At 39.3% G+C, this 72,089-nt stretch overlaps 2 protein-coding genes across 2 annotated transcripts; one reads left to right on the top strand and one right to left on the bottom strand.

Moving 5' to 3' along the window:
* Positions 1 to 18,186: 18,186 nt before the first annotated feature.
* Positions 18,187 to 20,725, top strand: LOC149947220 (galactose mutarotase-like). The gene is made up of 8 exons (XM_090171608.1): positions 18,187 to 18,269; positions 18,535 to 18,748; positions 18,809 to 18,966; positions 19,024 to 19,236; positions 19,296 to 19,377; positions 19,432 to 19,576; positions 20,280 to 20,460; positions 20,531 to 20,725. Exons 1-8 carry the CDS (start codon positions 18,267 to 18,269, stop codon positions 20,606 to 20,608), a joined length of 1,074 nt encoding a protein of 357 aa, XP_090027734.1. The 5' UTR covers positions 18,187 to 18,266; the 3' UTR covers positions 20,609 to 20,725.
* Positions 20,726 to 41,644: 20,919 nt separating this feature from the next.
* LOC149947219 (uncharacterized) lies at positions 41,645 to 66,712 on the bottom strand. Its single transcript, XM_090172894.1, has 6 exons — positions 66,442 to 66,712; positions 64,866 to 65,499; positions 62,424 to 62,810; positions 44,545 to 44,663; positions 44,000 to 44,054; positions 41,645 to 43,584 (listed from the first exon to the last, which is right to left on the bottom strand). The coding sequence occupies exons 2-6, from the start codon at positions 65,428 to 65,430 to the stop codon at positions 43,541 to 43,543; spliced, it is 1,170 nt and encodes a 389-aa protein (XP_090029020.1). The 5' UTR covers positions 65,431 to 65,499; positions 66,442 to 66,712; the 3' UTR covers positions 41,645 to 43,540.
* Positions 66,713 to 72,089: the final 5,377 nt, after the last annotated feature.

The raw sequence follows: 72,089 nt of genomic DNA, 5'->3' as shown, positions 1-72,089 counted from the left end.
CCCTCTCAACGCGTTGATTCTCTAGCCTTTCGCTATACGTCTTTTTGCTCTGCACTATCAGTACGGTCTGTATACCGTTGACCCTCAAGTTTCATTTTACTTTTGTAGAAGGCCCCGTGTTTTTTTTTTCGGGGTAATTTCCCCGTTCAAGATGATGCCTCTAACTGTTACCCTCCCGCTGAAAGTCCAAGGGACGTTTTGGTCACTCTAGAATGACATTGTGCTCTTATATTTTTTGAAGAAATAAATCATTTTAGGTACCGATTTGGCCCCGCGATCGCCATGTTGGCTGGAAAATCTTTATCTATAGGTTTTAGCATAGGTGACGTTGGCCTACGCATGGGCAAACTACCCCATGGCCTACGTTACACTGTTAGCTCCCTATTATGGAGAAAATATTTTGACAGTGTTTCTCAGAGTGGTACACAGTTAATTTTTAACATACCAGTGATTATAGGGAGCTAACAGTGCGACATGTTGTGACGTCATCCATGCTTTTCCATATTGAAAAAAAAATTCCAACCTAGATGGCCGCCATGGCTAATGCTAGGACTGCCCACCGGGACTGTTATATCCCTATTTCTAAGCCAGAATAAAATTAATTTATTAAATTGTGCCATTTCGATCCCGCAGATCGTTGTCAGCACTGCGCGATACTGTGAAGTAACTTTGCCGCGATCAGAGCCGTCAGCATTACGATAATTATCGTCGTATCATAGATGATAAAATATGTGGATATACAAAATCTTTAATATATCAATGATGAAATCTAAACAAAAAAACCGCTTATTTATTTAACCCTACAAACCGTTGTCAGGAAACTATTTAATCCATATCTCACTCATTAATTATTTTAAGGTTCAGTATCTAATCACGTTTATTATGGGGCCGGGGGTGCAACAGTCAGTCTTGCCATCCGTAGGATAGTTATCGTCGTAGAGATACAAAATCTTTACTCTTTAATATATCAGTAAATGATTTTACGAATTATACAGTATACGATCAATTCAACTAGCTCGAAATACTAGACATTCTCCCTAGGTATAAATAAATACATTCTTGATATAAATATTCGGAAAAATCTAAGTATAAAAACAAGTATTGAAAACTGAACCATCCTCTTGCTTACGCCACTGAAGCCCGTGAGAAAAGAGGTTTCGTGATACCTTCGGAACCACGAGACCGCCATTGAAATTATACAGGTGAATGTAAGAAAACGGACGTTCCGTCCTAATGCAGAGAGGCCAGCTAAAAATGTGAATTTACGTCCCCCCCCCTCAATTATGCTCTAAATCCTATTGAGGACTAACACGATTTTCACTCGTATTTATAACCACCAAGCTAACCTGGCAGTTTAAAACATGAAATTACTTTATATTTCCAGATATTTCAGTAATAATTTGATTAAATCGGTAAATCGGTAACTTAAGCTAATATTAAATTTAATGAATTAGGTATTTTTTTTTCGATTTCGAATAAATTTTTATTTCCCTTTCTACAGTGTGTCAGAATTTACAGCCCGGTGTACCTAGTAACAGAGACCATACTACCGGAGGCCTATCATCACAGTGTCCTACGCCAGCGTCCCCCTAGCCCGGACAGGTGACAAATCCAGCAAAAAGTAATACGGCAATTTCAATAATTTGAAAAAAATGGCTTGAATAAATGAAAAAAACATTCAGAGCGAGATAAACTTTACAGCCACTTTATTTCGGGAAAAAAACGAGGGCGGGGGGCGCTTTTTAGCAACCAGTGCTTCAAGGGGTATAATCTAACCAGCGGGGGCGGTCGGGCCGTGCCCACCCTGAACCGTATGGTTGTATGTACAATTTTTTATTTTTTTTTATTTGTTTCCATTGCGTGCCCCCCAGATATCAAATCCTGGTTACGGTTGCCGCCTACAAGACACGACTCTTGTTGGCACAGAGGTTTTCACATCTAAATGGCGTCGCCAATGGCGGCTTAAAAATAATGGCCTACTACTTTATGCACACTCATATCTGTTCGGACCCCTTCCAAAACTTTCCATTCCTCCCCGTAAAGCGTTTGAATCGGAATGTTCTGAATCGGTGCAGGGGGCTAGCACACGAGATAAATCGGAGAATACACCTGCCCAGTCGACAGCTTTAATTGACGGTGAAACCACTCCAAAAAGACCTAAGCGGAATATTTCGAAAGTTAAAAAATAAATATATATATATATATTTATTTATTTATTTAGTTGTCCGATAAACTCCGTCATATATGTATTTAAACTTTTATTTACCCATTTATATCCTATTTACGTAATTATTTATTTAATACGGCATTTATTCGACTTCTTCGTGATTATCTACTGTATGTATACACCAGCGTTTCAAAGCTCTCAAATATTCAAATTTCTTCATAATGTTAAGCATGGCCGTATCTAGACAGGTACGAGTGGGGTATCCGCTCCGGGCGTCACTGGCCTGAGTAACCATTAGGAGCACCAAAATATCGGTTTCAATACTTTTTTTGCTTTTTTTAGGGGGCGCCAAATTTTAACCCCCGGGGGCAATTTTTGCTGGCTACGACCCTGAGCAAAGCGTCATCCGCTACTCCACGGCCCCTTTTTTCTTATGGGGCTGGCTATCAACCTTTCTATAAAATACCGTGGTCTTCTCGAGGGCCTTCTTAATTGAAACATTTGAAAGTATCTCTTACGTTACTTTTAACTTGGAGGAGGGAAGTATTCTGGAGTGGAAAATCCCATAGCGGTAATAAGAACGTCCTTTCCCGCCTATTGCTGTTAGAATTACCCAGACTACCTCGGTTAAACCGGTTTTTGGTTGGACGTCAGCTTTATCTGCCATCATTCTGGCTTGATGACGTCCGACCAAAAAGAGCATGATGGGAATTTTACAAAGCCGCAGGTGGCGCCCGACTTTTCCACTCCAGAATACTTCTCTCCTCCAAGCTTTTAACCTCTCTTACTTTTTACGACAGGGACCGCAAGATGTTACAATGTTAAATATTAAGTAACAAAAAAATTCCAAACGTAACAACACGCTCCCAGACAATAGTTCTCACTAAGAACTATTGTCTGGGAGCCTGTGAACTTCTTAGAAATATTTATTAATACTAGAATTAACATTCCAAATTATATCGTCGAATTAAACAATTTATTCAACTTCTATAGGGTTAAATATCGAAATATTCGATTAAAAGTTTAAGAGTCTTAGGCCGCGTTCACACTAGAGACTTTGGAAACGCTTTGAAACGGTTTCAAAAAGTCCAATTGTAAAATTTCGGTATCAGCTGGATTAACAAGCAAACAATAAATTCTCTTGACATAAAGTTTTTAAAAATTTAGCTTTTGAAACCTTTCCAAAACTTTTCCAAAGTATCTAGTGTGAACGCGGCTACAGTATACTCTAATACTTTCAAAAATGGGAAACCGGGTGAAATAAGGACGCTTTGAGAGAGTAGCGCGAACGCTTTAGAGCTCCCTGAAAACGACTGAAACTGGTAGAGAGCCCCAATCAGTGATGTTCCTGTTAGATTTAAGAAAGTATTTTCTACCCTAAACAAAACGTACTTTCTGAGGAGCAAACGTACTTTACGTATTTTAGTCGACGCTGCGAGCGCCATCTAGAGTTTTCACACGGAAAAGGCGCCAATTTTTTTAAAATTCAAACGAAATGGCAAGAAATATCTATAAAATAGGCGCGAATTTTAATTTAATTAAAAAGAATAACTCCAATAGCAATTTAGAAATGTTTAATACGATAATGAAATAATTAATAATTGAATACAAATTTTTGGCATAATTTCAGGTATCATGTAATTGTTTAGACATAAAGTTCGAATTAAAGATCAGGGGGAATTGCTTTCTTAATCAAACAACGACTCGGCGGCTCCCAGTTAAAACAAGATCTATCTGTTGTGGTTTTTCCAATAAGCTCTTTAGTTAAAATGAGGGAATTACAAGTTTTTGTTGATAACAAATTTCTCTGATCGCTTTTAATTAGTTTGTAGTGTGAAAACACTCTCTCAACGTTAGCACTTGAGTGCGGCAAAGAAATGAGCGCTTTTGAAAAACGAGCGAGTGTAGGGAACATTTGATTTCCTAATGAATTTTTAAATTGGCCAACTTTATTCCAAAATCCCTCTAGTGATTCATCACTATTTCCTAGATTTTGTAAACAATCAAAATTTGGCAGCATTCTCCACTCTTCGTTTAGAGTTTCTAATTCTTTAGCGGAAACTTAGTTGGGAAATTGCGTAGCTAAAGGGACAAGACTCGCTACCTCCCCAGATACGGCGATATATGGTTACAAACACGATATTTTCGTTAAAAAAAGATCATCGAATGAAAATCGGGATTTAATTTGGGAGCACAGCTCCTCGTAGAACTCGGTTACTCTTTCATAAAACATCGTTAAATCATTTGGGCAAATTTTGACTTCAGAAATCATTATTTCTGCTTTGGTACCGATATAGACGTTTCTGGGAGATAGCCGTTTCGATTTATTTTTTGGACAAATGTTACTGACGGAAGTTTCATCAACATATTTTTTTGCAAAAAATTTCTCAGCATCGTTTAATCTCTGTGTGCAGTTTTGTGATCCTTGGAGATTCGCTTTGAAAAATAAGGTTCATTTTGTTAATGTGACCTAAAATTTAATTTAAAAAACTGTAGTATAATTTGTTCGTTGGGTTTCTCAATGCATTAAGAATTGTTGCAGCCGAAGCTACTTTGTCCTCTAGGGCAGCCGATTGAAAAAAAAAGTATTAGAGCCGGCCATTGTTCAAGCATTCTAGAAACCACAGCTCCTAAAGAGAGGCAACGCGTTTGGCAAGGTGTTAATAGCTTATGAGGTTCAACTTTCACAAAGTCTTGGAATTCTTGGTATTCCATGATCCGTTTAGCGCTATGGCTAAAGTAGGAATTAGAATCAGACGATTCTGCATCACCTAGTATTTCTTCTTGGAAAACATCGGCAATTATCTGTCTCTTTGGTTTAGTGTATCCGGATACTCCTGGTTCGTCGCAATCGTCACCGTCTGTTTTATTCAATAAGAGCACTTTGGTTGTTTTTGTTTTAGTTTAAATTAAAAATCGATCCATAATTGAACTTTCAAGTAGCTAAACTTTCGTAATAACATTGAACTGCGAATTTAAAGAGAAACTAGCAACAAAATTGAAAACATATGAGCTCAAAAGCTTTGATGCTTTTAGTTTTGGCGTTTGAATTAAAGTGTGGTGGACTGGACTACTAGATTAAGCATATCAGAGTCAAAATGTCAGAGTAGTATTGACTGATGTCACTTGTTAATTACGTATAAGTACATCCTCGAAAGGACCAAAGTTTACCCCACCCCCCCTCACAAAGACCAGAATACCCGGAAATTAGAAAAGAGATAGTAAACTTGACCAACAAATTTTCAGCTGTTCGTGGTAGACAGTATAATAACAAATGGGGGAACCCCTCTCGTTTGGAAAGGTATTGACTTAGTTTCTACTGCATTCCTCTTCCACTCCCCTCATGACATAGCTATTAGCTACTTATATAGGGGAGGATTAGAAGAACTTAACAATCAACAGAAAAAGACGGGAGAGTGAGGGAAAGTTGGGACACTTCAATAAGAGATAACACATTCTTTTGTAAGATCTTTTATTCCCCGAATCCCCGGCTAGGGCCGAGTTTCCCCATTCTACTACCGGATATTAACTGACCCCCGTTTGATAAGCTTTGAACAACCACCTGGCCACTGCCAAGTGCCACTGGCAGTCTGCCTGTATTTCAGGTGTAATTTTTGTAAACCACCTACTGTGCAACGAACTTTGAATGAGTGAAAAACGGGGAATATTTGGGGTATTTCAATGGTTGACCACTCTTTGCGCGAGAATCGTTTTTATTTATATACGAAAATTTTCATAACGTAATAAAAACCATTCATTTATTCCAAAATTGTATTTTGGCATTGAAAATAATAAAAACGTACTAAATACGTTGAAAAAAATCCAAAACGTATTTTTGTACTTCAAATTTCAAAACGTACTAAAAAAGTACAATTGTACCGTCCGGAACATCACTGGCCCCAATATGAAATAACGCAAATGAAGAAAGGCTAAGCGGAGGGGAGAGTAGATTTGATGGACAAGCGTAGCTAATCGCGGTCCGCCAAAGAAGGGGTCATAGTTTTCAGGGGGAGGAAAGAAGTGTGTCCGTTTTTCTACTCTACTACCTTTACTACCAAAAACATCCGTGAGGCTTCTATAGTATTACCATTCACAATTTAGAAAAAAAATCCCTCTTCGAAAACCTTCATGCTGCCATCTACACATTTTTTTTTCTTTATTTCTCGTTAGTTTGGAAAACAACCTCTAGGTAGCCCCCGCGTGCAGATCCGAGTATAGGAAAACTTATCAAATTCTAATATTTTTAGATAATGTGTTTAGTTACCAAAATATAATAGTTTTTTTTTGAATTTTTTTTCTATTCAATAAAGTAAGGTTAAATTTACGAAGCGTATGAAGCTAAAAGATTTTCGTCGTACTGAAGTATATTAAAAATGATGACGAAATATGTTAAATATTGCTTAATTTTGTCATCATATAAAAAATTTACCAAGTCTTCGATTAAAATTCGCCTCGAACAAATTTAAAATCGAAACTTCCAGATGAACTTAAAACCTTTCCCAAAGCTCTAGTCTGAACGGTTTTCTAGAATACCAGGCGCGAAGTTGATAGGTATCAGCATTATTGTTCAAGTTTAATGCTCATTATTTAAATATCTATTTAAGATAATTGAATAATTATTTTTACACATGAAAGAATACATGTTTCGTAAAATGTACTATAAATTTGAGAGTAATATCGACTTTCAAAGTATTTAAACAATTCAGCCAAATATATTTAATTTTAGGTACTTTTTCAAGTTAAATTAATAATTAACTAAACGATGGAATCCAATTGCCTTCGAACAATTTATAGTTTGAACTTTGCTGATCACGATACAAAAGATCTCGTGAAGTTATATTTGGCCATTTACGAGATAAACGGTGTTTTGTGAGAGCTTGTAAGCGCATTTCATCCACATTTAAGTACAATTATTTAAATAACCATTAGCGATATCCAAATTCGGTTCGAAGGTTTTTTAGAACCAGACCTCGTGATTACAAAACCGAAGAGTTCTTAGTAATCCGAGCTATAGAACTCTAGATTAACAAGCGCAAACACGTCACGTTTTTTAAACTTTCACAATGCTTCCCCTTAAGAGGCCCCCATAAAAAACTCCTTTGTAATTTTTGTTGTTCTTTAACTAGCCAAATTGTATATAATTATTTAAAAAATTTATTATTATTAAATCAATAAAATTTTTATTATTATTAAATTAATAAAAATTTTATTATTATTAAATTAATAAAAGTTTTATTATTATTAAATTAATAAATTTTTATTATTAAGGATATTATTTGCAAATAAATATTACCAACTTTACTTTTAATCGAAGAATTCCACCCTACGATTACCTCTTTACCCAAATTCATCAACTACTTATTTAGGCTTGTCTCCCCCATTGTTAAGGGGGAAGACTACAGTGGCCATTGTCTAGTTTCGCGCTATTTCAAGCTGAACTGTTTTATTGTTGTGTTTTAACTTATTAAATTAATATTGTTGTGTAAAACAGCCTCTTGTTTAGTGCTTAAAATATTTTTGACAATTTTAAATTTCAAAGTAATCTAATTATTACGTTTTAATTCGGACCCCCGGAGCTAAACACGTTGGGCAAGCGCCCAGCGCCGGCCTTAGGGCGGTGCGAACGGTGCGGCCGCACCGTGCGCCGTCATAGGTGGGGGCGCCGAAACCGGATTGGCATGACCAGACCAATAACTTTTGACCGCAAGACCGAAACGCCTGACCTCGCAATGAGATCTCGCACCACCAGAAAAACTTGCTCGGGCCGCTACTGCAAGCGCCCAAACTACCCTATAGTAGTTGACCTCTTGAACAATAATTTTCCTCACTAAACTTGCTTTTAAATCATGACATTTTTTTAAAATATCTAATATTGCAATAAAGTTTCCCCTATTCCCAATATTGTCGGCGGATGTGTAAGTGTTCCCCTGAAGTGCTAAATCTTGTTGGGCACATAAAATAATAACTTCCACGTGTGTAGATAGGACCTCTCTGTTTCTAATAACGTCTAGTCTATGGTGGTCGTTAACCTGGCAAACTATTGATCCACGGGATTTGGATTCCATGTAGTCTATGTACATTTTGTAGGCTAGTTGGTGAGAAGATTTGTTGGAAGTGAAGTGTTCTTCGAATTGTGTCCCCATGTTTTTCCAATCCGAAAATCCCTTTAGAAATGCAGTGTTTCTACTGCCTAAAAAATGACGGCAACAAGAACAATACAGTGCATCCTTTGTAACTGATTATTCAATCATTTGATATTTGTCATACCAAGAAGAATTGAAACCTCGATTTTTACCGCCAATTAATCTTTTAGGAAAAGGATTTAGTTTAGGCTGAACTGGAAGGCAATCTTTATCTAGACTAATATCCAAGTTATTCAACGCGTGTAAGCCCATTTATTTTGAATTGGACACGTTGTTTGATGTATTTTGTGCATGGTTAGAGTTGGGGTTTGCAATTACTTCTGCAATTTCTCCTTCATGAGTCAGTTCCATTTATATATCAGTACTGTCGTTTGGAAGAACTTCAGCAGTATTACTAAAACAGTGACTGTTATCAGTCTCCAAGGATTCTAAACCCTTTCCCAATTCTTTGACTAGGTTTTTCTCAGAACTATAGTTATGGCTTTGCGCCGACGATTTCAAAAAACGTGCCATTGCACCTTTCGGATTACTAACGAAACTCTCTTCCCTTTTCCATTTTTATCATTTTTGGGACCCAGATAAAAATTTTCTGGTACTCATATTTCAAAATGCTACTATTATATACTAATAGCGAAATAACCTTAAAAAGGTTTAAGAAAATAAAGCTTAGTTAAAGCTATGTAGTCTTCAAACAGACTTTTTAATAATACCAGCTATATCAAAGCCCTGAAGAAAGCGGGTTGAATATTTTTTCTAGAATAGCTAATTAGCCTTGAAAAAGGCTTTTTGAATAATTTAGCTAGTATAGCTAATTAGCCTTGAAAAAGGCTTTTTGAATAATTTAGCTAGTATAGCTAATTAGCCTTGAAAAATGCTTTTTGAATAATTTAGCTAGAATAGCTAATTAGCCTTGAAAAATGCTTTTTGAATAATTTAGCCAGAATAGCTAATTAGCCTTGAAAAAGGCTTTTTGAATAATTTAGCTAGAATAGCTAATTAGCCTTGAAAAATGCTGTTTAAAAATTAGCTTAAAACAGCTAAATAGCCTTTAAAAAGGCTGTATTGGCAAAGTTAGTCTCGGAAGAGACTTAGAAAAATTTGACTGGGAGAGAATCGAAATTGAGAACTACCTGTTTGTTCAGGAGCAGAAAACGAAATGAAGAAACGTGCGTTATCTGGGACAAGTCCGACCACCGAAGGTCTAGGTCCTTTCTCTACAATCAGTGGTCACTGATATCACGTGATTTCGCAAAAAGGACAAAGTGTAAAAAAGAAAAAACCCTAATCCCCAGGACGCTCTCTATTCAAAGTAGTGACTGGTACGATGCTTTACGCTTCGACTTCAGCTCCGCGGGGATTTCGCTTCGTTTAAGCGTTGCAACCGAGGGGTCGGACATTTGTACAAAATCCCGACGAAATGGCGAAATCCCTGACGAAATCGCAAAATCTCTGACCAAATTTCAAAATCTCTGACGAAATCGCAAAATCTTATGAAATCCCGAAATCTTTCACGAAATCGCGAAATCTCTGACGAAGTCGTGAAATCTTATGAAATCGCGAAATCTCTAATAAAATCGCGAAATCTGATGAAATCGCGAAATCTGATGAAATCGCCAAATCTCTGACGAAATCGCAAAATCTCTGACGAAAGCGCGAAATCTCCGACGAAACCGCGAAATCTGATGAAATCTCAAAATATCTGATGAAATCGCAAAATCTCTGATGAAATCGCGAAATCTCCGATGAAACCGTGAAATCTCCGACGAAATCGCGAAATCTGATGAAATCGCCAAATCTCTGAAGAAATCGCAAAATCTCTGACGAAAGCGCGAAATCTCCGACGAAATCGCGAAATCTCCGACGAAACCGCGAAATATGATGAAATCGCGAAATCTTTGACGAAATCGCGAAATCACAGAGATTTCGAAATCCCGTACGCTTTTTTTGGAAATGTCCGACCCCTCGGTTGCAACGTTTAAGTCGTATTAAAGAAATCCAGTTTCTCACTTTATGCCCCCTTTTGTAGAATTCCTAGAAACTAAGCTTATGTTTATTGTGTTGGTTGGAGCTAAGTTATCACTGAGGCGAACAGGTGGTTTTTTTTGTTGCTTTCCTTGTACGACGGACTTCCCCATCCCGGTCCAGTCTTTTGTCATATACTCTATATCAATGTTAACAGAGTACACTACCAAAAGCAGAAACCACAGAGTTCGCTGCCTTTGTTTGTGTACTCAAGTAATATTGATTTCGAGTATAGGTGGTTCAAAAGGGAACGTTTTGTTAGGGCCATTTAGGACTCTTGGAAATTGGAATTGAATGGGAGTTCTTTTTTTAGGGGGCTAGATGACCAATTTTTAAAAATAAATAAAATTTAAAAATCACATTTGGAGGCCCCAGAGGCAATTTTTTTAAACTTTTAGAGGCCCCTAAAATAGGCCTAAAATTTTTGAACATAGGCACGTGCCTACTTGTGCCAAAGAGTATAAAAACTACGTAACCTAGAGATATAATGACGGTCGAAAGCAGTAAAGGAAGTTGTAGCAACCGGGGGGGGGGGGGGGAGGCACTCAGTGAATTTGCACTTCAAATTTCGGTACCGCAGCGCCACTACGGCAGTTTTAAGTGGCAATCATTTTGATTTAGTTCAACATCCTTGAAAATTCCTTAAGGACTTGGCTACCTTTAGGACTTGGCAACGGTAGAGAACAAACGCCTTATTCTTCACTTTTTGAAAATAAACACCGAAACAACGAATCCACAAATTCTAACTAAAAAAATCACGAAACAGTAACCAATTACTATCACTTTTTTGAATTGACAGATATTAGACAATTAAATATCCAAAATGCCAAATTTAGCACCTCCGCAACACCGTAACTGCCATTTTTCTCCGGTATTATTATTTATTGTACTAAAAACTGCCGTAGTGGCGCTGCGGTACTGAAATTTGAAGTGCAAATTCACTGAGTGCCTTCCCCCCCCGGTTGCTACAACTTCCTTTACTGCTTTCGACCGTCATTATATCTCTAGGTTAGATAGTTTTTATACTCTTTGCTTGTGCCTACTGCTAGCGGGGGCACTTAGGGGAATCCCATACTCTTTGATGACTCCAATGGTCTGGAGAAAGCAAAGCTGCCTCCGTCAAAATTTCCCAGTGGCGAAGTGCATCGCGAAAATCCGGGTCTGGAGAAGAAGAAACATAGACCGGGAGGATACCTTTCACCAAATCAGCGACGCTGGAGATGGACGACAAAAACGCTGGGAGAGCCAGTTTTGAAGCATGAAGTATTCCTAGGCCGCCTTTGGCTACAGGGAGAGACGACTGTTGCCAAGGAGCTTCATCCATAAGCGTATTGATAACGTCCTGAAGGGACGAGCTCCCCTCTCTCTCTACGGCAACGCAGCGCGAGCCAGAATCGCGGACATACGAGTTTAGCGCAACCTTTTCTACACGTTTTTAAAAAATTCGTCTGCTAGTTTTGGAATATTTAAATTAATTGTCTATGCCTACTAAAAACACGGGACTAGAAATACGCGAATAGAAAAACTAGCAGATAAAAAGCCGATTAAAAGTGTAAAGGTTCTACGATAGATGGCGATACTTGTTATGTCCGTGAATTTTTTACTGCCCTGCCTAAAACGGGAGACGACCACTCCAGGTTTACTTGAATCCTCCTAGATACGGAGGTGACAGCTAGCAGAAACGTGTCATTTCTGCAGGCTATCCTTATAAGGCGCTATCTATCGGTAAGAAAGCTCGTGCTATCGTCGCGAGAGCCATTGTCTCCTGCTTAAAAATTATACTAAAAGTCACCAACAGATGGTGTCTAAAGACTAAGAAAGGTCAAGCACTTAGTACTAAAATGCTAAGAGAGCTCGCGCTCTTGGTCACGTGCAAAGACTATATATACGCTTCGGTTACTTGACAGGCGTCTCCATTCAAAAAACCTGTTAACACTTTCGAAACACGGGAGAAGGCTTTGACCAGCCGTTAGAGGCGCCACTAGTAGCACTCTGAAGCGCAGGGAAAATTTTGACCCGCGTCTGCTATCGTATGCAAGTTGAGCCATTGATCACGCCAGTCTATTTAGCGAAGCGTATATATAGTCTTTGGTCACGTGCCTTCCTCGGTGTCTGCTAGGTGTATTTTATGTTAGGCTTAGACGCCCCGAAATTTATCTAGACCTTTATATACATTTTTTATATCTATGGTTTTTCCGTATTCCTGAGGTACTACGTTTAAGCGACGCCTGTCGAGTAGGTAATAAAATAAAAAACCATCACTTGTTGCTAGGAGGATTCAAGCATAGACAGTATATATCCCTAAGTGGACGAGAATACGCTCTGATTTTTAGACCCCCATCACAGTCACTTTGCGGCCAGCTGCAAGAGTTCGTGTCGATGCTAGGGCCCCAACTGAATAAAGACGGCCGTACATAAAAAACGGGAACTTTCAAGGTTATTTGAAGCGCTTAGAAGCTTACGTGTTTCCCTCCCCCCCCCCCCCACCCCATCTTTCAATAACAGAGCGTCAGTGAGAGAAACAGCGACGTTAATGCAGTGGAAGGTAGGCGATTTCTCGTCCCCTTAGGGATATATACTGTCTATGATTCAAGTAAACCTGGAGTGGTCGTCTCCCGTTTTAGGCGGGGCAGTAAAAAATTCACGGATATAACAAGTATCGCCATCTATCATAGAACCTTTACACTTTTAATCGGCTTTTTATCCGCTAGTTTTTCTATTCGCGTATTTCTAGTCCCGTGTTTTTAGTCGGAATAGATAATTAATTTTAATATTCGAAAACTAGCAGACGAATTTTTTTTAAACATGTAGAAAAGGTGGCGCTAAACTCGTATGTCCGCGATTCTGGCTCGCGCTGAGTTGCCGTAGAGAGAGAGGGGACTCAGGGGAGCTCGTAGTGGGGGAATACACTTTTCTATTCCAGGGTACCGAGTTTTCATATTCCTAGCTTGTTCGAGTTTGTAATCTTTTAGGTACTCTGACGTGGTTCTCGAATATTTCGGCCGTGATAGCCTAGCATTACCGGTTTTTTCTATTTCACTTTCAAGCGGATGTAATTTTAATATTTTTAGAACAAAACCTGAGTTGGAATGGCTTTTTGCATGAGCCACCTTTTGCCATTTACAATTAGTATATCCCATAGAAATCTCATAGGTAACTAGAATGCTGCCGTACAACTGGCAAATGGGCCAAACGCCGTGGCAGACGATAGCCAGATCTCAGCCAATCGGAGCTCAAAGAGTGGTTCTGCCAAGAATTTAATGTCACCAGAGAGAATGACGTCACCTATCTCCCGCTATAGTAGCGGATCCAAGGAGAATTATTATCCTCCTTGGCGGAACCACTTTACGGCCTCTCATTGGCTGAAGGTTCAAGGCGAACTGGCGTCAAGCTCGGCCGTAGGCGGCAGCATTCTAGTTACCTATGAGATTTCTATGGTATATCCCGTTCTAAACAGTGATCACTACAAATGAAATCATGATTTAAAGGTGTCCAATTTTCGCGATTTACAGCATTTATCCATGGAGAAAGTATTGTAGGTTTAGATAAGGGAAACCTGTAGTTATATAATGATTTTAAATAAGAATGAATATTTATCTAAATAATATTATATTATAATTTAATCCCTTAGAAATCGGATAACAAACTAGAACGATTTTTGAAATTTGGTCGCGGGGTCCGATTAGAACTTTTAAAGAACACTGCGTTTGGCTGGTAACGAAAGTTACGCCATCGGCGCCGCACTGGTGAACTAACACTCTATTTTGCCTAAGATTAAATGGCCGACTTTAGCTCGCCGCTAACGCGGTTTTATTTTGACATCTTTAAAGCGACTTATGTTTAATTAAAGTTGAAGAATGGCTCAAAATTGCGTAATTAAATCGTGTAAGAGTAAATACACAAAGAAAACATATCTTTTCACAGGTTAGTGTTAGAAATAGCTTTCTTTTTACCATAATTTCCAATCGCTGGGAACGCACTAGAAAACGCGTTTCTTTCAAATCCGCCGCTCTTCATGTAACCGCGTTTAAAATTTACCACCCAGCTAACTCTTGTTATTTTTGCAATAAATTGCTTGAAAATGAAGCTATTGTGAAGGTTGTGTGAGAGAAAATAATGGGAAAGTCGGAATAACGGGTCACTTCAATTTAAAGGGCAACGGAAGTGAGCTGGCATTTGTGTGCCTATGTATGCAAAGTGCGAAATTTACGGTAAACTCTGCGTGGTCTCGCCAGTACCGAGTGGGGGTGTATTGGGTTAAAAAGCACGTTGCTTTTTCTTTTTTGCCACAGAGCTTGCGTTGCCCTTTAAGTTCATATTGACTGCCGTAAGGATTATAAACAAGACCTGTATCAATGCTTTGAACAGAAAACACGACACCGATGAGACTGTTCAACATGTAGAACGTGAGCGAATCAAACGTATAATAAATTATATTTAATACTTTAAATTAGTACATACATTGTGTATTATTTCAACGCTAAATGTAGACCTCAGAGCCAGCAAGAATATACTTGGTTAATACCTTATATAATCCTTTAGCAAAGACAGTTTCTCTAAACAAAAGTACATCTAATTTTAACAGAAGCAAACTGAAAACCTACTATAAACTAAGTATTATAAATAGTTAGGCCTATGCGCCCAATGTAAAATTCCCAAACAAACAGTAAAGAAAAATTTAACTTTTGGATATGAGATAGCTAGGTAACATATAATTGCATAACATTAGCTTACAAGAGTGACAGGATCAGATAGCAAAGGCTAAGCTTAAGCCTTCCTAACTAGCCCTAAATACAGTAAACTATTTTTTTAAATAAGAAAGATAAGTGACAACAATTATTCAAAAGATAATCTATCATCTCGTAAAATAACAAAGAAATGCTGTTTTTACCTTTCGAAAAATATGAATCCGAAAACCACATTCTGGATAGTTGTAATCCTTCTCTCGCTTTGTACTTACAGCTAAAACTGTTAAAGAAAGTGGAGAACACCTGTAAATGGTTATTTGCAATTGCATCAGTGCCTACGTTATTCACAAAGTAGACCTGATCACTAGATAAAATAAGCTTAAATGGTGTTACTGTCGTTTTAGGCAAGAATCTAATCGGTGGGGTGCCAGCCATTCGATTAAAGGGCAACGCAAGTGAGCTGGTATTTGTGTGCCTATGTATGCAAAGTGCGAAATTTCCGGTAAACTCTGCGTGGTCTCGGCAGTACCGAGTGGGGGTGTAGGGGGTTAAAAAGCACGTTGCTTTTTCTTTTTTTGCCACAGAGCTTGCGTTGCGCTTTAAGCGTTCTAGTAATAGAAATCGGATAACAAACTAGAACGCTTAATCGAATGGCTGACAAGGCACCGATTAGATTCTTGGCTAAAACGACAGTAACGCCATCTGCGCTGCCTCTAGAGGCGCGCTCGCGCGTAACTTGGTTAAAAGTTTTCCCCCACCCCATTGAAATTAATGTAAAGTGGGCGATAGTTAAACGTTAATTAACCTACCAAATGATATAAGAAATATTCCACTGACAATTTTTCCCGTTTATATGAACTTAAATGTAATATAAAATCGTCTTGAAAAATCGTTTATCGCTTTATAACATTCAAAAATAATATTTTTCCCGCACCATGTAGATAACCGAACATCTGCTCGTCTAGGTAAAGTTTGTGTTGTCAACGCGCGTATTAGAAAGCGAAATGAGATTTTAGAAAGTAGGTTGTAATTCGGAACGATATTAATACTTTTCATGAATTTTGTCATCAGTGAATTATAAATATGACTTGAAATAAGTTTCAAGGTTTATTTAAATGCTAGTTTCATAACTTTTAATCCATTGGTTCATTCAGAATTTATCTTTAAAGTAGACGAAAATTTGAAGGCGGTGAATCTTGCCCAGTCTTAAGCCTCGGTTTAATCTACTGCGTATTTTGAAACGGAAAAACCCGATTACTATCGTTAAATCTTGGTTAAATGATGGCGAACGACCTAAACGCAAGGAGAGTTAGTTGTAAACAAAAAAAATGTCGGTCACCTAAGTTTAGCGGTTCGTGACGAGGCTTAAGTGTTCAAAACAAATGGACATTTTTTTATTTAAGCTCGTAGTTTTATTTTTAATTTAACATCCAAATTGTAAAAACTAATTACAATAATACTCTCCATGGTGAACCACGTCTTAACAATGGCCGCGGTTTGTTTACATCTAACTCCCCGTGAATATGAAGACGTTTAAAATCGGAATTTTTTCCCTGCTTTCTCGTCCCTGTATCTACTGTCCTTGTTAAGACTAGGAAAGATTCACCGCTTTCAAATTTTCGATGAAAAGTTATGAAACTAGCTTTTAAATAAACCTTGAAACTTATTTCAAGTCATATTTATAATTCACTGATGACAAAATTCGTGAAAAGTATTAATATCGTTCCGAATTACAACCTACTTTATAAAATCTCATTTTGCTTTCTAATACGCGCGTTGACAACGCAAACTTATAATATTATTAATGTTAAAAATTTTAATTAATATTATTTTTGAATGTTATAAAGCAATAAACGGTTTTTCAAGAGTTAGCTGGATGGTAAATTTTAAAAGCGGTTACATGAAGAGCGGCGGATGCGTTTTAAGTCAACGAAGGCGCAAAATTGGAAGACGCGTTTCGGGTACAACGTTAAAACCGCGAATACGACACAACGATTGCTCGTATGTAAAATGTTCATAGAACATTTTTTGTGGGAAATAGCCGGACCCTAATGTTCATACTTGGGTTTATAGCCGTACATACAATACTAACGTAGATATTCGCGATAAATCATTACTGTGCACCGGTTTCCCCATAACCATTGCTCGTAAAACAACTATTTCTAACAGTAACCTGTGAAAAGATATGGTTTTTGTTTGAGTAATTACTCCTAAAATATTTAATTACGGAATTTTGAACCATTCTTCATTTTTTATTTAAAAAAACTAGCTTTCTATGATTTGAAAGAAACGCGTTTTCTAGTGCGTTCTTAGCGATTGGAAATTATGGTAAATAGAAAACTATTTCTAACACTAACCTGTGAAAAGATGTGTTTTCTTTTGAGTATGTATACTCTTACACGATTTGATTACGCAGTTTTGAGTCATTCTTCAACTTTAATTAGACATAAGTTACTTTAAACATGGGCCAAATAATGATATCAATATTTGGCCCATGCTTTAAAGATTAAAAAAAACCGCGTTAGCGTCGAGCTAAAGTCGGCCATTTAATTTTAGGCGAAATAAAGTGTTAGTTCACCAGTTTGGCACCGATGGCGTAACTTTCGTTGCCAGCCAAACGAAAAGCATGGGCCAAAGGCAGGGTTTTTTAAAAGTTCTAATCGGACCACACGACAAAATTTCAAAAATCGTTCTAGTTTGTTATCCGATTTCTATGGTTCTAGTTTGTTATCCGATTTCTATGGTTCTAGTTTGTTATCCGATTTCTATGGTTCTAGTTTGTTATCCGATTTCTATGGTTTCTCCGTAGGACCGTAGCTGAAGCCGCCGCCGCCTAAAATTGACCGGCTCGCCGCCGCCGACAAAAATTTCGCGGCTTCGGGTTCAGCTGCTGAATTTCTGAAGTATAACTTCTGCCTGCCGGGAGTAGTGGCTCACTCCTGTAATCCCAGGCGTCCGGGAGGCAGAGTTTGTGGAAGGCCGTGTGAGGACGACCACCAATCCCCCAACGGGTGGTCGGAATACTTCCGCCACGGGTGTCCCCACCCCTGTCCCCACGTATCCCCCCGTTGGCGTGGCCGTTACACATATCTCGCCCTGATTAATCAGATGGACGAGAGGACTGAATTGTCCCACACGTTACAATCGAATGAAAAAAAAAAAAAAAATAACTTCTGCCTTGTAGTTTAAATTAGTCAATGATCTTTTATACAATACAGTTAACGATTTTGGTAATGAAAACACGAAATGGTAGGTTAATAAACACCCGCGCAGTAAATAAAGAATTTTTAATTGTTTTCAGGAGAAAATCAGTAGCTAAGCAACTATGAAAATGGGATGCAAAAACGGCTTTTAAAGTTATTGTATTAAAACCTTTTTTGCATGTTAGTTTATTTTAAGACGGTTTTAAATAATAATCATAATATTAAATATGAGCTACCATGTCATTTTAATTCATATTTAAATAATGATAGAAATAATAGTTTAAAATTTAAAACTAAATTTTTATAAATAGGAAATAAGTATAGTTAAGGATGTATTTGGGAAGTGCAAAGTAATAGACCCAAATGAAGGAGATAAATTTGAGCTGATTAGGCGTTTCACCTTATCAAACCAAAATGGAATATCCATTCAAGTCATTAACTATGGAGCAACAATAACGTCTCTAAAAGTCCCAGATAAAAATGGTCATATTGAAGATATTGTTCTTGGCTTTGATACAGTTGAAGGTATATTTGTTAGTAGGTCTAAAAATAATACATAATTGCAAAATTATTACTATTTTTTAGAATATGTAAATCATCCATGTTATTTTGGTGCAACTATTGGCAGATGTGCCAATAGAATTGCGAATGGAAAATTTATCATTAACAATAGGGAATATTCCATTGCTAAAAATGAAGGTGGGAAAAATCACCTTCATGGAGGGAATATTGGATTTGATAAAGTATATTATTAATTAACTGGGAAATATTTTTAATTTAAAAGTTTCAATTTGATCTAGGTTGTTTGGGAGAGTCATGTAAAAGGCAGCTTAGTTACTTTCAGCTATAACAGCCAAGCAATGGAAGAAGGCTATCCAGGCATGATCCAAGCTCAAGTTAGTTTTGAACTAACCCCGCAAAATGAATTAATTATACACTATGAAGTTCAAGATGTTACTGAAACAACAATAGTTAATATGACTAATCATTCTTATTTCAATCTTGCTGGGCATGTATGTATTATAATTACTAAATTATTTCTGCAAAATTAAATATTTCTATTGAATAACAGGGTGCTGGAACAATACATAATCATAGAGCAAAAATATTATCAGACATGTATCTTCCACTAGATAATAATAACATTCCTACAGGTAAGAATTATTCCAAATTATTGAAAGTGTCCTCAATGTGTGTTATTTTTTTAGGTGAAATTGCTTCAGTTAGTAGAACAGTATTTGACCTACGAACAGAAACCGTGTTGTCACAGCTACATAATGTGCCAGGTGGTGGATTTGACCATAATTATTGCCTTAAATACACTGTTCCGAATGAACTACATACTTCAGCCATGTAAGGAAAAGAAAAGTTAAGGATGGGCGAATAGCGCTTTGAGTCTATCAAGACGAATATCGAATACCCAAAAATTTTCTAATCGCATACCGAGACTAATAGTAGTTTTAATGAAAATATTACCTTATCAAATATTCGTCGACTATAGGCCCAAATATTACAAACTTGATATCAGAATTTTGCTAGTGAAAATAAGTTACAATTAACTTAGGACAAGAATTTTATTTTATTTAATAATAAAAATATAGGGATCATAATTCAGAAACCACAACTAAAACTATCTGTACACAGAAAAGTATCCCCTGACTGCAGCGAGCCAACTGATCAATGACGTACGCTCTTTTATATAGAATAACCATATTTTTTTGGGAACAAACTTATGTTGTCGGCCAAAGGCCTTAGACATCAAACACCAATAAAAAGAACAATAACATGATTAGTAAAAACAAGCAACATAGATAAAAATTAAGTTAAAAACAGACAACCAAACTAAAACCTGGGAAGCGCAGCCAGAAATGCCACCAAAGAATGAAAATATGCCGGCCTTGGGGAAAAACTGAAAAAGCAAGTAAAGAGGACAAGGTCTAAAAACGAATATATATGGTTATTCGTCTCGATATTCGGTTATCCACCCACCCTTAGGAAAAAGTTTAACAGAGTCAATAAATTTATTATTGATCATTTTTTTTAATATTGTGTACAGCATCTCGGAACCCAATAGTGGCAGGAAGCTCGAAGTTTCAACTAACCAACCAGGGATTCAGTTTTATACTGCCAATTTCTTACCAACTGATACTTCTTTACGAGGAAAAGCCGGTGCTCTTTATCAAAAACATGGTGCCTTTTGTCTTGAGACTCAAAATTATCCAAATGCAATAAACAAGGTATGTGACTATGAATTTCAAGTTTCAAAAGTGCTATGCTTTTTTTAACTCTTCAATTACTTCATATCAGAAAAACTTTCCAAGTTGCCTTATTCAACCAGGAGAAATTTACAGTCACAAAACTATTTTTAAATTTACTAGTGCCTAGTAAATTTTTATTGATAAGAGCAAGAAATATATTTCTGAAATAATCATGTACACAATTGTATACTAAATTAAGTAATTAGGTAAAAAAAACTATTTTTCTAATACCTTAATTCAAGCGTATAAAATGTATTCATTACATAAAAAAATATACAATTTTTTTTGTAAGATAAATATATTTTTTTTAAAAGGCTGGAAATCAACACAAAATTTGTTAGAAATGAATTTTCACATAAAATCGTCAAGCTACAGGTGATTTCGTATATACCTGTATAATAGTACTAGAATTTATAATTTAAAGGTTTTTATTTAAAATTAAGTAAAACACATTATTTTAATTTTTAAGTTTACCATGCATTTTTGGTCTGGTCACAACCGGATTTCTATGCATTATGTTTATCTATTATTTATGATGTCTAAAATTCCCACTTTGGCTAATAAATAATTTGGAATCGTTTTGTTTACATCTTCCCATGGCGTACATAAAATATATTTGCGAGTTGTAATTATCAGTTTTTTTTTGCGAGCAGACACTAATGGCATCGGATCTTAGGGGATCCTTAGATGCCCAGTAACAAGGGGTACACGGGAACACTAATTTATGGAGGCGTTAAGGAGCTTGCGCGAAGCTTAACGAACAGTATAACAAGTAGTCGCAGAAGCGGCATGCGCAGACGAGACGGGAGCGAGTTGTATGCCAGAGCGTGAGCCAGTGAGTGATGTGCGGGTGGAAGACGGCGTAGTAGTGCTGTCCGAAGGAGACTATACTGAGGACAGTGGAAGACATAGTGATCGAGATCCCCAAGAGTAGCGCAGCTCCGACATAGAGGAGTTTGCGATCGGTGAAAACGATACAAAACCGCTGGGGTGGGAAAACGGTCGAGGAGAGCCAAAAATAGGGGGCGTTCCATCCGCCGGCAAAGCCGAAGTCCCCAGATAGCCGGGTAGCAAGGGGACGTATGAACGGAATGCAAGAAGCGACCCACCGAGAGCGAATCCCAGTGAAGCTGCCAGGAGACAAGCAAGGCGTTGCGGAGGACCCTTTTACTTTGGAGGCCATCGGCTGGGGAAAAGACATAATTGGCAATTGGAGATTCGGCGGCAGTCCGAGCAGCACGATCCGCCAATTCATTACCCAGGACCCCGACATGGGCTGGAACCCAGAGGAGAGAATAACGGGCATGTGGGTAGTCACGGAGGCGCCCCAGAAGCGGAAGCAAAAGCGGGTAGGTTATATCCGGTCGGCTCAGAATTGCTAGAGCGGAACGTTAGTCAGAACAGACCACGGCCTCAAAGATTTGATGGTCATGAAGCCAGAGATGTGCTTGGACGATAGCACCGAGTTCGACGCGACAAATAGACACCATCGATGAAGTGCGGAAGGAGCACGTGACATCCCGACTAGCGACATGGAATGCCAGGCCCAAGTAGCGAGCATGGGGCTGACGGGACCCATCGGTGTAGACCACACCCAAATCCCGGGCAAGGGACATTAACCGGGTCATAAAGGTAGCACCCAACTCATTGGGTAAACAATCTGCCTTTGGTCCCTGGCACCAATCGGCATCTATCGCAAATGGGGCAGGGAGCCACGGAGCGACCGGGGAGGCCAGTGGTTGCCGTAGGAGTGACCTATAAAGGCCATCGACCTTGTGGATGATACGCAAATGGGCTAAGGCACCACGGAGCGAAGCAGACGTGGCATTGGTAGGAGACATCCATTCTTCAAGAAAGTGAGTAATAGGGCTTGTCAGACAGTGGACTCCATAACGAAGAACTAACATATCACGGTGAATAGAGAGGGGTGGAACAAAGGATACTATCTCCATCGCCGCAGACCGAGGAGCCCCAGTCACAACTCGGAGACAGGCATTCTGGAGAGTATCCAGAAGGGCAGGAGAGGTAGAGGAGGCCGAGCGATATACCACCGCAGCATAGTCGATACGGGAGTGAACAAGGCTGAGGTATAAGAAACGGAGAAACTTGCTCGAGATACCCCACTTCGAGCCAGTCATGGAGCGGAGCAGGTTGAGAAGGCGGAGACAACGAGTCCGCAGCTGCACAATATGCGGCATCCAGGTGAGACGGCTATCGAAAACCACACCAAGGTAGCGCGCCGTACGAGGAAGCGGCAAGGCATGACCCTCCACAGTGAGCGTGAAGAATTCAGCCGGATTGCGCTTGCGGGTAAAGCATAACGAAGTGCATTTGGCCGGAGACAGGGGAAGGCCACGGCGCTTGAGATAGTGAGATGTCGCATGGAGCGCCTCTTGCATATGTAGATTTAAGAGGCCCAGTGACAAGCCGGTGAGGAATAGGACAATGTCATCGGCAAACATGGCCACTTGGGTACCAGGAGGCAGGACAGAGGGCAGGTCATCAAGAAGAAGGCTAAACAGCAACGGGCTTAGAACAGCACCCTGCGGAACGCCTCGAAGCAGAGGAAAAGAGGCCGAAAGTGCGGAACGGATACCCACACAAGCTGACCTCCCTGACAAGTACGACCGGAAAAAGCCGATAACTCCAGCATCGAGACCCAACTTCGTTAATTTGCGGATGAGGAAGTCATGGTTGGCATTACCAAAAGCATCCTTAATATCCAGGAAAACTGCAATACAGGAATGCTTGGATAACAGCGCATGGTGAGCAACACCACTCAGAAACACCGCATTGTCAATACTGCGGCGAGCCCGGCGAAAGCCACTCTGGTAAGGCGAGCGCTTCCCGGTCGATTCGACCCACCAGTCAAGGCAACGATGGATCATCCGCTCGAAGAGCTTGCCAAGAACTGACAAAAGGGTAATGGGACGATAGAAGGATGGATCACCGGGACTTTTCCCGGGTTTCAGGAAAGCGAGGATGATGCCCGATTTCCAAGTGGACGGTATGTACCCACCCGACCAACAGTCGTTGTAAATTTCAAGTAGAATGGAAAGGACGTTACGGGGAAAGTTCTTTATGAGGAGAAGAGAGACCCTGTCCGCGCCAGGCGCGGTGTTCTTAGTCCGAGCGAGACCATAGAAAGGGGCGAAGGAGAATACACTGGTGGGGGGATAGAGAAGCTGGCACCGGGCGTGGCAGCCGCTGTGAAATGGGTAGCCAAAACTTCCGCAGCTTCCGCCGCCGAGGTGACGGGGCCGGTAGGGGTTCTTAGCGGAGGAATGGGAGGCGTGGTGGGCACAGCGATAAACCATCTGACTTTATTCCAGAGTGACGAAATAGGGACCGCACCAGACATGGAAGAGCTGAAGCGGCGCCATGAGGCGATACGGGCACGTTTAACAAGTGCTTTGGCGCGCGCTGTAAGGCGGCGGGCAGTAAGAACATCATCAGGCCGACGAGTACGAGAGGCACGACGCCGAGCCGCAGCGGCCGCATTTAAGGCGACAGAGCACGAGGAGGACCACCAGGGAGGTGGAGATGGGCGAACAACGCCGGCGCCCCCACCCCGGGAGGGAATAGCAGAAGTTGCGGCCAAGATAACCCGAGTAGTGAAGGATTCTACCGTGTCATCAAGAGACTCTCCTGGAGTCCAACCGTCGAAAGAGCGACTCAAAATCGCCCGGTACCGAGCCCAGTCGGCCTTAGAATAATCCCATTGAGGGGGAGAATCAACAAGGGGGGTAATCGTAAAAGTACAGCGAATGCAAATAGGCATATGATCGCTGCCGTGGTCTGCCAACGTAGACCAGTGACAGACATGCGCTAGATCGGTACTGGCAAAGGACAGATCAATCGTAGTGTCGTTCTGAACCGAGTTGCCCTTACGAGTTGAGGATCCGTAATTAAGTAGAATCATGCGGTCCGACTATTCAAACCACTCAGTGACCAAAACACCCTGAGCATCGGTTACGGAGCTACCCTACAAGGGGTGATGGGCATTAAAGTCTCCCAGTAGAAGATCAGAGGTACCCAAGCTGTTCGCTAGTAAATCAAAGTCTCGCGGGGAGCAGATCCGTGGGGATCATAGATTGTTGAGAAAACAGGAAACTGCCACAGCTTCCAAAGTAGAGAAGTCAAGCAAAGGGATACGGAACTGGGGTACGGAGGCAGTGACTAGGAGAGCAACACCACCGCCCGGGCGCCCTTGGCGATCACGCCGATAAACTGAGTAGCGACCAAAGCGGAGATTAAACGAGGAGGAATCGGAAAGGTAGGTTTCTTGGAGCCCCACAATAAAAGGAGCATGGCGTAGTATAAGCTGCGTGAGGGACCCCAGATGGGCACGTACCCCACAAACGTTCCACTGAATGATACGGCAATCAGCGGGAGTCATCAACGTAGTTAGAGTCGTCCATCCTATTCGACTCATCGAAATGATGGGGGTCGGTGAAAGGTTGAACTTCCCGAAGCGGAGCAAAGATATCGCCATCGATCTCTGGCAGTGTGGGAAAGCACAATTTAGCGGATTGGAGAATGTGAGCAGCAGGTTGGCGATTGCGACGGGGATCTTTTAATATGTTGGCAAGGTCCGCGAGGAAAGCTACTAGAGCATCCGTCACGGCGGAGTTGTCGGGCTGGGATTGAAAGCTTGATTTCGAGCGACTGTCACCATGATGTTGTGCAGAGCGTGGGCGGGGAGCTGGAGCCGGATGATGGAGGCCAAGCGCGGGCTTAGAAGGCGGTCTGACGGGGGGAAGCGGAAACTCATGGGGACCGGCACAGAAAGAAGGAGTCGGATGGGCAGCACGTGCGGCTTCAGCATAGGAGGCCGCTACAGATATACGCGCTTCGGAGAAAGAGATGCCCTTTGAAACTTGGGTACGTTTGACGTCGAGCTCTTTGCTGTAAACCGGGCAAGAGCGAGAGAAACTAGGGTGGGGTCCTTTGCATTGGAGGCAACAGTGGGGACAACGTTGTGAATCGACTGGTTGGCGGCAGCGCTTGTCCGAATGACCATAACGCAAACATCGACGACAACAAAGAGGACGGTCTTCAAACGGCAAAACATAAAAAGCTCACCATATATCTGGACACGCTCGGGAACATAGGAAGTAAATCCAAGGAGGACAACCTTACTGGCGGTGCCCAAACGACGACACTCGATCAAGGACTCAGCCTTGAAAGATATTTCTTCCTTCATTTCAGCATCAGTATAAGCGGGGTTGATATTAATGATCTTACGGCGTTGGAGAGGTAGAAAATTCGGAGAATCCACCAGTTGAATGGGAATATCGCAGAGGTGAGAGAGTTGGCGGAGTTTGCCAGCAGCAGTGGGATTGGCGGGAGTAATTGAGATCTTACCCTTGGACAAAAAGCGGATATCCAAGCGAGGAGGAGGTGACAACGTCTTTGGCTGACAAGGCGAGAGGCCTGTCAGGATCCATGGCGGTAAAGATGAGGGGCGGAATGGGATCGACATGACCCATTTTCGGTGGCGGAAAATGGGAGGTCGGATCTTCGGGGCGAGACCGCTTAGGGGGCATGATGACCCGCTAAGGGTTTGAAAAAGAGAAACCCGCAAGCGCAAAAAGCAAAAACGGGGACACAAAGAGTAGGGAGTTAAGACCAACCAGACAAGTTAACTTCTCGCACCGGCCGCGACTCGATGCAGGGGAAAGAGAATAGGAGCGGCCTAGGCCTAAAGAAAAGCTTACCCTAAAGGAAGGGAACACAATACTACGCCGTAAATATTAGCCCTAAAAAGGGCTTAAAACTACGCAGTACCGAAAACACGAAAAAAGAAACCCGCAAAACAGCGCAGCGAAAACATGACCGACTCGCACGAAGGTTCGAGGCGATCCCCAGTAATTATCAGTTATAACAAAATTTACAGTTTAATCGGCATTTAGTATCGTAAAAATTAAATTTTGTAATAGTCGTTCGTTAGATGGCACCTGGTGCTACATGGTTAAGTTTTAGTAAAACTAAACAATCCGGATTAGGCACCTTATGTAAATATGTATACATGTATATACATACACCCACTTGGGTTTTTAACCAAGAACATGAGTAAATAGCTGGAGTGTGAATGTTGGCTATTTATCCGCTTTCTGCAGTGGGAAGGCAAAAGACAAGAATATCTTAATTTAGCCAATCATAGAATACTCTGAAATATTTCGTTTGACGTCCTCGGTCGTCGGAACAACGACACCGGTCGTTTATTGAGGTAACTAAAATGGACTTCAGAGTCACCATCGGAACCGAGAACCGACCCTGAAGTTGATAACCCTTGGTTTAAACACGGACCGTGGGTTAAACTCTGAACTTGTTCTTTTTTACAGTGGCGTCGCCAGACCCTTTTTTGGGGGGGTGGGGGGGCATGGCCCCTCCAAATTCAAAATTGGCCCCCCAAAATGTTTGCAAATGCCGTATGCCGTAGCTCCCCTAAACTGCAAAAGAATGTATAGACTTCATTATCTCCGGCCAAAACGTTCTACTGAAATACGTTATTTCAATCAATGATTTTGAATTCAAAATGTATTTTAATTAGCCAACCCTAATTTGAAGCATACATGGGCAAAACTCCGGAGGGAAACTCCAATTTCGGAGGGAACAGGAGGGAACGTGGAGGAACATATTTTCCCCTCTACCCTCCTTCGTCAGCTCTCCGGAGTTAAAAATTAACTCCGTTAGCCCTCCACAGCATAAATGTCCCACTCCGCTATTTTCCCTCCAATCTCCGAAACATAAATGCCTCCTCCACACTTTATCCCTCCACACTCCGGAGTGAAAATATCTTCCGGCTTACGTCCCTCCAGAGGTATGCAAGACTCCGGAGAGAAACTCCAAGATCCGGAGGGAATGGGATTATTGGGATAGGGCGTTTGTGAAAATGTTTTCCCTCCACCCTCCACCTTCTACTCTCTGGAGTGAAGCAATTTACTCCGTCGGCCCTCCAAGGCATAAATGTATCCCTCCGCTCTATGCACTCCCATATCCGAAACAAGTTGTACTAGGAGGCAATAGCCATTAACGTAAACAATCGAAAATAATCACAGCATACATGTACATTTATTGTAGGGAACTTACGCTTTCAGCTATGTACTGAATATTCAGATCTGCCTAAAGTAATTTTTAAAGAAAATGATTACGTCCAACCCCTAATTGGGCAAAGTAGACAAAAAATGCGTCTTCCATTTCGACGTGGTTACGAGTAAGATCTTAAAACGAAGATTTGTAGCACAAATTTACGCTTATTTTTTGTGGTTTTTTAACGTTAACCATTAATTTTTCGTTTAGTATTTAAAGGGTTCACATTTCAAAGTTAAAACAATATCTTAGCTTGGCCAATTGTTGTCAGTTATGCCTCTTTACACTCGAGATCAGCGAGCTCATATGCTAGAGAAGGCTGTCGTAACGCTACTCTAGCAAGTTGGTTATTTTGACGTCAATTTCCCAATTGCAGACCAAGTTATACGACGGTTTACGGTTATTAGAGTGGTCCGCGACTTCTACAATTGGGGTAATATAAATCCGAGGTTTCGTGGTCGTGGTCTCCAGGACATCGCCATTGAAAACACCATCCTTGCTTACTACGTCGCCTATACTCGAGAGAGCGTGGCTTTAGATTTGTTGTGTACACCCTACACCTGGCATTAGTGAGAAGTTAGAAGAACTACGTTCTGGGCGTAACTTCCATCGTCACGGACAATGACTGCTACAATTGACATTATTTATTTGCGGACTACGAAGTTTGAATTTAAAAAAGAAAACTAAATCATGATAACACCACTGAAAACGTAGATAGGAAATTTGTAGCTCTGTAGAAGTAGCTTTGTTTTCACGAAAAAAACCAATCTTATAGAAAAAATATTACACAAAATTTTTGAGGTTACATTTGAGACTTTCCACCAAACTTGTCAAATCTGAAACGGGTTCATATTATGTTAATATTTTTTGACTATTTTAAAGTTTATATTGCACTGAAACAATACCAAAAAAGTGTAATAGACTTAGAAAAATTATCACTTTAATATTCGATTTCGTAAGTAATATAACTATGTCTCGAGTATAAACCATATTTTTGATATACGGAAATCAGAGCCCAGGATTTTCGAAGGGTGATGTTGATCACCTTTCCCCCAAAGGCGATACTTGACAATTGTAGCCAATGGGTTCTAACACATACAATTTTCTACTTATGCCTACCTAAAACCCTGCAGATACTCTTATCTATTTACATACATACATACATACATACATACATACACACATACATACTTACCTACCTACATACATATATACATACCTACATACATTTACACAAATACCTTCAAAAAATGCAACCGTACATTTTCGCTACTATCTACACACCTACCGACATCCATCTACACCCGTACCTACCCACCTACGTATAAACATATTTACACGAAAAAAACACAAATTCATTGAATATTCTCGAATGTGATAGCATGTTTCACAGCATTCCCCATACATTTAGTACTTAACCCAATCTTAACGTGAGATAATTGAGTCTAGAACAAGCACGCATTTTTACGATAGGGAGTTAGACCTATAAAAGATAGCTACTGTATAAACTTTTAAATTATCAACTACTGCTGCTATATGTAATAGGGCGAGCTAAACGCCCGTTATGAAAAAACTCCAATACAGCACACAAATATCAAATTACTGAACTAAACCACAAATCATAATAATATTTTAATAAAATTTGAAATAATAATTGTACAATATTTCTAAAGAACCCCGATCTTTGTGTTACTTAAGTGCAAGTTTATGAATTCGTTAAATGTCATGTATTATATTAAGGCGTTATTTCATTAAACACATTATTTGCTAGACGTAGAGAATCCGGAGTTCTGAATGGAATCGCAAAAACCTCCAGCAGTTCTCCCTTCACCCCTCTACCCTCCAGTCATAGTGGCACTCTTTTTCCCTCCGCCTGAAGAGTATCGCTCTAGCATTTTCACTCCGTCCCTCTACTCTCTAATCAGAGTCACTCTTTTTCCCTCCGTCCCTCCGCCTGAAGACTATCGCTCTAGCATTTTTTTCTCCGTCTGAAGACTATCGCTCTAGCATTTTTTTCTCCGTCTGAAGACTATCGCTCTAGCATTTTTTTCTCCGTCTGAAGACTATCTCTCTAGCATTTTTCCCTCCGTCCCTCTACGCTCCAATCGTAGTGGTATTGTTTTTCCCTCCATTCCTCCGTCTGAAGACTATCGCTCCAGCACTTTTCTCTCCGTCCCTCCACCCTCCAATCGTAGGGGTATTGTTTTTCCCTCCAAAACAAAAAACTCCGCAACTCCGGAGAGAGCTTACAAAAGTTCGGAGAGCCCGATAAATACCTCCAATTTTGAAGAGTGACAAGGGATTTATTAGAGGAGTGATCGAGTACTCCAGAGGGAGGGAGGGAAAAAACAATACTACTACGATTGGAGGTTGGAGGGACGGAGAGAAAAGTGTTGGAGCGATAGTCTTCAGGCGGAGGGACGGAGGGAAAAAGAGTGACTCTGATTAGAGAGTAGAGGGACGGAGTGAAAATGCTAGAGCGATACTCTTCAGGCGGAGGGAAAAAGAGTGCCACTATGACTGGAGGGTAGAGGGGTGACGGGAGAAGTGCTGGGGGTTTTTGCGATTCCATTCAGAACTCCGGATTCTCTACGTCTAGCAAATAATGTGTTTAATGAAATAACGCCTTCCTATAATACATGACATTTAATTATGGAATTGTTATCATTTTTTAGCTAATCGAACGAATTCATAAACTTGCACTTAAGTAACACAAAGATCGGGGTTCTTTAGAAATATTGTACAATTATTATTTCAAATTTTATTAAAATATTATTATGATTTGTGGTTTAGTTCAGTAATTTGATATTTGTGTGCTGTATTGGAGTTTTTTCATAACGGGCGTTTAGCTCGCCCTATTACATATAGCAGCAGTAGTTGATAATTTAAAAGTTTATACAGTAGCTATCTTTTATAGGTCTAACTCCCTATCGTTCTTTAGTTCTTTAGTTCTTTTATTGCTCAACAAGAGGTCTAAGACCCATCACGTTAAGACAGTGGACAATACAAATTATACATATACAGAGAAAAAATATATACAGTTTGTATGTACAGGAAAACAGTACAATGTGAGGGAGATACAAGGGAAATAAAACAAAATAAAGGAGTTATATTACATTATTACATGTAAACGAGTTAAATATGAAGTTCTAGGAACTCAGTTAGCTCCTTGCGGAACTGTTTGGGGTTGGGAATGGACTTTAGGAAGTCCGGGAGAGAGTTCCAGTCACGGACCGAAGAGGGGAGGAAGGAGTGCCTGCGGACGGAGAGTCGAAAGCCAGGAAGAATGAGAGCCGCGAATTTCATCCCGCGCGGAGCACGACGCCAAGACGAGATGGCGGACGTAAGCGGGGCCAGGGCTCCGTTGGAGCGGTGAATAACACTGTTTACTATTGCGAGGCGTTTGACGCGGCGACGGTCCGAGAGGGAATCCCATTTAAAGTTTTTCAAGACTCGCGTCATGCTTGTACTCCAAGAGAAACCGATGTTGGCAACAAAACGGAGGGCTTTACGTTGGATGGTTTCAATGGTATGCATACCGCTGGCGGTGTTGGGGGACCAGACTGGGGAACAATACTCCAGAATGGGGAGGACATATGTTTTTATAGCGAGGGTTTTTGTCTGGAAGGAGCAATGTGAGACGTGTCGGCGCACAAAACCTAGGGCACGGGCGGCTTTGGAAGTGACGGTCAAGATATGGGGATTCCAATCAAGGGTACAGGATAGCGTTACCCCGAGGTATTTTTGGGAGGTGACGGACTTAAGTTCGACATCCCCCAAAGTGTAGTGGGGAGAGTGAGCTGGTTGCCCTGAGCGGTGAAGGGAGAGGACTGAGCATTTGGAGGCATTAAGAGGTAGCCTGTTCGAGTCACTCCAAGACAGAATACGATTGAGATCCTCTTGTAGGGTAATAACATCGGAGGGGGCGAAAATGGTTCTTGAGAGCGCAACATCGTCGGCGAAGATATACAGTCGGGAGATAACATGGTCCCCTATGTCGTTTATGAAAATGACGAATAAAAGGGGGCCAAGAACTGAGCCCTGTGGAACACCAGAGGCCGCAGGAAGCCAGTCGGACGCAGCCCCTGGAATAACAACACGGAAACGCCGGTTTTGAAGGTAGTAAAAATGCGTGCTTGTTCTAGACTCAATTATCTCACGTTAAGATTGGATTAAGTACTAAATGTATGGGGAATGCTGTGAAACATGCTATCACATTCGAGAATATTCAATGAATTTGTGTTTTTTTCGTGTAAATATGTTTATACGTAGGTGGGTAGGTACGGGTGTAGATGGATGTCGGTAGGTGTGTAGATAGTAGCGAAAATGTACGGTTGCATTTTTTGAAGGTATTTGTGTAAATGTATGTAGGTATGTATATATGTATGTAGGTAGGTAAGTATGTATGTGTGTATGTATGTATGTATGTATGTATGTATGTATGTAAATAGATAGGAGTATCTGCAGGGTTTTAGGTAGGCATAAGTAGAAAATTGTATGTGTTAGAACCCATTGGCTACAATTGTCAAGTATCGCCTTTGGGGGAACGGTGATCAACATCACCCTTCGAAAATCCTGGGCTCTGATTTCCGTATATCAAAAATATGGTTTATACTCGAGACATAGTTATATTACTTACGAAATCGAATATTAAAGTGATAATTTTTCTAAGTCTATTACACTTTTTTGGTATTGTTTCAGTGCAATATAAACTTTAAAATAGTCAAAAAATATTAACATAATATGAACCCGTTTCAGATTTGACAAGTTTGGTGGAAAGTCTCAAATGTAACCTCAAAAATTTTGTGTAATATTTTTTCTATAAGATTGGTTTTTTTCGTGAAAACAAAGCTACTTCTACAGAGCTACAAATTTCCTATCTACGTTTTCAGTGGTGTTATCATGATTTAGTTTTCTTTTTTAAATTCAAACTTCGTAGTCCGCAAATAAATAATGTCAATTGTAGCAGTCATTGTCCGTGACGATGGAAGTTACGCCCAGAACGTAGTTCTTCTAACTTCTCACTAATGCCAGGTGTAGGGTGTACACAACAAATCTAAAGCCACGCTCTCTCGAGTATAGGCGACGTAGTAAGCAAGGATGGTGTTTTCAATGGCGATGTCCTGGAGACCACGACCACGAAACCTCGGATTTATATTACCCCAATTGTAGAAGTCGCGGACCACTCTAATAACCGTAAACCGTCGTATAACTTGGTCTGCAATTGGGAAATTGACGTCAAAATAACCAACTTGCTAGAGTAGCGTTACGACAGCCTTCTCTAGCATATGAGCTCGCTGATCTCGAGTGTAAAGAGGCATAACTGACAACAATTGGCCAAGCTAAGATATTGTTTTAACTTTGAAATGTGAACCCTTTAAATACTAAACGAAAAATTAATGGTTAACGTTAAAAAACCACAAAAAATAAGCGTAAATTTGTGCTACAAATCTTCGTTTTAAGATCTTACTCGTAACCACGTCGAAATGGAAGACGCATTTTTTGTCTACTTTGTCCAATTAGGGGTTGGACGTAATCATTTTCTTTAAAAATTACTTTTGGAAGATCTGAATATTCAGTACATAGCTGAAAGCTTAAGTTCCCTACAATAAATGTACATGTATGCTGTGATTATTTTCGATTGTTTACGTTAATGGCTATTGCCTCCTAGTACAACTTGTTTCGGATATGGGAGTGCATAGAGCGGAGGGATACATTTATGCCTTGGAGGGCCGACGGAGTAAATTGTTTCACTCCAGAGAGTAGAGGGTGGAGGGTGGAGGGAAAACATTTTCACAAACGCCCTATCCCAATAATCCCATTCCCTCCGGATCTTGGAGTTTCTCTCCGGAGTCTTGCATACCTCTGGAGGGACGTAAGCTGGAAGATATTTTCACTCCGGAGTGTGGAGGGATAAAGTGTGGAGGAGGCATTTATGTTTCGGAGATTGGAGGGAAAATAGCGGAGTGGGACATTTATGCTGTGGAGGGCTAACGGAGTTAATTTTTAACTCCGGAGAGCTGACGAAGGAGGGTAGAGGGGAAAATGTGTACCTCCACGTTCCCTCCGGCTCACTCCGATATTGAAGTTTCTCTCCGGAGTTTTGCCTATCTCTGGAGGGAAGTAAGCCGGAGGATATTTTCACTCCGGAGTGTGGAGGGATAAAGCGTGGAGGAGGCAGTTTTGTTTCGGAGATTGGAGGGAAAATAGCGGAGTGGGACATTTATGCTGTGGAGGGCTAACGGAGTTAATTTTTTCCCTCCGGAGAGGTGAGAATGGAGGGTAGAGGGAAAAATATGTTCCTCCACGTTCCCTCTTGTTCCCTCCGAAATTGGAGTTTCCCTCCGGAGTTTTGCCCATGTATGTTTTGGACGACCGAGGGACCAAGAAAACGAGTTTGTGGTCGCTCGGAATTAACTGTTCAAAAAACGAAATACTTTAAAAGCTTATAATAATACTGACTGTTGTAACCTCGTAGCGAAAGCGAAGGTTAAGAAACGTTTTGTCAGTTGTGACTAATGATACCAGTTAGTTAATGTAAAATCTATACTGTAGTTAGTTGGACATGACGCTACAATGGTCAACTGTCCGGCGAAGAGCGACATGAACTATGTATTTGTGCCCCGCCGTTCCGCCTGAGCACTACGGCGGCCTACGAGACTAAACAGGCCGGGACCAAAGTGCGCTTTGCGAAACAACGTTCGGCCAGTGAGACCTCCATCATGACTGCCTCACATATAGCAAACAAACGCCCTCATCACGGCCCAACAAAAGGCGGCACCATGGGCTGTGCGGAACCCACCCTCGCACAGCTGAGGACTAGAGTGACTTATTCTTCCACTGCAAATTACCCTCCCCAAAAGGTTATAGAATGTCGAGTATGGATCGCACCTGGGGATCCAGTGACTCCATTAGGACAGTTCAGATAGGGACAGTGGGAAGAAGAACGACAGGTCGAAAGAATAGGCGAGTGAGCTTCCTCCTTCGCAAATCAGCGGGGTGCTAGCTGCTGGCAGGCAGTCGCGATCGCAAAGCAGGCCGGCCAAATCATAGACTAAGTCTTTAGTCTATGATAGTGGTCGGATGTGGAACGGTTTGACGTTTTGTCGACTCCCAGCTGACTGAAAAATTATTACCTGTATAGTGGTATTTTACAAAGAGAAAACTGAACTGTGCCCCCTTTTTTTACATCCCGACTCCAAAAATATGGCACCTCTTATTTTATTTCACTCAATTTAAAGGGGAGCAATTAAAAAACTAATATTTAATATAATATCTCTTTAACGTCACCCGTTACATTATTCCGAAGATATAATTATGCCGATTTTAAAAAGCTACTGGTAATTTATAAGCGTGACGTAACTACTATGTGAAATATGTTATTTGTTTGTTACTGTCGTATCTTTATCTAATTATAAAATATTGATCAAATATAATTTAATAACTGCTTAAATTAATATTTTATCATACGATAAATTAAGATACATCCTGGGTGCCCTATCTGTGAGCAGTAAATTGCAATTTATAGTGAAATTCTTCACAAATTATTGCATGGCGGTCGCTATACAGCAGACATCTTTTACGCTCGGGCTTCCGTTAAAATACAAGTAGTAATATCAAAAATCAAAATTTCAGCCAGAGATTCCAACAGTAGACCCCTTTTGGGGATCAACATTTCTGCGTAGGAGCTCTGGCTTTAATCGGAAATCTTCCGATATAAGTAAAACCATAAGTCTATAATTTTATTCTATAAGTTTGTCACTTTGGGGAATATTTTACTGAGAGCTAGTAACGGAGTGACGTCATCACAAGAAGAAAATCTTCCCCTAGCGAGGCATTGTCCAAGGCTACGTGTGACGCATTAGCAAGAGGATGCAAAACGGCGACGAAGCCCGTAATGCAGTCTGTCTCTATAAGAGCTCTCAGTGTCACACTTATGTTATAATATTATACACTTATGGTAAAACTAATATATGTCAAAGCTTCAAACCGTTATATCTGACCATTATTCCCGTAGTCATTTTTGAGTCGGCTGCGAGTCAACAGAGCTCCTCAACCGTTTCTTAGCCGACTACTTACGTTAGTGAGTAGTATTTTATGAGTCGGCTCGAAGGTGGTAAAGCGTTGAACCGTATCTGACTAGTTATTTTCGGGTAGACTAAAAATCCGCCAGTTTCCTTAATCAACTATCCATTGTCTAGCCGTTGGCTTGGACATCGAGTTCAGGGTCGACTCTTCTATGAAAATCAGCATACGAGCCGACCCAATTTTTTGGCTACTGGTGAAGCTTCATTTAAGTGTTTTAAATCTTCTTCATTCGTTCCTCTAAATTAATTTTTGCAGTCGGGAACCGATTCTCGCCCGACTGCGATTTACATAATACCATGAGGGGAGATGACGCTACGGGGTCGCAGAAGTTAAATCATGTTTACGCGAAAAACCGTTATTGAAGTTGACGTTTTTCAGTCAGGAACCGACTCTCGCACGACTGTAAGCTAACGGTCCAGCTTCGACTGCTTGCCTTTTTACAGACTTTCACCGACTCAACGTCAACTTTGACTCCCACCCGACTGAGTGGACAGCTAGCCGACTGTAAAATGGAAACCCAATGCTACGGGGAGGTCTCTTATAATACTAAAATAACTATTGTGTAACCTCATCCTAAGCCTCCGGGAGTCCAGGCCACGTTACCCGGGTGGTTATAATATCAAGACAGGATGCAATATTTTGGGACCAAATAATTTTGATCAAGATAGAATCAAGTCATAATCAGTAAGGGTCAAATAATTTTGGATTAAATAATCTTGATGAAGATTGGATCAAATTATATCCAGAAATGAAAAAATATTTTTGGATTTAATAATCTTGATCAATATTGGATCAAGTCATTTCCAGAAAGGACCAAAGAGTTATGTCAAGAAGGATTGAAATATTTTTGGATACAATAAATATGATCAAATTAGCGGATGTTGAGTTGTAAATCTTACACTTAATAATTCAGATTCTATTTAACTTCCCAAAAATCTTATTAATAACGTTTTCTGTAACACATACCCGTGACAAAGGCTAACGTGCGAATCAGTTAAAGATGGTTCGCAACGTAAAAATTAGAAAACAAAGACATCGCTTTGCTTACTTTAATATACGCAGCCTATTACTAACGGAGAATAGGTGCAGATTCAAAATGTCATTTTAATAAACCCCATGGTCGGTATTTCTAGGCATTTTTTGTGTAAATATATGTTTCCACCCCCTTTATTTTTGTATCTCCAGCAGGCCTATTATTTAGAAGGCAATGGTTCTACTATTTCGTGATAGGAGGCTTGTCATGTAGTTGTTTATTCGTTCACAATTATAAGCCAGTTCGCAAGACTAAAGTTAAAACGGTAAATTAAGAAAATTTTAATTATTCAAATTTGGGTCTAGACGCGTTTACTTGCGTGTTGAGACGCGGGGGAGGCGGCTGAAGTAAAAATGAATCATCAGTCTCAGAATTTCAGAAAAGGGATAAAATTAGCGGCAGCTGTTTTATATTATTATATACGGAACCTTTATAATATGCAAATGAAGCTCCACCCCTTCCAGTCTGAGGAAGATGGGAAGTCGGCGCCATCATGTATACCGACCTTCTCGAAAACAGGCTAGTCAGCAGTCGCCTCGCGTATAATACCCTTAATTGTTTCGCTGATGGGTCGAAGTTTATTAGAAAACTACATTTCTGTCTCAAAACTCTCTCAACTTATTTAACCCATCCTTCAATTGCGAGCTTAACCAGGAACATATTTCGTGGCGAACAATTAGCACTTTACGGAGATCTCGTTTTGACTCTTATAAAAAGGCGAGTTATCGTGTCAGCGCGAAAAGATATTCAAATTTAACAGCAACCGAATAGTTGCTAATCTTCTTATTCTGGTAACAGGAAAACCGATTTTAATTCGGTGGCTTACAGAAAGTAATATGTTCAGAAATTGGAGCCCTTTTGGGTTAAAAAGCGCCTATAATAGAAATTTAAAAATATTTTCGTTGACAAAAAAGGTTGGCGAACCGTTTTTGGTGGCTCATTAGAATTGCGAGGTATGTTAAAATTTTGCTAAACCTTGTTTCTTAAAATGGTAAATCGTCTTCTTAGAAGAAGAAAATCTAGCAGTTAAGCGAATTACTCGCGTAAATTATAAAAGCTAATACAGATTCCATAGAGAATCTCTATTAGATATCATTTTTGCTTTACTGCCAGATGCGAAGGTAAGAAATAGAGTCTGTTAAAAATAATAGAGATATTAAACAAACGCGTAGAAGCGTAAAGCAAGTAAATTTCACTACACGAGTGATTTACTTCACTGTTTCCACCGAAAGTAAATGAGCGATGATATGTACGCTATACTTATCATTCCAGAGGCATTTTCATGGACATGGAGAGGCAATTGAGCATATAAGGTATTTTTTGATCGCCCTCTACCCTTCACAGACTAAATTGGAAGAGCAGACGACATATAAACCTTTTTTGATAGCAGACTTACTAGCCAATTTCCCAAGAATTGTCTGAGTATATGACTTGTTTTAATTATAGTTTTGGAATTTCACGCTCTAAGAGCTAAAGCTTACAATCGCCAGTAATATCTAACATGATCATACGTCCAGTTTTTAACGGAACTGTCCCTTTTTTCGGTACTACGTCCCTGTGTCCCCGGGGAAAGCTTCGGGACGCAGAATTGTCCCATTTTCAGTGAAGAGTCTCCGATAGCATCGAACTATCACGCGTTTAAGTGAAATAATGAGTGGCGCTTGCTTGATGGAGCGCGCGGGCGGCGGGGCGGGCAACGTAACTACGCCCGCCACCCGCACGTCCCGTCACCGTCTACTTCACTGGCGCTTCAATCGCGCGCCGCCTGACGTGATTTGCTATTTTTCTTTGAGTATTGTTTTAACAATGTCCCGTTTTGAGTGAAAATAAAAATGGTCACGTCAGTAATATCTGACAATCATGGGTCATGTATAAGCAGCACGCGGTAAAACCTGTATAAGATAAACGCCGGCGATTAATAGCGTTTTATATTTGACTGCTCTCGATTGCTCGAGATCGCCCCAATGACCATTTTCTGATCTATTTGCGGGTTCGAATCTAGTCAGACTAATTTTCGAGTGTGCCAGTTAATATTCTCCAGCACTATGAGAAACCGCTTTGCCCATTCCAACAGATCAATGGATCGAGATCGCCCCAATCACCATTTTCTGATCCATTTGCGGGTTCGAATCTAGTCAGACTAATTTTCGAGTGTGCCAGTTAATATTCTCCAGCACTATGAGAAACCGCTTTGCCCATTCCAACAGATTAATGGATCGAGATCGCTCTCAGAGCAAGGTTTTTGCGTGTTCCTTTTTAGCTCGGGAATAAAGCGTTGGAATCTTCGAAGCATGTCCCATTTTTCTGTCGATCGCAGTGAGATCAATTACGACTGAGACATATTAGGAGCTAATCTCGAGCTGTTAAATTGAAAACATTATAAGAGAGCTTCGAAAGGTTAGATTATCTACTACTAGATTCGAAAACCATTGGTTTTAAGTCTGCGTGACAAGGTAAATTTCGTTAAGTTTGTCTAAATGCTTTGATACTTTAAATATAGTTAAAGTAGCGGACGAAACTGAGTTGATTAGATTTTGGTACAGCGCAAGGCTAAATGGTCCCCGCGGTACAACTGCCATACAAAAAACGTCTTTAAAGCCGTTTTATTAGCAACACGATGCCTATGCACCGATCTCATTGAATGTTTCAAACTCGTTTATAATTTCTACTCCTTTCGAATAGACAAGATCGTGAAAATAACGTGGTCGCGCCAACACATTTCAAGACGCAATGTGCCACTACAAATCGACAACAGTTTTTCACAAATACTATTGATAAAGAGTGGAGCTCTTAAGCCTTTAATATTAAAGCTATCGGTAGCTTTAAATCGCGCCTTGACAAATATAAGAACTGGGGAGCACAGTGGTTTTTGAAATTAAAATCTCTAGGTTCAGATTTTGATGTAATTATTCTGGAATTTAAATGTGGTTCCTTAAATTTAATTGTTACCTAAAATGTAAACGTAGTACTTTTCAATTTGATGGTTTCTCTTAATTGTTATTAATTTTATTTTATTATTGCATAAGACACATGGTTCAATAAGTATTTCCTGTACAATAAACTCCCACTACTATTATTCTTGATCAGATTTTGGTGCCAATTGCTGTAAATGATTAGTGTATTTTGGGGGAAAAACCCCCGAGTCTTTTGTGCAGTGCAAAAACAAATAAAATGTAAATGTATTAGATTTTCGATACTACGTATGAGATTTATATCGCTTATTTAAACCAAATGTATACGGGCGCTTTATTTCAAATTCAATACTACCGGTAGTGGTTATAAAAGTGGTAGAATGCCTCTAACAAAGTCACAGTCTGCCTATTTAGGGCTAGTAATGACAAAAAGCTGTGGGTTTAACAATATTTTACTTGACTGTGTTTAGTACACCGTGTACTGTACACGATAGAATATTGTTGAAATTAAACAATAGTCCTAAGCTAAATTTCGCTCAGGCAGTGCTAGATTAACAACCCACCCGGGCCCCTTGACTAGACGAAACTTCAGTAAGGGCCTTCTGGTTTGGGTCCCTGTCCCAGGATTTGGTTGCCCTGTTGATTACAGGGTGCCCCTACTTACGGGATCCCGAAGTTCAACTTAAGTCATTTGCTTAAAGGCCGAGAGGAGCGATTCTATTTTCTCGTGCGCGAATTTTGACCCCCGCCAAACTGAACTTGTCAATTTCTTGAGGAGTGACAGAGTGGACAGCTTGACCGACAGCTCAGACTGTTTTTGAATAGAATATCGATAATGAGCATCATTCAATCTGTCAGAGCTGTCAAGTAAGTTGTCAGACCTGTCAAGCAAGTTGTCAGAAATGTTAATCATTTGTCACTCGTCAAAAAAAATTAGAACATCATAAGAGGGGTGGAAATTCACTCTCCTCTCGATCTTTAATCCGCCACTGAGCTCACTCGGACGTATAGTTGTATCGCAGATTCCATGCCAGTATATATATATATATTCAAAAAACTATTTAGGTAAGAGAAATGCGGAGAAATGTCATCTTTTTAAGGACTTGTTATAAAGTATTATACTCGTGTTCTTGAATTGGGAAAAAAAAATGGATTTCGTTTGAGAGAGGCGCTCATGTATCATACCAGTGATCCTGGGAGGTAGACTAATACGATCTCAGGTTTTTGGTATATTACTCAACGAATTGAACCTGCTCGTTTAAGCAAACGGCCGCAAGCTATACCTTGGTAATCTCTTTAAATTAAAGCCTAATTTTATAATACGTATCAGCATAAATGTATTCATTTCAACCATGAATATCGAACTATATCATTACCGTTTCTAACAGCTGGGGCTTAGATGGGCGGTTTCTTTCTGCGTTTTAAGTAATCACTTGAGCCAATCAGGAGACAGACATTGCATGGTCATTGACTCGATCCACAAAACGTTTCCGGGATTGCGCGAATTAACCGGCGAAGAAAATTACTAGAGATTCTTAGAAAAATACCTCTACTACTAAAAAATCAATTGATAATCATAAATAAAGGAATGTGTTATTCATATTCTTGCCTATTTTAGTTCAAACAAAAAGATGTGTACTAACATTTTATAAACAAAATTTAACGCTAAGCCTTGGCACTGAAAGTTAGTCAAGTTTCAAAACGTTGCCCTTCAATACAATTTTTGAGTGGCGGCGCGTGACCGACGTTATGATAGCTAAGCCCCTCCGATCCTAGCGACTGAGGTCAGACTACCTAATGCAGTTCGATATTCATGGTTGAAATGAATACATTCATGGTATCAGTGAAATTATCCATATTTCTAAAAAGGACTGCCCCAGTGGTCTACGATAATTAATTAAATAATAGTAAATTTACAAACAATTGAGAACCTAGAAAACCACAATAAATGAATGAACAATTAACAATACAGTATCAATATTTTTATTTTTGTTTTCGGTATAATACATGAATCGGTAAAAAACCAAAAACTACCCTAATAATGTATTATTCAATTGCTCTCTCTATGGCTATTTCTCCATTTTTATTTCTCGTAATAACGGACTTTGGAAGAAAAAAGGAAAAGTGTCATAAATAAAATGGAATAGCAATGAATTCAATATTTACTTTCATTTGAAAATTGGAAACTTGGATTGGATGGGGGAAATTAAAAAATCTATTTAACGTCCAGCATATTGGATTTTAAATCCAAATCGATCAGATTAAAGAAATGATCGCTGTATTGAGAAACGTATTCGAAGCACCAGTTTCAAAAACAAATTAAGTTATTCCTGGTTACTACAAGCTATGGTAGCTAACATTTTAAAAATATTCTTTTCAAACATACTTGATCCAACTTAGTAAAATTCCACAGTTGTCAACGATTTCACTTAGCGTTCTTTAAAGTTTTTGTTTTGCTGGTCTAAATCAACTTTTTCGTGGTCAAGGTGGCGGTCATGATGGGGGAAATGGGGGGGGGGAGACTAGCCTTCCAATATAGAGATGATGACGTTACGTGACAAAACCTATACAAGCAATCTTATAGCAATTTCGGGTCAGTCTTGACGGCCTGCGAATGGCAGCTAAATTAATTCCATCTATTTCATAATTTACTTATTCTGAACCTAAATTAGATATCCGATTTAGGTAAAAGCTATAATAACAAACTATTTAAATGTGGCCAACTGAAATTTTCAGTTTAATCAGTTTTAACACTTTGCTAAAAAATACCGTTGTTTTTAGACTTTTTAATTTGTCATTTATTGCACAAGTAGTCACAATTAATTTAGTTATAATCGGTCTTAAGTCAGGGCAGCAGTGGGAAGGATCAACATTGGAGCCGAAGCTGCGTTTGATACATAGGTAATTTATATCCCTAAGGTGGCGAGAAATAGCCTAGCTTTCATTGTATGGACGTCACTGTCTCTGTCACTGATGCTCTGGGCCTGAAAGAGGGGATAAACAGACGTGAATCTACAAGCGCTTCGAATGACCTTGAGAGCTCCCGTTTTTCACGTACTGCTTTATTCCATTTTGATTCTGTCATCGGTACGAACTCTTGCAGTTGGCAGCAAAGCTACTGTGGTGGGGGTCTTAGATTACGCTCGTTACCTCGTGTCCTTAGCGATATATACTGCCTATGCATGATAGAACTACCAAACTCCTCCCCTCCTCTCTAGGTTCTTAAATTTTCGCTGGTTTCAGTCAAGAGTCACAGCTTTTTATCCGACCAATATAAAAAATCCTAAAAAACCAGCAAATTATCTTAAACAGGATCTAATTTAACTTTTCATTTTTAGAGAGATAGAGAGAGTGTGTGTGTGTGGATATCGAAAGTTTGGGCTCCTCAGCCCTTTAATTAGAGTTAGCGCGAAAAGCCAATGAGCGAAAATCTCCTTCCTTTGTAGCAAAATATCATTTAAAAGATGACATATATTTCGCTAAATTATTAAATTAAAAAGTTTTCAAGTTTAAATAAAAAGTACGGAGATAGCGGTAGCCCCGGCCTTTAGTTCAGTATAATTTGTTCCTTTCACTGTTTTCCGAAAATTCAACAACTGGAAACCATCACATCCAACGTAATTTCCCGAGCCTTCTATACTTTTAGTTACTGCGAAAAGTTACTGAGCAAAGTTTATTTTTTGAGGTTTTATTTATATATTATTTTTGGTTGGCGGTAAAGCGTGAAGAAATAAAAATTAAGTGTTCTTTTTTATCAAAAAATACTGTTATTTTTTCCTTCGGACGAACACTGAACGCACCAGTTCATAAAGCGAAATCGCTCAGTTCCTCAAAACGCCAAATAATTATTCGAAAAAAATGTATTTTTTTTCTTCACGAGACCTTTATCTTATCTCGTTATTAACACAAAACTTATGTTATTTTCTTTCTTTTATACATGAGCCGTTACAATGGTATCATCCACTCCTTTGGTAACTGCAATGAAAGAAATGGAAATCAATGTGTAAAAATCTGTCATTGTGTCAAAATAATTAGAGGCCCAGCTATATTTCTCGTTGGCTTTCAAAGTTGTTCTAAAAACCCGTTAACTAAATCCTAATTTTGTTATTGTAATACATGAATATCTTGCTTTTTAAATAAAATTATAATAATATACTATGTCTCTTAGAGAAACGCATTGATATACCGCTTGGAAATTACACAAGGAAAATAGGGTTTTTAAGTAAATTAGCATCTCTAAAGGTTTTGTCTTTTCTATAGATTCCGCGGAAATACACTTTTACGACACAGATATGGATACTTCTCAAATAAGATTTATATTATATACTTCTGATTATTAGTACTTATAGTGAAAATATGAATAGTACGTCAGAAAACGCTAGCAACTTACCACTAACATTTACAAAAGTTACACCCCACATGATACTCCAGACCCAACCAATAACCTGGAAGGAGAATTTTATAAGTTACATTTGATTTATAGACATAGTGATTTTCGGTGTTTATAGACCAATTCAAACAATTGCTTACAGGGAAACCAACATTTAGAGGTTCGATTTTACTGCTTTTATTTACATTAGGTGGCGCAAAATAAAACTTTTTGTTAAGTGGGAAATATATGCATAATGTTTTAGTCCAAAAGCAGCACCTAACACTTTTTAAGTAATGTGTTATGTAAAATCTATAATTAGCGAAAAATCCTACGTAAAAACGCTGTTTTTGGACAATTTAATAAATTCAACATTAAAGGCTGTTGGCATCATCTGGTAAGACTTCAGGTATTTAAATTTCGCCCTCTAATGGCGTATATTAGTATTGTATCCATCAGTTTGTCACCTCCATTCTTACTTAATGAAAATTATCAGCGTGACAAAATAACGGTACTTAGTGAACAGTCTATGAAATTAAGAATTTGATTAAGTTGATAGTAATTACGATTGGAGCGGTGATGAGCTGCAAGATAGCCGCGACGATATTGTAAAGCAGCGCCTTCGGACGGTTGTCATGTTCCGTTGGGCAACCACACAGCACCGTGAAACCAGCGCACAAAGTTCCTACGGAAATTATAAATACATTTTTAAACATTTAATATTCTTCGGAATTAACACTAAAGTAAGAAAAAGCGAGGGGCCGGACATTGACCAAAAATGTGTAAACATGGGACATTCACCAAAAATGTGTATGGGATATTAATTAATTGAAATCCGGGGTTTGAAGATTTCTTGTTGGATTTCCGATTTCCTAACTTTTGTCCCGGATTTTGCGATCTCTCGTATTATTTGGATATTTATCATAGGATTTCAGGATTTGTCGTCTGATCTCTCGCTGGATTTCAAGATTTATCGCTGTATTTTAAAATTTTTAATATTCACCGCGCTATTGGAAAGGTTACCGAGGAAACAAAATATCGTTAACTCTAGACTGTCAAAGCCAGAAACTTGAAAAGAATTCTGGAATCGGCTTTACTACCTTCCATTTCCATCTCAAAAACTGGTGACGCGTTTTTCGTCACGGAGTTAATTAGAAGTTAAGTAAATTACGTAATATCCCTTGAACAAGGTTTCGTTCAAGAAAACCCATACTTATGATTGATTATGTTACATATGCTTGTTTACAATAAAAAAACTTAACACCAGAAAAATTACTACCACGTTCAATAATCGGTTATTTTCTCCCAACTAAGCGTCGGTTTTTCATTACAAAAATGTTTATTTTTCGACAGGTTTTGGTTTCAATCAAAAAGTAGCTAGACAAGTAGTGATATCGTTACCTGAAATATATACACTCATAGTCAAGTTCCCTCGCGTTTAAGTCATAATTAGGTCGATATGTTTTAGGTGTCAAAGAGGTTTATAGAGGCTTTAACACCGACAAATAGAAACAATTTGACCAGCCAAAATATACCTCTCTTCGTAATCGTAAGCGTTTGCCTGTGATATATTTTATTTTCAGTACAGCGACATGAAAGTCAATTTATCATCCGCCTGCCTAAAGTATGACCCACGTTCGATTCCTGGCCACGATCGTGTTTTATGTTAAAATAATTAATTTAATTTAATTTATAAATATTAAAAATATTATAGAATAAATTGACGTTAATACGTTTATAAAAGCGTAAAGGAAAACGCACTTTCGCCAAAGATGTCTTTCTAAATATCGTTGTAGCGTGGTTCTGTGGTAGAATACTCGCCTGCCAAGTAGGAAGACCCGAGTTCATATAATAATAATAATAATAATAATAATAATAATAATAATAATAATAATAATCAGCTAGGCTAATACCCAAGGCACCACCCCGGTCGCCGGATTTGTTTTTATTCAATAGACAAGCCGCAACATTTATTTAATAAGAACCAAAATGTAAAACTCTATTAACTCTTAATAATTTCCGCTTCAGCTGAATTTCTAATTTTCATTAAAGCGTTGGAGGTTGTATGGTAGAACACTCGCCTGTCAAGCAGGAGGGCCCAGGTTCAAAAACCCACCCAACGCTTTCGCTACAGGGCCGTAGCCAGGACATCGATATAGAGCGGGCGAACCATATTTTTGGAGGGGCGAATTGTCCCAAAAGGGGGCGTCGGAGTTGAGTTGCAGAAAAGGCTAGGTCGGCCGAAAGAGATCCCCCCCCTCCTGGCTACGGGCCTGTTTCGCTAATTGATAATAAGACGTATACCGCGAGCGTTTGGTGGAAACACTTCCATTTGGTTGCTAAGACGTTTAACATAACCCTTAGCAGACGAAAAGTAGAAATACAAAAACACCAACGAACGCTACAGTACACCAACATACGCCATAATTGCCACAAGCTATATTTACTTACAAACACTCCAGCGTATGTCACAATACACACTCACAAATTGTACCCAAATGGAAAAACGAACGGTTTAAAGAACTGCGAATATGGTTTTTACACTTCGCCCCGATACTGCGAACGCGTTTCCGCAGCCAGGCAGACACGGTGATTGTTAATCCTCTCCGAGGGCTCGGAGAGGTAAAAAGAAAACAGCCAATTAATCATGGATTAGTTTGTTTATTAACGAGCTCCGCGGGTTCGACTATTCAAATTGACTTTCATTTTTACATACAAGACCCATATTACAAAAACTGCAAAACGTTTAAGAAATAAATTTTTTTTTCTCTATAGGCCATTTCTCAATATCTGTTCCTACCCTTAAAACCGAATCATGATTTTACGAATATTTTCTTGGACTTCAAACTATTTCTTATGGAAAACGTCTACACGTACGTAATCAGGTGTACTAAACACGGGAATTCACTTAAAATAATCACCAGAAATCACCTAAAAATTGTGAGTACTCCCTGGAAATTACCGAAAAATTGTGAGTACTCCCTGGAAATTACCGAAAAATTGTGAGTACTCCCTGGAAATTACCGAAAAATTGTGAGTAAACACTGAAAGTTACCCAAAAATATGAGCAATCACTGGTAGTCAGCGATTATTTTACGAAAATAAGTAATCAGGTGTATAAAATATTTACGAGTGACTACCCTCTCGGTTAGAGGTCGGCGGAACGAATAAATTCACCGGCAAAATTTCGATTAACCATAAAAGTTTGGTTAACTGTTTTTATGAACATTTTATACGAATAAACAACGATTTAACATGCAAAAATAATAAGTTTTTTGGTATATTTTTCGGATAATTTTCGGTTATGAATAAAACTAAATAATTTGATAATTTCTTATTCAAACGCCGATCTCTATTCTCGGTCTATACTAGGACAATATGGAAAATAGATGTTTTCATAACTTACAAAATTGGTATTGATATTAGGGGTCGATTACTACACTCGAATATGATTATTCCTACACGCAAATAAAACTATTTTCAGGGAATAATTTGAGAGGGAAAATTCCCGTTCCGAATACGAGGTTATTAAGTATGTATTTACGTATTTCGGAAAACCTATTTATGCATATTATTCTTCAATCAATAAAACATAATCTTGTCCGAAGATTCGAAGCTAAAAGGGCATTGATGTAGCCGTGTAAAGCAAGATTAAATGGCATAAACATGTTATTTGGATATTCGCGTATATCCACGACTCTTTCGGTTCTGAAACCCGATCCATCCCTTTCGCCCACCGAGATATTATTTTCCACCATTAATTCTTTACGAGAGCTCCCTTCTCCCTCCACCCATATTTTATGCCGCCAGAAGCTGCGCAGGTATAATCTGTTTTTCAATCAGACCGAACTCGCCGGCATGCACTCTATAAAAGCTAGCTGCGGGTAACCCCAGACTCTTCTGCCGTCGCCGAAATGCTTAATAACAAAAGAGCCTTTTTTTGGTTCATCTTTCATATATTTCAACATGAATGTATCATATAAAGAAGGGCTAAAAGAGGAAAAACACATTACTCGTCATGCAGACAGGAAGTAGAGGGAAAATGTTAATTTTGAAACGGGAAATTGCTATTTGGTACAAGAAATGCTTTTTCTGAGGATTTTTGTTGCAGAACTCTCTCCTTTGATTTTTTTTTGTCATAGGAAATCCGCCAGGGGAGCAATGACATTCGTCAGGTGTACAATGTTATTCGCACCAATTTTTTTTTATGTTTTCTTGTCTTCATTTTACTACACCGAAAATCAAAGTTACCAGAAGTTAAGAGAAGCACATTGTGAAAAACTAAATGAAAAGAGACTTAAAACGGTTTTAAGTCTCTTTTCATTTAAAGTTACCAGAGACTAAGACGAGAAACAAGAAGGGCACAGCTTTAGTATAGGCGAAAAAAGCTCGGGGATAGCAAGTAGCCAGGGGCGGATTAACCATTTCGGCGCCTTTAGGCACAGAAAAATTTGGCGCCCCTTGGCATTGGTCAGCTAAGGAGGGGCGTATCGGTTTTTAATAAATAAATAAATATATTTTAGTTTCCTCAAACTTTTTCAGCGTTATTTTGAGAAGGGGCAAGCCAAGTACATGGACCGTGGGGCTTTATCGGAGTTTTGGCGCCCCTAGAAAAATGGCGCCCTAGTCACGTGCCTACTTTGCCTAATGGTTAATACGCCCCTGCAAGTTGCGAAGAAACAATATTTCATTTTTCAACGAGAAATACCACACAATATCGTCTAATACCCGGTATAGTATACGTATCATTCCGATATCAGACTAATCTTATACAATTCGTTTGTAATATAGTCTTTTGGAAAGTAGGCGGGTTAAATGTATCAAAACACTTGCATTTCTCAAGTTCATTGGTTTCGGTTTTCGCTCCACTGCTTGCAAGTTCTCTCCGAGGCATGAAGGGCTTACCACCACCCTCCTACGCAATTTAGCCCGGCACACGGAATTAAAGCCTTACAAGTCGTTAGATAACTTGGGCCTAAGGTGGTGCCTTGGGTATTAACCTAGCTGATTATTATTATTATTCTACCTTCTCGTAAAATTAATAGATGTTTCTATGAAATAAAAGGAATAAAAAGAAAAATATAATATGTTACTCTTACGAGACACAGCTTTATTAGTATATTTTCGCACGTGCACTAGAAAAACCTATATTTATCTGGCGACTGTAGCGCGCGCTCGTAGACTTGTAAGAGACTGTGACGTAAGAGCCACATTTAAACGAGAAGACCACGTAATTTTATAAAATAAAAATCAAAAAATTTATTTTGCACCGTTTCCAAAAAACCCAAAATAATTTTCATTGCGAGTTAAAATTTCTTATACACAGATAAGATAACACGCGAGTGTTCCGCTTGCTGAATAAAAACATTTTGTAAAATAAAGTTAAGATATATTTATTCTATGATCTATTTACAAAAAATATATCCCTATAGAGTAGTGTCAGTGCTACATCACGCAACGTCACCCATGCTTTTTCCTATAGAGAAAAAAAACGTGCCTAAAATGGCGGCCATGGCCATAGCTACGAGATGATGCTACTCTATTGGAGAAATAAGTACGCGTATCAAAATCCCCTATAACTCGAAATATTATAAAATATACCATTTCTCAAGAACACCCTTTCATAAACTCAAGGGCTAGCAGCTAGCTTGCCTGACTGAGAAAATAAATTTCTAAAATATCGTTCCCTAAATTCTTCCCCAGCAGCCAAATATCGCGTTTCAAAGAAAACGAAATACCCGCAACGATACGTTCATTTCCCTGCAGCCAAGGATATATTCGTGCCAACGGGGAATGTGAAGCCGCAACTATAGCCTCAGTTTTACATGATAACCTGAAGATATCCTCCTCCTACACGGAGAGAGAGAGAGAGAGAGAGAGAGAGAGAGAGAGAGAGAGAGCGAGAGAGAGAGAGAGAGAGAGAGAGAGAGAGAGCGAGAGAGAGAGAGAGAGAGAGAGAGAGAGAGAGAGAGAGAGAGAGAGACCCAAGTGTCCCCCCCCCTACCGGGAAATATTATGCTAGGAAAGGTGGAGGGGCGTAGCTTTTCTTCCCAGGATTCACCGCTACCGCGAATGCACTCTCGATGCAGCTATTACAACAAAAAAATGTATAGGTGTATTATTGACCAGGCAGTCCATTTATTTCACCTCCCCCTCGCGCAAATGATTTTTCTGTTTCGTTTCGAAATTACTAAACTTTGTCTGCGTTTGATGTTTTTTCTTGCGTGTATACTTAGGTTTTCCTAAAATTTAATTTCTTTTGTTTATTTGATAAATGGAACTACCGGGTTTTCGTAAAAGCCCAAGAAAAATGTTTCTTTATCCCATTATCGTTTCCAGTGGTGCGGTGTCTTCTTCGCGGAGCTCACGGCGTGAACGGGGATCCAAGGGGGGGGGGGGGGGAAACCTACGCTATCAATTCTATCCGTTTTCCTACGCAACGATAGTTACTAGCGCATTGCACTCGGCAATTTTTAATGAATTGCCATTAGAATTAGAAATTTTGGGAAAAAGCCCTTCTGCGAAATTCAACCGTCAGTTGTACCGCGTTTGATAAATCACGACGGTAGACGACTTCAAATTTAAGCACTAAATGAATTATCGTTGGGCATAAACGTAAAAGATAAAAAAACGACTCCAAATTGAAAATTTGTGTTTTAAAACTCGGCAAAAAACTGGAAAAAAAAAATTAAAATGATAGACCCATAAAGTCGTGAAATACACGTTTCTTATTTTGTGTTTTACCGGAAAGCGCGAAGGAAGTCCGTAGGTTTGGCGCTTCGGTGTCAGCGCGGGGGGGGGTCTATAATGTAAAAATGTCAAAAGTCTCTCTCCCAAATCACTTGACTTTTCACGTCAGCTGAAGTTTCGCTCCCCCAAATTCGGCAAAAAAGAAACAAGAGAAACACGCGTCTCTAATTCGGTGCAATCGATATGCTAAAGGCACGCGGATATTGCGCACTTCGGGAATAATAATGTTTTCCATTTTGGCCAGTCTCGTATCATAGCAACGAGCATTTCAGACGTTCCAGTCTCGCCGTTCGAATATTTCGCGGTACTCGTGAAAAAAGGCATTCGGCCTCTCTGCGTTCACTATATCACGCGCAATTACGTTGAACTCCTATATTTTATAAAACCCCGCTCCTCAAACCTTCATCACTCCTACCCCCGTTTGATGTTAAATACACTGTATTTAAAAGTACTCGTAACACATTTCGTCAACAGACTATGTTACCAACAAACTGTCATCGCTGAAAGATTATATATTCCCTTCAATCACGTCCCGGTCTTCAAAAGCGAGATACAATATTCGCGTCGAAAGAGCGTGGGGGAGTCGCACCCCGGGTAATGGCACTGTGACGTCAAAGGACGTCATCCATTTTTTTAGCTATAGATAACCAAATAGTAGCTATGGATTTCCTTACTTTTTCTTATTGAAATTTTCCCAAATTGCAGACATAGGTTATTAAAGTTACCCGCCTGAAATTTCAGGCGTTGTATTTTGATTTAATTTGTCTCTGTGGATTTAAAATTGGATTTTTGATAAAATTACCAAGAACGTATTGAGGTTATAGAGAATGTAGAATGTAGAACCTACCGGCTTACATAAGCGAAAAGTACGGCCTTGGTCAGACAGAAAATCGCAGTTCAAATTGAAATCGTAACGCCTTCCACCAGGGACTTATTTTAAAACATTTTTTGTGATACAGCTATGATTAAATCCTTGAATTTAACTTAAGTTGCATGGAGCTGCGCGAACTATATTTAGAGTTAAATCGCAAATCTGTGGCAATAGTACGTTCTTGCGAACAATGTTAAATGGCGCCATAGAATTGGGAAATTGTAAATTTGTTACAAATGGGAAATTATATTTATGCCAGTTCCATAAACCTTTTCAGTTGGAAATTAAGCAATAGTCGATACTACACCGCAAAATATTAGACACTTTAAGCCATCCACTAAAAACGTGAACGGCGAAACGTGTACGAGTGTAGATTGTACACAATAAAGCTACGTCTACTCTTCTACAAGTTTCCCCCTACACATATTCGATGGGGTGGCGGTAAAACGAAAGTTGGCCATTTTTGGTGTATTTCAAACAACATAATCTGAATCTGGCAGCACTGTTATCAATTTTGGCTACCTGAGAATGTCTTTACATGCATGGTAGAGTTATTTATCCATACCAGTGTTCCAAAAATACGTTTTTTTCGGATATCCTGCATACCACTGAAATGGTTAATGGTGGTAAATATGGTAATTATGATAATAACGGTAAATATTTATTTATATTGTATAATAATATGTGATATCAAGAAAGTCATTCAAAAAAGGAATATATCAACTTTAGAAGATCTTGAACTTTATTTTCATTACACTACAAGTCTGTTCTAAATCTAAAGGTTTTATCTTCTTAAAGTTTGAAATACTGTAACTAATTAAGGGAAATATATTCACCATTATCTACCATTTTTATCATTTTATACCTTTAATTCAGGTGGCCGGGTTACAATGCGTAGGAGGGTGGTGGCAAGCCCTTCATGCCACACGAGCCAACAGCTCCCTACATTTTCTATTACCGTTAACCTCTGCAAGTTTTTATCGGAAGGGGAAACCAAAGAACTCGGGGGAAAATCATTCTAACCAGTAAGGGGAGAGCTTGCAAACTCTACGTAGAAAGAAATGGTTCCGAGTTTTCACCCACATTATTACCACATTTTCATTACTTACCACCTGTTAAATACCACTTCGGAACCCTGCTCTACACACAAAAATGGCAGATGTTTCTTAATCTGATCGGCGGCATTTTCGACCGTTATTTTGCATTATCGACTAAAACTGTAAGATTTTTACAGAACATCGAACCTCTGTTTCTTTGCCCGATATATCTTTGATCATAAGAGTATCATAAGTTTGAATTGGGCATAAGGGGCCAGGGCACTAGACAGGCGAAGGATAAATCAAAATTAGGATCTACGCTACCTGGCGGAGAAAGAGAGCAAATCCTCCCAATCCCCGTCACTCCTACCATCTATACTACCTCATGTCATCTACGAAGCAGTTTCCGGTAGCATGCATTGGAGGAATTGTGCATAAGTTTCGGTTATTCACCACCAGGGAGATTCATGTAGTCAATTTGGCCATTCATTAGCCTAACATTTAAATCCCATTCGTTTCAAACTTAGGGAGGCCTTGATAGTCTTATGCATTGATGTAAATTGAAAGTGTGTTTTGTAAAAAGGGGAAAACCACGTTTTCTTAATCGAAATAATATAAAACTTCACAACGAAGTTTCATCAAAATGGAAAATTTTGGAAAATCCTCGATTTTATGTATAAATTAGGATTAGACTACCTTTCTCAGTACATCTCACATTGTAATGACCGCCATTTGAATGGATTTGGACAAAACGGTTAACTGTAATATAACGTTTTATTGACAGAAATAAGAGTCATAATTATTTAACAACGACAGGGTTTTTTGAGAAGGTAGTGAAAGTGGATCTACAACAATTGGTCAGAGACTTCTACGAAGGGGAATGATTTGCTGTAGGCAAAGGGTGAATGCGACAATTGGGTGAAAACTAATCAGATAATTGTCTTAACAAGTGAACAATATATTTCGGCGTGTTTTTTAATAATAGTAGCCTTTTTGGATAATGCGATATTTGGGTTGAGGACAATATGTTGGGTTGATGACAATTGGTTGGGTTGAGGACCAATGGTTGGATTGAGGACAAATGGTTGGATTGAAGACCAATGGTTTAATTGAAGACCAATGATTTGGTTGAGGACAAATGGTTGGGTTGATATTACGGTGAACGACGTGAAGGTGGGGTGGCGAAATGGTTAGCACTCTCGCCCCGCAGTAAGAGTAGCCAGTTTCGATTCCAGCTTGTGGCACTGGGTGAAAACTCAGAACCACTCTTTCTGCGTTGAGTTTGCAAGTTCTCTCCCTACTGGTTAGAGGTGTTTTTCCCCTTTCCATAAAAACGTGTTGACGTAATAGTTGGGAGCTGTTGGCTCGCGTGGAATGATAGGTTCTTACGCGATTTAACCCGGCCACCGGTAATTGACTTCACGAGTCACTAGTTGACTTAAAGGCCTATGTGGCTCCTTTAAAATTTAAATCTTATACTAGCTCCAAATATGCAACTAACTCTACAATGGTATCGCTAATTTTATATTTTAGGGCCGCCTCATTAGGATTTGGCGCCACTTTCAAATATGAAGGTAAGCCAATGGCCTATTTGGTCAACAACTTACGTGACAGACGTTGGATAATTTGAAAAGGCCTATATGGTTGACTGAAAATACGTCTGTGGATTTATACAAATTATTTTTGATAAGTCGGAACGGTGGGGGATCGAGGAGGCGGATCTGGGGAGGAAGTGGAGGGGGCAGAGGTCAGGAAAAAAAGGTAGTGGGTCGCCTGTCATGCATAATTCAACAGGTTCTACTTCTTTGGACTTATCGACTATCGATACGGTTTCGTTTTCGCCCAATCCTTTCTTTTGTTACGGTGAAAGCCAAAGGCGTTACTTTTTTTTCTCTTTTAAGAGCTCAAAACAAGAACATAGTTATAGGTCTCGTGGTGGATTCTATTGGAAAAATGCCACTCGTACCGAATATCCGTTGTTTGTGATATCGTTCTCAATCTCGCGAAAAAAATTCATTTCTAAAGCCGGGTTTAGCTTGAAAAAGTTTGGCTTGAGCAAGAAATAGTTTAAAGTTCGCGCTCACGCTGCAATCGCTTCTGTTTTTAAGAACGCTTGTGTTTTGCACTTGGAGCGTGCGCGTGTGAAAATAGATTGGAACACGCTTCTAGCGCCGATCAAAACCAACTAGATATTTTTACGCCCAAGCGAAAATTTCGCGCGTGACGTCGGTCCATGTGACTTCAGCCAGCCAATGGTTATGTAGTATGTGCTAGTGTTGGTACCGAGGCTTATCACACTATTGTACGCTGTTCGAAACAAATAACAATGACTTCAACCACAACCAAATTAACCAAAAAGCAACAAAAATAAATAGAAAAAGAAGAGAGAACAACAAAGGGAAATAGAAGTGAAGAACAATTTTATAAGTCATGTAAAGGATAACCCAATAATTTGGAACCGAAAATTAAAAGAACACCGAGACAGAGATGCAGTGAATGTTGCATTTATAGAGTTGAGCAAAATTATGTAAATAGGGTGCACCTACCATCGTTTTGTTTTACACCTTCTTTTATTGTTTTTGGCTTTAATAATTACTAAAAGTTTAAGTAATAACATGTTTTTCTTAATCAAAAGACGTCCGTGATTCGGAGCCGCCATATTTATTTAACGCGGCAGCCGCCAGCTCAAACGGCACGCTAGAAATATCTTGCATCGTGAAAACGCGAAGCGCTTTCCTTGCAGCTTGAGCGCGAAATATAAAATAAAGTATACGCTTCCCACAAAATGGAAAAATCTCAATCTTTTCTTTTTCAAGCTACAAGCGTCCATGAAAACCCGGCTTTAGGCGTAAGATAGCTTTCCAAAAAGGCGCTGAAAATTGATAAAATGCGAGCGTTACCTTGTCGCTTATAGGGATTTTCTACAGTCTCTTCGCCACTATGCGGCGTTAGCGCGCGTTTTTCATATTTTATACGAAACCTAGGATCAAGGACAGTAGATACAGGGACAAGAAAGTGTATTGGCGGCCTCTGTTGGAATATATCACCTAAAACGACCTAAACGCGAGGAGAGTTAGTTGTAAACAAAAAAATGGCGGTCACCTAATTTTAGCGGTTCTTGACGAGGCTTAAGTGTTCAAAACAAAAGGGCATTTTTTTATTTACGCTCGTAGTTTTATTTTTAATTTAACATCAAAATGGTAAAAACTAACTACAATAATACTATCCATGGTGAACCACGTCTTAACAATAGCCGCGGTTTGTTTACATCTAACTCCCAGTGAATATGAAGACGTTTAAAATCAATTTTATTCCCCTGCTTTCTCGTCCCTGTATCTTCTGTCCTTGCTAGGATACCGTTAGGTTTACAAAGCGGATAAAACGCAAAACTGCGCAGCTATACCGCAACGCAATCCTACAACCACGCTTGATTTGCACCAGCGCTCGGATCGTTCATAAATTACGTAACGCAGCACAGGAACATTAATAATCAATTATTTTAAGGTACACAAGTAATTTAATATGTGTTCTTTTTCTAGAGGTAAAACAATTAACAAAGGTTTAATTTTTAAAGAAATTTAATAACCTTAAGGTTCATTGTACTATTATACTTCGATTTCCCTTACCATAAAAACTTGTAGAGGTTAACGGTAATAGTTAGTGTAGGGAGCTGTTAGCTGGCTTAATTTGAATGCTTGCCACCACCCTCCAACGCAATTTAACCCAGCCAGCTGAATTAAGGCATTACAAGTCGCCAGTTGACTTTGACCAACGGTGGTCTTTGGATAATAGCCTAGCTAATTATTATTATTGTAATTCAGGGTGGGAATTTTAGTATATGTTACGTAATTTAGGGGCTTTACCAAATGTTACTCTCCGTTACGAGGGGGAGGGGGTATGTCGAGTTTTTGCGTTACGTAGTTTGTGCGACTTACGCGATGTTATACACAATATTTGAAACTAAGCTTTACGACAAATTATTCATCTTCGGGTCTCTGTAGAAATGAAGCTCAATCTACGCGTTTTAACTACATACTGTAACCATTCCCGAACCTAGATTTTTATAAATAAAAACGTCGGTTTCAATAAACAGTTTAAGCCATCCGCCGAAAACGTGAACGGGAGAACTTGTAGGATTGTATATTGTTTACACTCCTACAAGTTTTCTAGAGCTGGTTTAATCTATCTAATAACGAACGTTAACATAAATTAGCCCAAGCACGTGCTTTAAAATTTGTGCTCGCGAAAAGTGATGAAAATTGTGATAAAATAAAAATAATGAAGTTGTCCGTACTTTTATTTATTTACACTATCGTAAGATGGCGGCACGATAATTACAAAAACGAAACGTCTGTAACGACTTTCACGCGGTTTTTGATCTCCAAAACTTCAGACAGATTTGACACCCCCTATAGTGGTAAAAAGTTGGTAATAATCGTCGCTACATTTCTACCCAGTGTCGCAAGCACGGTTAAATCGGGATGGAAGCCAAATTCAAAATCACGTCACCCATCTCAACCTCCCTGTGGAGCGTATACACCGTAGTAACTATGATATTGGGGACTTATCTCTATCGTGGTATTTCCACAAATGTTGAAACGACTTTATGAAGTATATGAATTTAGAACTAATTGAGGCAGTTAAAATCCGTGTGGCGCGTTCATATCGTAGTAACTATGATATTGGGGACCTTACTGAACTGTCGTATATGAATTTAGAACGAATTGAGTCAGTTAAAACCCGTGTTCCAAATTGCCACTGCCCTCAAAAACAAAATTGCTCATTCAAATCACGATTATATCGCTATTATTATAAATCTTGGATACCCTGAGCATTATGCACGCGCAAAAAATATGTATAATATACAATTCCTAACACTATATTTTACTCTTTGTCGGTAATATCCTTGGGAAAATAAGCCAGGCAATCATTTTAACTTAAAATTGTAAACGCGGTGACACCTTTATTAGGCCGTTAGCGACTTGATTTATATTGAGATTCGGTTTATCTTACGAGAAGCGCGGTTAGAAATCCCGTAGAATTTTTTAAATGTTTAGTTTTTTCACCTTCTGGACTAGTTCTCTGTCTGCGTGTGTAGTTCGTTTTCTAGCAACAGCGTGTATTGGTGGCAACAGAGGCCTTCTCGGAATATTTGCTCGCGGCTTTATAAATAGTGGTGTTCCGGCGCTTGTGCACGCTAGCTATTTTTAGTTATTTCTACCCCGTAATTCTGTTTTGCGCAAAATTTGTAGTACTTTTTCTCTCTCGAGGCAAAATAACTGGAAAAAAGAAATAAATTCAAGCTTATGCTCTGTATTTTTAATTTCTGCTCTTTCTCTCGCTCTCTGTGGATAAAGAGAGACAGAGAAGACGTTCTTGGCTAGTCGCTCGTTAATTGTTCTACCTTGCCACTGCGTGCATTCATACCGGCCCGCCGACAAAGCCGAGAAGACGATACAAATTTCCGAAGCCCGTATAGCCTTGGGGGCCCGGATTTCACCCCGAACACTTATTATAGAAAGAACGGCTCTCTTGGGGCTCCGAATCATCGTCTTACCGGGACCCAGGCCCGTTTTTAGTAGCCCCGCATACATATAATAATAATAATAATAATAATCAGCTAGGCTAATACCCAAGGCACCACCTTAGGCCCAAGTCATCTAACGACGAAGTTTATTTAATATTTATTAAAAATTTACTTTTAATAAAATTTTGAATTGGAGCCACGTAGCAGCTAACACGAAAAGTTTATAAACCGCTGCTAAGCAACGATTTTTTATTATAAAAGTGTCTGCTTATCGAGTAGTTTATGAGCTTCTCGCTTAGGCCGCTACGTGGCTTTAAGTAAACTGGATACGCTAATAATCGATTTAATTACTAGTTCACTTTTAGAAAATTAATTTATTTTTCAACTTTGTTCGTAAGTGTAGCGTAACAAGAAAGTTACTCATTAAGTAACGCAAATTAAGTAAGAAGGACGTAATGAAAATGACTTATTTGGAAACAATACTTCACAATATTCTGTTAATAAAAGGAATTAATTTGACAAATGAATATTAATTAAAGTGCCATTAAAATGCTCAAAAGAAAATATTGGTTTTAAATTTAATAAAACATAATAAATAAGAATTGTTTTATTACTAACGTTCGAAAAGTGCCATGATGATATTAACAGGTCTAGTGGTCTACGTAGGCTTTTTGACTGTTGGCAGAAGAAAATAGGGGGAAGTACGCTTCTAGTCAGCTTTGGAAAGGCGTCACTTTTCACGAATTTTCGCGCCAAAACGGTTTGGCGGGAAATCGCGGATGAATACATCGTTTAAAAAATCAATTTTTCTTAAATAGATCAATTGTAACATAATGTCCTTCTCATTCTCTGCTAATTGAGCTAAGGCGTATTTGCTTTCGTCGTTTATAGCCGAGTTGAATCAAAACAAAAGTGGAACTACTTTTTCAGTTTGGTTTATTATGCGTAAAAAGGCATTTTCGTGGGTCACACGACGACTTCTATGGCTCAAAGCTACAGATACGTACTTCCCCTATTTTCTTCTGCTGTTGGTAATGGCTTTCGCCTCTTACGGCGTTAGTGAGAAATTGCACATTATTATCCTCCCATAAAAACCTTACAGAACCTATAAAACTTGGAAGTTCCTCAAATATATTTTAACCGAAGAAGCTATCATTAACAAATTTCCCTTTCATATTTTCGCTTTCAATTATTTTACTTAATTTGAGGCGTGCTGATTAACCGTTAATATTTAGCAATGGGTTCATTTTTCAATCGAACCGAAAGAATGTTTTGAGAACGTTTTGTTCGGGTAGTTCACAATTTGGAGGGGGGGGACCATTAAAAAGATTTTGGGGGACTTTTTTTACTTCTGAAAAGCTAGAAAAATAAACGATTAATCTTCAAAATTCTATGCTCCCTGTAATAAATTCCATCGATATTCCTTTAATTGACCCGTTTTATTTCATCTTGTGCAACTTTCATTTCATCCTTTTTTAGACACTTAATATTTCCTTCGGGCACTGTAACTGTTTTTAATTTTAGTTTGGATTTATTTTTTAGGACAATTTTTTTAACTCTTCTTTTATTCATCTTAAAAAGGAAACTTTTGTGCTACCACACAAATATAAGTTTTCATACAAATGGCTGGTTGAAAAAAGAATTAAAGTTTTGACCAATAAAAGTTTTAAAGTGTATAAACATTTTTGGTCGCTGTTTATGAGCAGTCCCTCTAAATAATTAAAAATGAAATTGTCGATACAGGGTGTCTCTGTCTCAGGGCGATCGGTCAGGGCATTTTTCTTAAAACCTATTTAATCTAGAATTCAAAGATTTAAATTTTCGCTTATAGTGACGGATACTTCGCGGTTTTTAAAAATACTTCAGTTTTTAAAACCACGAAGCATCCGTTTCTATAAAAGAAAATTTAAATCTATGATTTATAAATACAGAATTAGATTCTGTGTTTATACTAATTCTGGTAAATACCGTGGTGAAAAAGTGAAATTTAGAATTTATAACCTAGAATTGTTTGATTGAATTAAAAACTTAATATTCGGTACACTGAATAGTGCTATGATTATAACTTAATTTAAAAATGGCTATTTTAGGTAGTACTAAGTTGTTTTTGTTCATAAAGTAATATCTCAGTGAAACATTTTCGATGGAAGAGATTTAATTTGTAGGTTCTACGCTCTATATCTTTCTCATCGATACGTTTTGTCTGACACCTATCGATAAAAATAATTTAGAAAACTACAAAATCTTTTTCGATTTGAAATTTACAAATTAAAAAGTTTCCTTGCCAATAAACATACCCTGCAAATTTCAGAACTCTAGATTAAATATTTTTTGAGAAAAAATGCCCTGGCCGATCACCCTGTATTATGAAACAGTGACTACATAGCTTTTAAATGGATTTGAAATTTGAAGGCTGGGCTGACTAATATTTGTTTATCGAATTTAAAGGGAAACGATTCGTTAACACAAAATTAGTGTTTGTGTTTTCTAAATACAAGATCTACTTGTAGGAATATTATATGTTAACCATAGGTCAGACAATTAGTCAACTTACGAAATTACAACGATGAAAATACAATGATAGGAAATTTTCTAAACCACACGGGTAAATGAGGTGTATCGTTCAAACACAGTAGCGTACCCAAGGGACTCAAAACAAAAACACAGCTAGCGTGCTGGAGTAATACCGTTACCCTTTTAAAACTAAAAAATTAATAGGATTAAATGTAGTAGGTACTGGTGGTATGTGCTGGAACTATTCGTTTGACACCGAGTCAGGCGAGATACTTAATATTGCAATATCAAAATTCAAAGTGTAGATTTGATGAGATTCAGTGGAACTTGGTAATTCAACCTAAGCCCTGGATAAATAAATCTTCCAGATCTTTAAAATAAACTTCCTATTCCGTTTAAAAATAACAGACTAATCTTTGTCGGTCTTGAAAACTAAAAATTTGGAACCCAAGTTCATCTTGCTATTTACATCCGTATTGCCGCTCTTCTTGAAGGGGTTTGTCGCGTATGCGCAAAGAAAACAGCATTTTCACACTGAACGATGCCAATTGTTTTGGTGGTTCTCAGGTCTCATCAAAAAGATATTAGTCAGTTTCACCAACTCATGAAAATGCGACGCCTCTCAACGACGTCTGTTAAGCAAAAACGTCTTCACTTTTTAGCGTCTGGCAAAGAGTAGCTATTTAGCCTATGTCTATTTTTTTTGGGGGGGGGGGGGAGGGATTCATTCATCGTCTGCTCCTTCAAATGCCGGAATCCTGAGTTTCCGACGTCAGATTTTTTTCGCAGACGTTCGCGTGTACACATTTTCATATTCATAAGTTGCTGAAACTGTCAATTAATAAACACGTAGTTATATACATCTCCCCGAAGTTTCAATTCCTACTGAAGTAGCGTTATCTTTGTAAGGGTTTAGCCGGTTTAGATCGGAATTTCTAGAATGGTCTATTGGAAATGAGCTGAATGACACGGAACGCATTTATCGCATGAAAGTCAATTAAACATTCTAGAATTAAATTTGCGGTCCCGCAATAATCTAATAACTGTAAAAGCTGGAGCGAGGAGATTGGCCAACAACGAATGCAATCTATAATTCACACTATTGTTCCGAATAGTAGAAGTACACGGTAATTTAATGAACTGAAAATCAAGCATACCGCTCGTGTCTGAGAATTTTCAAAAAACGCAATTTGTTAAAATTCATCAGGCTTAAAGTGGACGCGTTTAAATATACTTAAAATGCCTAAAGTCAAGTTACGCCAATATAACGTTTCGTAAGTAAAGGCTGGTCGTAGCATTTATGTCTTAGTAAAAAACAGCATTTAAGTTAAAAGGATATTTTTGCGCCGCATCGTGTTTTGTCCTATTGTAAACGATTTCCTTATGCCTAATAGAGATTTTTTTGCGTCGCGGAGTGTTTGCCTAATGAAAACAAGCCTTAAGGCCTGTCTTACCGATATTTTTTGCTTTGAAGTTTCTATCCCAGTGAAAAACATATTTCATGGGTGGTTTTCACTAAGGCAAAACGCCGCGACGGTGAGCGTCGTCGCAAAACCAATTTGTTAGGCCTAACTGGATTTTTTGGGGAACTTGAAAAATTCCTGGGGAAAACCACGTTTTAGGCCTAACGCACGTGTCATTTGGTGAAAACCAGCCTTTACCAGTAAAGTAGTTTAAACATAACGGCAATGGCGCGGAACTGGCAGGGAAAGAGAGAAGAAGTTCAATAAGCGCGGGAGCACTCACCTATTCCGGGCGCGATGACGTTGAGAAGACAAAATATGACGGCCGCGACGATAGGCATGACAGGAACGGCCTTCCGGAACAGGCCATGTCTCTCTCGCACGGCGATGATCTCGTACTTGGGCGTTTTGGGAGGAGGGGATGCCACGATGATGGCGGTGGTAGCCGTGGTGCTCGAGTTGGTGGCCTCCGGGACCACCGTGGTGCCACCGTTGGTGCTGCTGACTGTGGCTGTCACGGCCGATCCGCCGCTTTCCCTTTGCTCGTTAATCGAGGCGGCTTCTTCGGTGGGACTCTTTTTCTCTTCGGCGACGCTGAAGGCCTCTTTACTCTCCTCGTCACTACTAGCTGCCTTCTTCTCCGAATTATCCACGGATTCTTTTTGTTTTTCTGTAATAAGGATCGTCTTTTAATTGTGATTTTGGAATTGACGGCTCTGTGGAAAACTTTGCCAACGCAAAAGCCGAGAGCCAGGTAGTTTGGGGAAAGTAGAAATCGGTGGAAATGTACAACGCGGTTAAAGCCTGGTTTTCACTTGGCGGTTTTTGGGCGAAAAAGCCCGGCGTCGACGGAAAATGGGCGAAAATTTCCGTCGACGCTGGGCAGAAATTCCTTCGGTTTTCGGTTTTGTGTGGCGATTTTCATATCTATTTTTTTCGCTCAGTTGGGCGATTTCGCTCTTTTTCAACCAATCAAAAACCATTTTCGAAAGGTTACTGTGACGTCAGGGGGATGGTTATTCTCCCGCTTCTTGCATCCGGAACTCGGCCACGTGCTTTTCTATGAATTTTGGAACGTGTTTTTTTTCTTGATACCCTTGTTGCCTTGTTTTCCAGTATGTTTCTTTCACACAAACCGATCTTTCATAACTCATATTTCTTTGAACACGATATATCATGTAAAATAACCTTAAATTTAAAATGCTTACATGAGCTTTAATCAATAGTTCAAGATTATGATCAGATAAATCATCCATTTTTAGGCCTAAGCTTAAATCTCCACTACCAGACGAAAACCGACGAACTCGCTGCCAGAAAAAAAATCGCTTTATTTCCGCCCTAAAAAAACGCCAAGTGAAAATGCTAAAACGCCGACAGTGAGCGAAACGTCGAAAACCATATCGCCGACGTCGAACTTTCTGTCGGTGATTTTCCGCCAAGTGAAAACCAGGCTTTAAGCTAAAACCATTCGAAAGCCGACTTTCACGTTTTCTGCCAGCAAAACACCAGTCTTAAAGCAAGTATAAAGCTCCATTCCAGCTACCAGGTTTATCAGAAGCTACTGTAACACTTGTTCGCGGGCGATTTTTCGATTTAGACAGTACTTCCTTTAAGAGCAGCGTTGCGAATTTCATTTGGGCGGAAATCCCGGTTGAAGCAATTAACGGGAAAGTATGTACGCAATTCGACCCTTCTCCGTGTCCTAACGAAGTCCGAACTTTTAAATTGTGCCACCGAGCTGAGATTTTTTAGTTCACCGTCCACTGCATATGAAGTATACGGGAAAATTAACACATCGTGAATTTTTTTTAAACTGTCGTCGATTTTAATTATATATATAGGTTACGATATAGTAAGGGATATATTTGACATATATTAATAATAATAATAATAATAATCAGCTAGGCTAATACCCAAGGCTACACCTTAGGCCAAAGTCATCAAGCGACTTTTAAAGCCATCAATTCAGATGGCCGGTTAACAATGCGTAGGAGGGTGGCGTGGAGGATATAAATTATGGGATTATATTCTTTTAAAGCATTGCTATCTCAAAATTTTTTGATTCTGTGACGCAAAATTTTTTAAATCTATAAGTAATTCGAAAAATCTTAAAGAAATAGCTAGTAAACTCTAAAATATTAAAGGAATAGCTAATTAACTCTAAAATCTTAAAGGAATAATGTACTCTAAAATCTTAAAGGAATAGTTAATTCTAAAATCTTAAAGCAATAGTTAACACTAAAATCTCAAACGAATAGTACACTACAAAATTTTCTTTGAAATAGCGAACTTCAAAATATATAAAGGGACAATCATATCTAAACATTCTTAAAGTAATAATGACCTTGATAATTTCTTAAAGGAATAGTGACTTCTAATAACAGAGAAATGGGGGATTGTTGCCAAGCGTAATCGGTTTAATTTTTATTTATCCAATTAAACCTCGTGGCAGATTTAGGGAAACTGAAAACAATTTCCATTCGTGCTAGGTTATTTAACGAACGTCGTCCTAGCACTTTAAGTAATTGACACACGAGGCACGCTTCTGTCGAAACATACAACTACTCCGAGGAGACCTTTGGAGAAGCGACTCTCGCTGGGTCTTACGCGAAATGTTTCCCGATACTTTTGAGTTACAAATACGTCTCGTTGGGTGAATGTTTCTCAGAAACCGGATAACGGATTTGGAAACGACTGAATGTTTTTTTTATATCTTTGCACTCACCGTCTCGCGAATTTTCCTCCCGAGTGGTATTGGCCAATACCTCGGAGTTCTGGCCGGCGTCCTCCGCCTCTTGATGTCCTTCGGGAGTAGTAGCGGTTTTATTAATCTCGACCGAGACGCTCTCGGGGTTCGTCTCTTTTTCGGGCGTCCTTTGATTCAGTGGCGCTGGCGAAGTTTGTTCCTCGGCGGAGGGAGACACCTTTTCGGGTTCTTCTTTCGGGGAGGAAAGAGGCGCTTCCGTCGACGGCGAGGTAGCGACCTCCTCTTCCGCTAACGGGACCTCTTTCTTCACCTCTTTGTCGTCCCCCTGGCTCTCTTTTTTGGCATCGTCCTGTTTATTGCCCCCGTTCATCTGGCGCGTATCTTGGGAAGCGCTCTTTTTCATCTCTTTGGAGTTCCTCTTATTGTTTTGGCCGTTATTCACTCCTCCGTTGATCTCGATCGAGTTGGGACGGCTCTTGTTGACCTTCTTCCCGATCTCGGCCGAGTTGCGTTTGTTACCGTTTGATTCTTTGGTGAATTCGATGGAGTTGGGCCGGCTTTTGATGCCTTTCACTTCGGACATGTTATTCGAATTTTGACTCGGCGTCTCGACCTACGCGCGGGATTCCTACGTGCTAGTTTCCGGACCACCCTGAGAGAGAAAGTAATATAAAACCAAACCAATTAGCGCTTTGAACTGTTCCGGAGTTTGGTCGATATGCCTCCGAAACCCACCGCGGTTGTATAGAATGGCTAATTTGTCAATTCCTAATTAGATTAATTAAAATTTACGTTTTCTAGGGTATGCGAAGAGAAACACCATTTAATTTATAATTTTTAGGAGATACTTAGCGGCTCTCCATGTTCTAATTATAATTAAAATTTAATTAATCCCGATTATAATCCCTTTACAAGGCGAATACTTAAGGATAAAATTAAGCGTTGACTTACGGTTTCGTAGACATTAATTTTAATCGCGAGTTTTGCTGGCTTAAGCCACGGATACCTTCTAAGAACTTTCTCTAAGTACCGCGAATTTTTAAAATCACTAATTAATTGGAACTTTCGAGCATCATGCAGCCCGCCAAAGTCATTTTATTAATTTATATAAGAAAGCCTCTACTTTTCGCAAAGATAAGCTTAACAACATCCACAGGGAAATGCATACTCGCGGTCTTATCCTTTTTAAAAAGTGAAACTAAGTGAGCGTTCAAGATCGATAAAAACGCGCTATTTCAAATAAAAGCAATTATTGAATATCCATAATATTTTTAATTGGCTATGTCAAAAGATACCCAACTCAAAAACACCTTTAAAGGTACAATAGGCGATATTATAAAGTCAGATATACTTGCTCAACTTGTTAAAATGGGATAACGAAATAGTACGGTTAAAGCCTACGGATGAATTAATAGGCTCTTTGGTGGGAAAGCTAATGGAAGCATAGTGGAAGTTGGCCTTTCCCATCAAAACAAGAAGGCCACGTTACTTTATTATATCGCCTATTCCAAACAACAATTTTTTAACGCAAAATCTTAGGAAAAACAAACGAACCAAACCTGATAAAATAAGAACAAATATATACAAAACTTACCCTAAAACGTTTTCAGAGAGTCGCGATTGTAAACGGGCTAATTTACATGGAAAACGTTCGCCGAAAAAAATGTTTTCCGCTCTCGGTAGGAGATTCCTCTCTAGATTGGGAATATTTCCCTCTTTATCCTAGAGTCTAGAGCAAACTTTGTTCGAAACTTGTTGAACTCGTCGGGCTCGCCTCGAAGTGAGGCTGCTGCATGACTAGCGCTTCTCACTTTCTCTCTTCGGAGTCAAACAGCGCTTCGGGGAAATGATCTTCGCCTCCCAAAGCGAACAACGTCCGGAGAGAAGTTTGAGGGCGACACGCTTCGGAGGGGGAAGGCAGCGGAGGGCGCTGGGTGCGCGGCCTCTTAGAGGCAGACTCGCTGGGCCCCTCCTTCTCTTACGCGCGTCAATCATTCGCCGTTCCCGTTGGCGATTGGTCACGACCGAGAAAGTACATTTATTTTTTCCCACAGCAGCGTGTTTTGAAGAAGTGATCCAGTCTGAGTCAGTGGCCGTTTCTCCCCGCTGGCTGGACGATAGACGCGCGGGCGTCTGCAATCGCGTGTTCAAAAACCGATAATATCTCGCCGTATACTTTCGTCAATATTGGCCCTATTGCCTTTATCAAAAGTTTTTCGTTGAATCGCTCGCTTCAATTTAGAATTTTCTGGGAATACCCGCGTGGTGTCCATTTCTTACACGGTACTATAATAGAAATCAACCTTACTTGGTAATAGCGTTAAAGGCTAGTGGACCAACGTACTTTTCCACTTTTTGACTCAGTTAACATTGATTTCTAGTATACTTAATGGGTCCTTCCCGTACCTCCCCTCACTTATTGACAAAACTGACACATTTTATTCTATTACTTTTTGTTGGTGCTCTTAAAATATCTCTTTATTATCCAACAGTAGTTCAACACGAAACTTTTGTGAAAACGTCAAATACGAGAAATTTGCCAGTTAAGATAGATTGTTAATTAAATAGAGATCCTTAAATAAATCTCGCATTAAAATGATTAGTTTATTTAGAAGCTATTTAACGTTGCAATAATTCCCAATTTACCTTACGAATATTTTTCCATGCAAAATAATTAATTTCGTCAAACCTTCAACTAACCTAGTTAAATTACGCCAAGAGGTAGTAAAGTCCATAATAAAAAGGGGCAAAAAAAGCTATACCCTAACAAATTTAAAGTAATGATAAAATTTACGAAACACTCGAACCAATAGGTGTTCGAGAATAAAATTTAATAGATCTTTGAGTCAAAAACAAATTTATTTTAATTTAATTTGCTTTTTTTGCACCCTTTCTATTATGGACTTTTCAACCATTTCGCGAATTTTAACTGCATTATAACCTAAACTTGGATATCTTCAAATTAGGTTCTAAAATTCAGGGACGTTCACAAGGATTAGTGAGAGACAGGATAACTCTCGATTTTTATAAACTATTTTTTCCGAGACAATTGGGCAAATCTAAAAAAAAATTAAAAGCTTCCTAAAAAGATTAAAAAAAATAAAAAATATATAAACTTTTTAAGGTTGACGCCCAGCTTAAATCTCGTATTTTATTTAGCAATTCACCTATGTAATGGTTTTAATATTTTCTCCATGACGGGCGGCGATGGGCACCGCCTTGTAGCCGAATGAAGAACTTCCGGTCTTATGACGTATCTTTGACGAAATTCGTGGAATTGTTAGCGTGTACAAACAATAGAATCGTGCTGGCTAGTTTTAAGGGGATTTATTCCCAATTCAGAAGTAAAACAAAAAATCGAATTCACGATAAAATTAGACAAGATGGCGGCCATGGCTCAAAGTTAGGGTGTGAAAGTTGGAGGGCTATGACACTAGTTATGATGACGTCAAGAGAATACTCCCCTCATCCTTGAATTCGTCCTAATAAGTGAATGCTCATAATTTCGTAGCGTTTTTTAATCTTGGTTTTATTCCAAAAACAAATAAACGGTTGTTAACATGCTAAAAATAATAATTGTATAATTCTCATTATAGTGCGATTATACCTTTTCGGCTTAAAAATATACATATAAAAAAAAACAGAACGTGTTCGCAGACTTAAAACCCATCACAATTACCACTTATAATGATATTTGTCCGGTTAGTTTTTAAAACGGCTTTAATTACCAAAGATTACAGAACAAATATTTCAAAATAATGATAAATACAGGCTAATTTTAAAAGTGGCTTGAGGTAAGTTCTTTTTGATGCCAAGGTCTTTTAGAAAAGCTTCTTGACTATTGGTTCGCTTTCACTTAGTATTAAAACGCGGCTTAATTTTATTAAAAATATATTTCCGGATAAGTGAGCGTTACAATATTTTACAATTTCGCCTTGCTATAATTTTTGTGCCAACTTTTTTGATTGCATGATGTAAAAATCAGGCGACAGAATTAAAGGCAAGTGGAAAAGCATAATCCTTTTCAGCGAGGTCCTCAATAATCCTTTTTCTCGCGGCTACTTTTGGCTAGAGCAATCCCTCACTGTTACTACTATACTTAGCGATATAGAATCATTTCGGACTAGGTGAGTTAGCCCCCCGACAAAAAAGGTAACCTAATTTCTGCCATAACAAATGAACCGCGTTTCGGCATACATACATACTCGGTGTAAAAGCAAAACCATTTACCTATGACCTGTTATGACCAGGTTTACAGGTGGATTGTTTCGATGTGGGAGAGAAAAAGCCGGGGGGTTCCGCTTTTATTGATTTTTCATGCAGCCTGGAAGACGAGGTACGACATAATGGATCATAATGTTCCCCCGGTTTTTTTTATTCTTTCTCTCTTTCTATGCCTTTATAAATGAAATAAATACCGCGGGTCCTTATCATATATGCCGTCGTTTTATTAAAATCGGCCAGCTGTTCCTGGTGGCTCCCTTCTCCCTGGACACTAGTGCGCGACGTGTGCAACATTTCTACAGGGGTTTGACCTATTTTTCCTCTACCACGTCGTAGCCATCATTACGATAAAGAAATCGTGATTATATTTTGAATACCAAAGATGATTAATAGAGTACGCGTACTGTCAACGAAGTACATGACCTTTGACCTTCGCGGTGGGAGGGGGGGGGTTCGCTGGTGAGTACGCTCAACAACGGGGGGACGGGCGTTGGAGTATAAGCGAAACAAGGAATCTACATTTATTTATTTTTCGACCATTAGACTATATGGGGTAAATTAGGGTTTCTTTTTGTTCTGCTCCGTTCAGGTGAGGCCACCGTCGCTATAATAAGAGAATGAATTCAACTCTCCATTAGGGCACGCCACGCGTCTCGGCGCCAACATTTGAGTCACTGCTTCCCTTCTGCCTCCTTTGCCATTATGTTACTTTCGATCTTTTTGCTTTTACGGGGACTACTCACCCCGGCACTGGGGCTTTCCCCGTTTCTCTCTCTCTCTCTCTCTCTCTCTTTCTCTCTCTCACACACTCTCTCTCTCTCTCTCTCTCTCTCTCTCTCTCTCTCTCTCTCTCTCTCTCTCTCTCTCTCTCTCTCTCTCTCTCTCTCTCTCTCTCTCTCTCTCTCTCTCTCTCTCTCTCTCTCTCTCTCTCTCTCTCTCTCTCTCTCTCTCTCTCTCTCTCTCTCTCTCTCTCTCTCTCTCTCTCTCTCTCTCTCACTCTCTCTCTCTCTCACTCTCTCTCTCTCTCTCTCTCTCTCTCTCTCTCTCTCTCTCTCTCTCTCTCTCTCTCTTTCTCTCTCTCTCTCTCACACTCTCTCTCTCTCTCTCTCACTCTCTCTCTCTCCCTGACTATGAATAACTCGGCCCACTCTGTCTTCTTAGCGGAGTCTGGCGGTGGCGTAACCACGGGGAAAATGAATCCACCCACGCGGCGTTGCGCGGTTAATTTCGTTGTCAGTCTAAAACAAGCTCGCAGATGGTTAAGTTAATTTGGGGATAACCGTAATAGTTTAATCCAACATAAATATTGAACGTCTGAGAAACAGGTGTAATGAAAAGAACATGACAATTTGTTCGGTGTCAATTACGAGCGCGACACTAAGGCTTCTTTCTTATTACTGTCTCAATAACGGAATTAGCAGATGTCTCGCCATTAATTGTTAAGTCGCCTTAAAAGCATACATAGGGCCCCAAATTCGTGTGCAGACCAAATTCCAGCTTGCAGGGCCGGATTCAGATCTTCAGAGGCCCTAATCGCTTTAAAATTTATTTGCCTTTATATATATCTGAGCCTGATTTAGCTACAGCCAGTGGCGTAGCTAAGGTGTCAGTGGTTCGCTAACAAACTCGGTTAGTGGACCTTCTTATCATCAGAACCATTTTAACAGGAATCTTTTGCGGTCCTTCATTCTTCGGGGGCCGCTTTTAGGCAACTGGCTACGCCATTTGTTGTTTTGCACCATATGGTCCATAGTAAATCGGGAAATGGAACGTTTCAGTGGTGCCCCCTAATCCCCTTCATGTTCTAAGCACGGGCTTATTTTGCTTAACGGTTTATCCAGATCTGCCGTCCTGAAATGCAAACAAATTTAAGTCGAAAACTAGAAACGACGCTAGAGTCAAAATTAGCCTTCGAAATAAATCAATTTCTTAACGGTAAAAAGGAGTGTTTCAATTCGCTTTAAAACGGTTTCATACCGCGACAAAACGAATTCACTACGCTCAGTTTTCTTATTTGAAGTTATTTCAGATCTAATTAATGATCTATGAAACTCGAAGCAAAAAAAACCTAATTGCACGAGCCTAACAGTTGCTCAATTGAATTGATAAGTACTAATATGCAGTTATTTGTAGCCGAATTTCCTTGTCCAAAGTAATTGATCTTTCCCCGAGAAGCCAAAAACGCCATATTGCTTAATGCGCTAAAATAAAAACGTTTAAAAAATTATGACACATATTTTGTCGGACCAAAAAATATTGGATTTCCCAACACCATCAGCCCTCTCAGTCACTATCTCTCTCTCTCTTTATTCGTAGAAGTTGCGGAAACACTTTCTAGAATGTCTCCTTCCTCGGAGGCACTTTGATAAATTTGGAGTTCGACTTCCTTTAGAACAACTATGTATTAAAAATGTGCGCCAAATATATAATATTATTTAGTATAATCAAGAATGTATTTATTTATACTCAGGGAGAATGAATATGTCGAGATTATTTTTAGCGTTTCTCCAATTCCACCCATTGGGGCGCCCGGTATGCTCCTCCGCTTTAATAAAATAAAATAATACTGCAATCTCATTGGTTCTTAAAAATTACGTTTTTCGACGCGATTAACGCTGCGGCGGGGACGCAAAAAATAAGACCGCCTCCTTTTTCCACCCCTCTCCCTTAGCGTGACGGGGTTAGGGCCTCAACGTGTCCGTCAATAGTCTCGACATATTCATTCTCCCTGAGTATAAATAAATGCATTCTTGGTATAATGTAATGCAATGCAATGTAATGAAATATATATCATTCCATAATTTATCATTATTAAACGATTTTTTACTGTTGGAAGCGTTTCAATTTTCAATGTGCTTTGGATGTCGACGGCGATTTCTTCGTCCAAAGACTACTCGCGGAGAGTTATCGGTCCTAAATGGGAATATAACCTGCAAAGCAATGTTTATGGAAGACCCCTTCAATTTTTCAAATTTCTCTGTACAGTGGCGCCAAACTTTTTTAAAGCCAAACGAAAGG

Source organism: Leiobunum rupestre, chromosome 4, assembly GCF_980474605.1.
Source record: "Leiobunum rupestre chromosome 4, qqLeiRupe1.1.hap1, whole genome shotgun sequence".
Lineage (NCBI taxonomy): Eukaryota > Metazoa > Arthropoda > Arachnida > Opiliones > Sclerosomatidae > Leiobunum > Leiobunum rupestre.
This window is presented reverse-complemented; position numbering and strand designations above follow the sequence as displayed.

What these genes read in the sequence shown, in the direction of transcription:
- LOC149947219 (XM_090172894.1), bottom strand. Translation starts at nt 65,430, where the DNA reads ATGTCCGAAGTGAAAGGCATCAAAAGCCGGCCCAACTCCATCGAATTC. An exon ending in CGTCATCGCGCCCGGAATAG is followed by an intron (nt 44,664 to 62,423) that starts GTGAGTGCTCCC and finishes TAATTTCCGTAG; the next exon opens with GAACTTTGTGCGCTGGTTTC. An exon ending in AGCTCATCACCGCTCCAATC is followed by an intron (nt 44,055 to 44,544) that starts GTAATTACTATC and finishes TTCTCCTTCCAG; the next exon opens with GTTATTGGTTGGGTCTGGAG.
- LOC149947220 (XM_090171608.1), top strand. An exon ending in GGAATATTGGATTTGATAAA is followed by an intron (nt 18,967 to 19,023) that starts GTATATTATTAA and finishes AATTTGATCTAG; the next exon opens with GTTGTTTGGGAGAGTCATGT. An exon ending in ATTTCAATCTTGCTGGGCAT is followed by an intron (nt 19,237 to 19,295) that starts GTATGTATTATA and finishes ATTGAATAACAG; the next exon opens with GGTGCTGGAACAATACATAA.